The sequence below is a fragment of the Amblyraja radiata genome, chromosome 16 (assembly GCF_010909765.2).
Source record: "Amblyraja radiata isolate CabotCenter1 chromosome 16, sAmbRad1.1.pri, whole genome shotgun sequence".
Lineage (NCBI taxonomy): Eukaryota > Metazoa > Chordata > Chondrichthyes > Rajiformes > Rajidae > Amblyraja > Amblyraja radiata.
Genome location: NC_045971.1, coordinates 32,718,543 through 32,790,631, shown reverse-complemented (window position 1 = coordinate 32,790,631; position 72,089 = coordinate 32,718,543). Strand labels below are relative to the sequence as shown.

The window sequence follows — 72,089 nt, the reverse complement described above, 5'->3', positions numbered from 1 at the left end:
TAGATTTAGTGTTGTGCAATGAACCAGATTTAATAAGAAAACTTGAAGTAAAGGAAGCACTGGGAGGTAGTGACCACAATATGATAAGATTTAACCTACAATTTGAAAGGGAGAAGGTGTAATCGGATGTGTTGGCATTACAGCTGAGCAGAGGGGGCTACCGAGGCATGAGGGAGGAGCTAGTTTAGATTGACTGGTAAGGGGCTTTAGTAGGAATGATGGTAAATGGCAGGAATTTCTGTAGATAATTTGGAAGGTGCAGGATCATTTCATTCCAAAGAGGAAGAAAGGGGAGACTAAGACGACCATGGCTGACAAGGAAGCACAAGGACAACATACAGTAAAAGCAAAAGAGACGGCATATAACATTGCAACGATTCGTGGGAAGAGAGGATTGGGCTGTTTTTAAAGAACAACAAAAGGTAATTAAAAGGGCAATAAAGAGAGAAAATGTGAAATACGAATGTAAGCTAGCCAATAATATAAAAGAGTATAGCAAGAGTTTCTACAGATATATAAAGAGAAAAAAGACGCAGGAGTGGACGTTTGGCTGCAGGAGAATGATGCAGGAGAAGTGAAAACGGGAAATCAAAAATGGCAGAGGAATTGAATAACTTCTTTGCATCAATCTTCACAGTGCAAGACACCAGCAGTGTGCCTGCAATCCTAGAGCGTCAGAGGGTGGAAGTTAGTGGAGTGGCGATTACTAAGGGTGCAAGGAAAACGAAAGGTCTGAGGATGGATAAGTCACCTGGACCGGATGGACTGCACCCCAGGGTTCTGAAAGAGGCGGCCTCAGAAATTGTGGAGGGATTAGTTGTGATATTTCGAGAATCGCTAGAGTTAGGAGCGGTTCCTGAAGATTGGAAAATTGAAAATATTACCGTGCTGTACAAGAAGGGAGCAAAGCAGAAAAGCAGAAACTATAGGCCGATTAGCCAGAAGAGCGGAAACTATATGCCGATTAGCCTGAGATGGTTGGAAAGATTTTAGAGTCAATTATAAAGGATGAGGTTACACAGTACTTGGAAGTTTACAATAATATTGGCTGAAGTCAGCATGGTTTTGTGAAGGGAAGATCTTGCATGACAAATCTGCTGGAGTTCTTTGAGGAAATTAATAGCAGGACAGGCAGAGGGGAGGCTGTAGATGATGTTTACTTAGATTTTCAGAAGGCCTTCGATAAGGTGCCACACGTCAGTTGCTAAGGAAGATGAGAGCCCATGGTATTGAAGGGAAGACACTACCATGGATAACGGGTTGGCTGAATGGTAGAAGGCAAAGAGTTGCAATAAAAGGCACTTTTTCTGGTTGGCTGCCAGTGACTAGTAGAGTTCCACAAGGGTCAGTGCTGGGGCCGCTTCTCTTCACATTTACAGTATATTAATGATTTGGAATAGGGGATTGAAGGCTTCATGGCCAAGTTTGCAGATGATGCTAAGTTAGGTGGAGGGGCAGGCAGTGTAGCGGAAGCTCTGCAGAAGGACTTGGACAGGTTAGGAGAGTGGGCAGAGAAGTGGCAGATGAAATTCAGTGTAGCAAAGTGCGGAGTCGTGCTTTTTGATAATAAGAATAAAGGCGTAGATTATTTTCTAAGTGGAGGGAAAATCCTGAAATCGGAGTTGCAAAGGGACTTGGGAGTGCAGGTGCAGGACTCCCAAAACGTCAATTTGCATGTCGAATTGGTAGTAAGGAGGGCAAATTTCGGTAGGGGCGGTGCAAGCCGGCAGCCCTGCCAACAGTTTTGTCAACTTTTTAAATGTTTTTAATGTGTCCTAATGTGTGTTTCTGGTGTCTCTCTGTGTGTCTTGTGTGGGGGGTGGTGTGGGGGGGTAAGGGGGAAACCGTTTCAGTCGCTTCCTCCACGGAGAGGCGACATTTTCCATCATTGGTGCGGCCTTTCCCGGAGACGTGTCCGGGGCTTCAGTGGCGGGCGCAACGTGGACTCTCGTCACGGAGCGGGCGAGCCCTCGCCGGGGGTCGCTGGAGGGGAACGCTCTGTTGGCTGGCCCGCGGTAGCCGGAAGCCATTTCTGCGGAGCTTCAGCTGGCACAGCGTCTGGAGCTGGGATCCCTCGTTGGGGACCCGGGAGAAGAAGAGCTCCGACCACTGGCCCGCGGCCAAATTCTAACCGAGGGCGCGGCGGGGACTTACCATCTGGAGCGGGATCCCTCACCCGGGACCCTTGGAGAGGAGCTCAGACCGCCGGCCCTGTGGTCTGCGGTGTTTCTGGCTGCGGCGCGGCCGGAACTTTAAATCTTCGACTGCCGGCCTGCGGCCTACACCAACCTGAAGCCGCGGTCTTCGGTGGGGAAGCACCGATTCAGGACCTACCTGGACTTTACCTTGTCTGAACTTCTGGACGCCCGCAGCGGCGGCTGCGGAGGGTTGAGGTCCCAACCACGGGGGAAAATGGAGGAGGACTGGCCAAATTTTGTTCCTTCCACCACAGTGATGAATGCTGTGGTGGATGTTTGTGTTCAATTTGTTATTGTGTTTTTGTGTGTTCTTTTTCATTGTACCGCTGCTGGCAAATTCATTTCACTTGCACTTTATGTGCAAGTGATGAATACAACTGATATTGATATTGATATTGACATTCAAGAGGATTTATATCAAGAAGACTGGAATACAAAAAACAGAGATATAATGCTGAGGCTCCCTAAGGTGCTGGTCAGGCTGCATTTGGAGTATATGAGCAAATTATGGGTGCCATATTTGAGGAAGGATGAGCTGGTTCTGGAGAAGGTCCAGAGGAGGTTTACAAGAATGAATCCAGGAATGAGTGGGTTAGCATAAGATGAGCATTTGACATCACAGGGCCGCTACTCACTGGAGTTTAGAAGGTTAGAGAAAAATGAAAGGCATAGAGTGGATGTGGAAAGATTGTTTCCACTGGTGGGAGAGTCTAGGACTAGAGGTCATAGCCTCAGAATTAAAGGACGTTCTTTTAGGAAGGAGATGAGGAAGAATTTCTTCAGTCAGAGAGTGGCGAATCTGTGGAATTCTTTGCCACAGAAGGCTGTGGAGGCAGTCAGTGGATATATTTAAGGCAGAGATAGATAGATCCTTGATTAGTATGGGTGTCAGAGATTATGGGGTGAAGGCAGGAGTATGGGGTTAGGAGGGAGAGATAGATCAGGAGATGAGGAGGAATTTATTTAGTTAGAGGGTAATTAATCTGTTGGACCCATTGCCACAGAAGGCAGTGGAGGCCCAGTCAGTGGATATTTTTAAGACAAATTCTTGATTAGGATGGGTGTCAAGGGTTATGTGGAGAAGGCAGGAAAGTGGGATTAGGAGGCAGAGATCCGCCATGATTGAATGGCGGAGTGGACTCGATGGGCCAAATGGCCTAATTCTACTCCTATAACTTGTGGATTTGTGAAGAATGGTCCCAAGTTTCAGTTTAGTTTATTGCCACATGCACCGAGGTACACTGAAAAGCTTTTGTTGTGTGCTAGCCAGTCAGCAGAAAGACAATACATGATTAGAATCGAACCATTGCAGTGTATAGATACATGATAATGGAATAATGTTTGGTGTAAGGTTACCTATCCTTGTTCCCCAGGCATGCTGTCTGACCTGCTGCCTTAATCCAGCTCTTTGTGGGGGTTTTGTTAGGTATAAATCACCTAATGTCTTTGTCTTAGCAATATTGCAGAGGTCCTGACATCTGCGTTCAATGTACCAGACGATTTAAGATCGACAAACATGTGATGAAATTCTGTGCAGATTTGTGGTTGATGTGGTTGAAAGAGCAGAGCCAATTTTAACTTTGGGCAGCGCCTGACTAGGTTGCAGGTGGAGTGAGTGAGCTGGCTGCTGCACGGGCTGGACCACATTCACATGTGCTGCAGCTTGGCAACACTGGAAAGGAGAACTTGCTGACTTGCTGATCGGTCATGGGGGTGGGGTAGGTATCTTCGGAGGAGCAGCAGAAGTTCAGTTCTGTATTGTGGCTTCTGAAGAAGGTCCAGTTCCATCCTGTCCACCCATTAAAAATATGTAAGTTTTATTGGCTGGCTCCAGTTAAATGGGTTGTTAATCCTCCTGCTTTAGATGGATGGTGTGTTTCCCACACAATTATACCTCTATGTTACAATTAACAGCTTTGTCTGCCATAGGAACTTGAATTTCCCAACAAGGAACAGCTGCCTCCTTAGAACAGTTGAGTATCGTGCGATTCATCTCAGGATCTGTTCCAAGTTAATGACGACCAGCGTGAACAGTGATTTAACAATAATGTCTCCTTCTAATCAAATACAATATTTATTCATTTTCGCCATAAATTATTTCAACGTTTGGAAAGTGCACCAATGAAACTTTTTGATGAGGGAAATGGTTTTTGTCTTTGTTCGTGTCTAAAGTAATGTCATTGCTCTGTTGGTTCTTTCTGGAGATTCCCTCAATTTACACTGATTCCATTTGTCATATTATGCTCTGCATAGAGTCATCGAGTGTGGAAGCAGGCCCTTCAGCCCAACTTGCCCACACAGAACAACATGTCCCAGTTACACCAGTCCCACCTGCCTTTGTTTGGTCCATATCCCTCTGAATCTATCCTATCCACGTGCCTGTCTAAATGTTGCGATGGTACGCCTCCTCCAGCAGTTCGTTCCATACACAACCACCACCCCCCCCCCCCCCCCCCCCCCCCCCCCCCCCCCACTTTGTGTAAAAATGTTACCCCTCAGGTTCCTAAAAATGTTACCCCTCAGGTAAACCTTTCCCCCCTTAAACCTACGTCCTCTGGCCCTCGATTGCCTTAGTCTGGGCAAGAGACTGTGTGTTTACCCGATCTATTCCTCTCATGATTTTGTGCACCTCGATAAGGCCTCATCCTCCTGCCATCCAAACTCTTCATCCAACATTGTCCCTGTTCTCATTGGGCTGAAATCATGCTGATGCCTGGGACATTCAGTGGCATCACAGCTTCATTTTCTTTTTACTATTTCCTGAGCTATGGTGAAATAAGAATGGTTGTTGATGTTGTACGCAGCCAAAATCAGTATATTAAATTTGTAATGCATTTTTCTTGGTTCATTCCAAATCCATGAAATTGAGAACTGAGTATATCTGAAATCTTCCTTCAGTGATTCAGAGGTAATAACATTTCACTGCTTGTAAAAATCATTGATTACATTCAGGTCTCAGTGTGATGTATTATTCACACTGGGAGTATAGCTTTCTTACTATAAGCATGTTTTTTGAAAAAGTGACAAAGTTGATGGATGATGAAGGTCAGTGGGTGGTGTCAGTGGGAGATTTTAGTAAGGCATTTGATGGTTCAGTTTAGTTTATTGTCACGTGTACTGAGGTACAGTGAAAAGCTTTATAGTGATAGCGTGCTATCCAGGCAGCAAAAAGACTATATATGATTATAATCGAGCCATTTAAAGTGTATTAGGAATACATGATGAGGGAATACTGTAACGTTTAGTGCATGGTAAAGCCAGTAAAGTCCGATCAAAGATAGTCCAGGGGTCACCAATGAGATAGATAGTAGTCCAGCACTGCTCTCTGGTTGTGGTAGGATCATTCAGTTGCCTGATAACAGCTGGGAAAAAAATGTCCCTGAATCTGGAGGTGTGCGTTTTCACACTTCTATACTTCTATACCTTTTGCCCAATGGGAGAGGGTAGAAGAAGGGGTGGCTAGGGTGCGACCTTGATAATGCTGCTGGCCTGCCGAGGCAGCGTGAGGTATAAATTGTCAATAGAAGGGAGGTTAGTTTATGTGATGTTCTGGGCTGTGTCCACAATTTGTTGCAATTTCTTGCGGTCTTAGATAGAGGTGTTCCCAAACCAAGTTCTGATGCATCCTGATAAAATGCTTTGTATGGTGCATTTGTAGAAGATATCTGAGGAAGATATTGAGGTTTCCCATGGCAGGCTGATCCTGAAGATTAAGATGCATGGATTAACAGAGACATGGATGTATATATTCGGAAATGGTTTACTGATGGAAGACAGAGAGTTGTGGTGGAAGCACAATATTCAGGGTGGCAATCTGCGACCAATGGAGTTTTGCCAGGATCTGTGCTGGGGCCTCTGCTGGTTTGTGATATAAATAAATGACTTGGACATAGACAAAGATGTGCTGGATAGTAAGGTAGTAGATGACAGTAAGATTGTTGGTGTCGCAAACTGTGAGGAGGGCTATCAAGGTATGCAGTGGGATATAGGATACAGAAATGGCCAGAGAAATGGCAGATCCAGTCAAGCAAGTGTAAGATGATGCACTTTGGGAGGTCAAATGTAAGGGGGAAATATGCAATTAATGGCCTGATCCTCAAAAGCATTGATGTACAGAGAGATCTTGGGGTCCAAATCCATGGCTCTCTGAAAATGGCAACCCAAGTAGATAGAGTTGTAAAGAAGGATTATGGTATGCTTGCTTCCTTGGTGAGGGCATTGAATATAGGAGTCAGGAAGTCGTGATGCAGCTTTATCGGACTGGTTAGGTCATTTTTACAGAATTGCATGCAGTTCTGGTCACCCCATTACAGGAAAGATAGGGCGGCTTTGGAAAGTGTGCAGAGGAGGTTTACCAGAATGTTGTCTGGATTAGGGGATATTAGCTGCAGGAGGAGGTAGTGGGGAGACCTGACAGAAGTATAGAAACTTATGAGGGTCATAGATAGGGTAGACAGTCAGAATCATTGTTCAAGAAAGGATTGAAAGAAAACAAATACTGGAGGGGCTTTGCTTACAGGTGAGGGGTGCATAGTTTAAAGGAAATATGAAAATAATTATTTTACAGGTGAATGACTGGAACGCGCTGCCAGTGTTGGTGGTTTAGGCAGATACGATAGTGGCATTTAAGAGTCTTTGGGATTGGCATATTGATATGCAGGGAATGGAGGCACACGGATTATGCAGAGGTAGATACTGTAAGAGATGGTAGGCACAAAATCCTTGGGTAACTTAGTCTGAAGAAGGGTCTCGACCCGGAACGTCACCCATTTCTTCTCTCCAAAGATGCTGCCTGTCCTGCTGAGTTACTCCAGCATTTTGTGTCTACCTTTGATTTAAACCAGCATCTGCAGTTCTTTCCTACACATAGATAAGAGATGGTCTTGACATCATGTTCGGCATGGATGTAACAAGCAGAAGGTCCTGTTCTTGTGCTGTACTGTTCTATGTTCGATTACTGGTGTATACTTTCAAATGCAGTTGATCAATTAGTTGGAATATGGTTATTCATTCTTATTACATCTAAGAATGTTTTGTATTTAATTAGTTACATTTAGTTATAGACTGAATTGTATTGAATGCTGAAATTATTGAGCAGGTATTTTGAAAGATTTCGAAAGATTTTCATGCTTCTGCAGAAAATTTGACTTACCTTGTCTTATCTCATCTTATAATGTGACAGAAGAAGGCCATTGTCCCATCAGGTCTATGCTGGCCTTCAGAGTAGCAATCCCATTATTCTCATTCCCTCTCTAATTATTTCCCGAAACGTACTCACTCACACATGCCCATCCACCCGTCTCTTTGATTTTTAATCTGAGTTTACAATGACATTATGCATTACTAAATGACAGATGGTCTGTGTATGTTTGAGTGAATATGTATATGCACAGCCATGCAAACGGAATGACAGTAACTTTATCTGCTTGCTGAGTAAATCCAAGGCTCAGATAGATCACATTTTGGAACCTAGGAGACCTAAGGGACTGGATACAAATGTGGAATTAAGCCCTGCAACTTTTTGAATGGCACAGGAGCCCAGGAGGACTAAATAGTTCTTGCTGGTCCTAGTTCTCATGCGTCCATGTTTCTATGTCCATATTCATGATTGTAAAACAGAAGACAATGTACACATCTAAAAATGTTCAAATTATAGCGGCACCTGCTGGTGCCCGTTGGCAATCGAACCCTGTGGTTGGGTACTTCGGTCATGTGACTGCGGGGAGGAGTTGTGAGTTTGCGTGCTTTCTGGGCGATGCCCATTCAGTCGTTTTCGACCACCATTGTGGTTAGACTGTTTTATTGGCTGTGTTGTAAAGTACCGTTGTTTTCACCGTTTCGCTAATAAAGCTCGTTTTGAAATCAACCCTCGTCACATCCCGCCACATTGGTGCCCCCGACGTGCCCAATTGGAAATTGGATGCCAACATGCAGGACAATTACGTTCCCTCCGCCGCTTCCAACGCCCATCAGAGCGGCGTCAGCCTCAAACTGCTGGTGTTTTGGCCCGATCAGCCGCAAGTGTGGTTCGCACATGTTGAGGCGCAGTTCCATCTGCGCCGCATCGACACGGACGAGACAAAGTATTTCCATGTGGTGGGAGCCCTGCAGCAAGAGTCCGCCTACCGTCTGCGGCCTTATCTGCGGGACCCTCCCACAGATAAGGACGACGGCCTCAAGGCCCTCCTCTTACACACCTTCGGGCTCAGCCACCGGGACCGTGCCGCCCGCATCTTACACATGGACGGTTTAGGGGATCGCAGACCATCGGTCCTCATGGCCGAGATGCTCGGATCCTCAGCAGCTCGGTGAACGGGCCGACGAGCTCCGGATGACCAAGCATCAAGATGTCTGCGCCATTAACCGCGTGTCCGCACCAGCGCGTCTTTGCCTTGGTGGACCCGCGAGGATGACCCGCCCACGTCTTCCAGCGAAGAGCCACAGCAGCGTCCCGGGACTCGCGGTAGGTACCGTTGGTGTTACTATCACCTCCGCTACGGCGCGGAGACTCGATGCTGCCGCCTACCCTGTATGTTTCAGGGAAATGCCTCGGCCGATCATCTGTAAAGGTGATCGCGATTGGCCCAAACAACCGCCTCTACATCAGCGACCGCCATTCTGGCCGCCGTTTCCTGGTGGACTCCGGTGCGATCGTCAGCATCCTTCCCCCGCGAAGCCCTGCGACACTACACTCTGTGCAGATAAGCGGACCCTCCTCCGTCTTTTGTTCCAGCGCCTCCGTGAACACGGCCTGGTCATTAACCCCGCGAAGTGCCAGTTTGGCCTTCGCTCCATCTCCTTCCTGGGGCCCCGGGTAACCCCGCAAGATGCGACCCCGCTCCCTGTGAAGGTTGAGGCCATCCGCCAGTTTCCCTGGCCACTCACCGTGAAGGGGCTACAGGAGTTTGTTGAGACGGTGAATTTATATCACCCTGTTCCGGCGCCTGTCAGGTAAGCCGCGGGACCTTGTGTAGTACGTGGAGATGGACGCGGCTTTCGAGAGGGTCAAGGCAGCTTTGGCTAACGCCACCATGCTGGTGCACCTGCGTGCATCCGCCCCAACCACGCGCTCTGTCGGTGCTTCGGATGCTGCCGTTGGTGCAGTTCTGGAGCAGTTCATTGACGGCCGCTGGCAGCCGTTGGCTTTTTTCAGCCGGCAGCTGCGGGCTCCAGAATGCAACTGCAGTGTTTCAACCGCGAGCTCCTGGCGCTGTACCTGGCCGTCAGGCATTTCAGGTATTTCCTTGAGGGCCGCGTGTTCACCGCGTTCACGGACCACAGGCCCCTTACTTTCACCCTCGGTATGATCGCTGATCCGTGGTCCGCCCGGCAGCAGCGACACCTTGCGTACATCTCGGAATTCACGACAGATATCCGACACGTAGTCAGGAAGCTTAACGTCATTGCCGACGCCTTGTCCCGCCCCGCCATTCCCTCCATTTCGGCCCTCGACCACGGCGTTGACTACTGTGAGCTGGCAACAGCGCAGCGTGTGGATACCAGTATGGCAGCCTACCGCACCCGCAAACATTGGCCTTCGGCTAGCTGAAGTGCCTTGCTGTGTGGCCGGTACCATAGTCATGTGCGACATCTCCACAGGTCGCGCCCGGCCGGTCATCCCCATTAGTAGGAGATGGTGGGTTTTCAACGCTGTCCATGGCCTGGCCCACCCGTCCATACGTGCGACGTCCGGCCTGTTGCCAGCTAAGTTTGTCTGGCACGGGCTCCATAAGCAGGTAGCTGCCTGGACCCGCGCCTGTATCCCATATCAGACCTCCAAGGTCCAGCGGCACGTGCGACTTCCGGTGCAGGATTTCGTGGTCCTCGAGGTAGGTTCCTGCACGTGCATGTGGACCTTGTACGTCCCTTACCACAGTCCCACAGTGCCATGCACCTGCTCACCATTGTGGACCGTTTCACGTGGTGGCGGAGGCGATCTCACTTTCGGATACCACCGCCACGGCCTGCACCCGGGCTATGATGGCCCACTGGATCACTAGGTTTGGGGTGCCCTCTGACATCTCCACGGACCGAGGGGCCCAGTTCACCTCTTCATTGTGGTCGGCCCTGGCCCAGCTGTACGGTGACGGTTGCACCATACGACCGCCTACCACCCGCAGGCTAATGGGCTGGTCGAAAGGTTCCATCGACACCTTAAGTCAGTGCTGAAGGCTCGGCTTACGGGTCCGGTCTGGGTGGACCAACTGCCCTGGGTCCTCCTTGGTATCCGCACCACACCTAAGGAGGATTTGGCTGCTTCCTTGGCCGAGCCTTGCGGAGTGCCCAGGTTGCATCAGCCTCGGCGTTGCCGGCCGGCCTTCGTGAATGGGTGTGCACGTTGGCCCCCGTTCCCACTTCCAGGCATGGTGCGTCCACGGTGCATGTGCCCGCGGTGTTACAACAGTGTGCCTATGTTTTCATTCGCAGGGACGCTCACCACTCACCATTGCAGCGGGTCTATGAAGGGCCTTTCTGCGTGCTGCTAGCCGGAGTCGCCACGCTCTCGTTGAACTTTGAAGGCCGAGAGGAGTTTGTCTCCGTCGGCCATCTTAAACCCACCCACGTGGATATGGACAGCCCGGTGGTTGTTGCTACGTAGAGGTCATCCGCCGGCTGTTCCTCTACTGAGGACGCTAGTTTCGTCCACCACCGTTATTTCTGCTTTTTCGTCTTCCCCCAGTTTCGTTTCGTCGGCCCCCCATGTTATGCCCGTCCTGCTTTCATGGTCCACGTGTCCTCCCGGCCCTGTTTTGCCGGCCCCTCATGTTACGCACACACCGCCTTCGCGGACCACGAGTTCCGGTCGTCCCATCCGGGTCCCCACTCGGTTCCGTACCTCGGGTTCTGGTGGGGGGGGGGGAGGGGCACCTGCTGCTGCCCGTGGGTAATCGAACCCTGCGGTCGGATACTTCGGTCATGTGACTGTTGGTGTGAGTTCATGTGACTGAGTAGTTGTGAGTTTGCGCACGTTATGGGCGATGCCCATTGATTCGTTTTCGACCACCGTTGTGGTTAGACCATTTTATTGGTTGTGTTGTAAAGTACCATTGTTTTCACCATTTGGTTAATAAAGCTCATTTTGAAATCAACCCTCGTCTCAACCCATCAAAAAATAATTATAAAGATTATACTGACCGAGAAAAAGAATGTTTGAGCTGGAACATAAAACATAAAGTTTAAGTTGAAACATACAAAATTTGAACTTGGCTGATTTTTTCTGGTCCATTAAGAATTTGTTCAGCATTCCCGACATCCTTTCTGCCCAAGACTTCTATAACAGAATCTATATAACTAAAAGTCTCATCTTGACCACTTCCTGTCTGTGCTATATATTGATTTTAGAAAAAATGCTACCATATATCACTATGATTTTTGGCCAGCTTTCTCACAAGTCCTCCTCCGTTGAGACAACCCTGAGGATTTTTCCGATTGATGAAAAATAAAAAAGTAATGAGGGTTAAAAAAATGTTGCGATTTGCTGATTGGTCCTCTCGCCTGTCAATCACCACGATGAAGGTAACGCCCCTTCCGGAGGGGCAGGACTATAAAACCCCGGATGCCTGGACGTGAGTCAGTCACTCTGGAAGATCGCGAGGGAGAGTCCAGAACTGAGATTCTAAGCTGTGAATCAACTGAACTGTGAGTCTGCAATGTACTTGCAATAAATGATTTGTTGGCCCTTAAAGACAATGCAATGAGTTGTTTGGCAATTTGGTGGCCTGCACTCTGCTTGAAATGCTATGAAATTGTATTTGGTGGCCTACACTGCTTGAAATGCTATGAAATCACTTAACACACCAGCACATCTTTAGGATGAGAAAGGAAGCCAAGGAAATCATGGAAACCAACGTGGTCACGTGAAGAACGCCACACAGACAACACAAGAGATTAGGATGGAATGCTGGTCACTGGGGCTATGAAATAACAGAGTTATTTGCTGCACCTCTCCTTTTGCATAAAATATGGGCTGAAGGGCCTATTCCTGTGTTTTACTGTTTTATGATCACAGCACATAAGAACGCCATTTGCTCCATTGCATCCATACTGGCTCGACACAGAATAAACCATATGGCCCCATTTTCTCATTCCATTCACATTTTACTGCACTCCATTGTTACTTATCCAGCTTCTTTTTGAAAGTAACAATTGAATCTTGCTCTACCAACGCCCCTTGCAGGGCAATCAGGTATCCACCCTATCACTGAGGAAGACTTGCATCATTTTTGGTTTCTTTGCCAATCACCTTATTCTACTTCCCCTGGCTCGTGACTTCTCTGGAAATAGGAATAGTTTCTATCCAACGACCATGTCTATATCTCTATTAGCTCTCCTCACAACTTACTCTATTACATGGAAAACAATTCTAGTTTCATCAGATAATTAAGTCCTTCGTCCCTGGAATCATATTTTATTAATCACTTCTGCATCCCCCCTGAAGCCCCTACATTTTCAATTACATATTTTCCTGACAAATGGTTATTCTAATTGGCACATGCCCAACCTGGTATCACCACTTTGAAACTGGACTTTCTCCAGAAGACTCCTTTCGCTTTGGAAAAGCCTTTGTTCTTTTCTGTCTCTCAAAAAATAATCAAATATTCACATGTGACATATCCTTAATTAAAGACAGTGTCTTCCCAGCTGTTATCGGACAACTGAGCCATCCTACTAATAAGCTACTATCTACCTCATTGGAGACCCTCGGACAATATTTAGTTGGACTACTGGACTTTATCTTGCACTAAACGTTATGCCCTTTACTGTAAACCCTGTAAACGTACAGTGTAAACGACTCGATTGTAATCATGTGTTGTCTTTTCGCCGACTAGTTTTCATTCAGTCATGGTACACGTGAAAATAATCTAAACCAAACTAAACCAAACAAAATTAAATGCAATTTAAAATGAATAGTCTATTTAACAGCCGGCGACTATTGGAAGTGAATGTGAGGGTGGACCAACATAGGACTGTGAGTGAATCATCAATGGTCATTGTGGATTTGGTGGAAGAGCTTATTTCCGCATCGTATCTAACTCCTGCTAAAGAGTAGCGTTATTGATGGATTTTGGTGTTGTTGGTGGAGTTTCCTAAAATTTAAGAAGTTACAATGTGCATTGATTCAAGTTTTCAAGATATTAAAGAGAAATGAATGAATAGATAGTGGGGAACAGCCTCCACTGGGGGTCCCAAATCAAGTTCTGAAATCGGGGAGCAAACCTCCAGGAGTGAAGTTAGGAAACACTTATGGATGCTTAGGATGGTAAAAGCTTGGAACTCGGCAAACAGCAATTGTTAATTTTAAACTGGGAGATTTTGACAACCAAAACTGTTTCTGAATTTAGAGATATGCATTTTCACATTTCTGTATCTCTTGCCTGATGGGAGGGGGGAGAAGATGAAGATGAAGAGGAGTGAGACTCATCCTTGATTATGCTGGTGGCCTTACCGAGGCAGCGTGAAGTATAGATGGAGTCAATGGACGGGAGGTTGGTTTGTGTGATGGTCTGGGCTGCTTCCACAATTCTCTGCAATTTCTTGCAGTCTTGAAAGGAACTGTTGCCAAACCATGCTGTGATGCATCCCGATAAAATGCTTTCTATGGCGCTTCTGTAGAAGTTGGTGAGAGTTGTTGGGGTCATGCCAAACCTCCTAAGCCTTCGAAGGAAGTAAAGGCATTGGTGTGCTTTCCTGGCCATTGCTTCGATATAGCTAGTCGAGGACAAGTTGCTGGTGTTATTTACTCCTAGGAACTTGAAGCTTTCAATCAATCAATCAATTAGTTTTATTCGTCACATTGCACATAAAGTGCAAGTGAAATGAATTTACCAGCAGCGGTACAATGATAAAGAACACACAAAAACACACAAAAAATTTAACACAAACATCCACCACAGCATTCATCACTGTGGTGGAAGGCACAAAATTTGGCCAATCCTCTTCCATTTTCCCCCGTGGTCGGGACCTCAACCCTGCGCAGCCATCGCTGCGGGCGTCCAGATGGTAAAAAGTCCAGGTAAGTCCAGAATTGGCTCTTCCCCACCGGAGACCGCGGCTTCAGGTTGGTGTAGGCCGCAGGCCGGCGGTCAGAGATTTAAAGTTCGCGCCACAGCCAGAAGCACTGCAGACTGCAAAATAATCTCTACTTCACCGCTGTCAATATATGGTACTGCTTCGCTTCCTGAAGTCGTTCACTATCTCTTTTGACTTGCTGACATTGAGAGAAAGGTTATTTTCTTGACACCAGGTCACGAGGCTCTCAAACTCCTTTCTGTACTCTGTCTCATCATTACTTGATATCTGGCCCACGAGAATGGGTTATTTAATGCCAGTCAGAATTCAAAAGCACCAACCTTGACTATATTTCTCACAATTCTGACCTTGCTTACAACTTTGCAAAGAAACATTTCAAACATAGCTTAATTTACAAATAGCTCAAATAAAATTCAAATCAAGGTGCACATTAACAGCAGACCATTATGGAAGCTATTTGAAAGAAATGTTTTGGTTTACAAAGAACTTGATGTTGTTCCTAGTTTAAAAAACCCCATTAAGAATCGCATACACAGAGGTGAACCTTGTTGTGATGAGATCTACCTGATATAAAGGGCTTCATCAGAAGATCCCGAATTATTTCCTGTAGAAGGCAATAGATATAGAACTGTTAGCACAGTGCAATTCCTCAAATAGGAGAAATTTATCTGTAACATCAAACATGTATATTTCAAGTGTACTTCCTAGCAGACCATGTTAGGACTGTTGTGTGTAGACACTAAATGCTGGAGTAACTCAGCGGGACAGGCAGCATCTCTGGTGAGAAGGAATGGGTGACATTTCGGGTCGAGACCCTTCTTCAGACATCCTCAGTCCAGAAGTTTGTGTCTACCTTCGATTTAAGTAAGTGAGTAAGTGAGTAAGTGAATAAGTGAATAAGTGAGTAAGTGAGAAAGTAAATTTATTGGCCAAGTTTTCACATACAAGGAATTTGCCTTGGTGCTTCGCCCACAAGTAACAACATGACATACAGTGACAGTTACGAGTGACTCAGAAAACACTAAACATTAATAATAATAAAACATTAATGATAAAACACCAGCATCTTCAGTCCTTTCCTACATATTAGGGCTGTTGGGTATTGTGCTATGAGATAGGGTAAAGGAGATGGGACGTGGTTTAATGCAGCTGGTAAATTGCACTACTTGTCGATTCTAACCTGTAGTGATGTTCTTTAAAGAAGATAGAACTTGGACATAGATTGTACCTTTCATTTCTTTAGATCATTCCAAAACAATCATTGTGCGATCATTGCAACTCTCGGGAACACCACACTAAATAGAAAAGGAAGAAAGAATTACAAACAACAGAGTAATTTAGGAAAACACAATAGAGGAGGACTTTTTAAGAAGCTGTTCAGTTAAAACTAGGGCGGAATGAAGGTTTGGTGCTATTCTCCTGCTTAGTGCATTGTAGAAGAAATGACAGAGATTTATAAAGATAAATTTCCATCAGGCAAAATGTTTGCCAGAAAGACAATAGTTTAAAAAAAGTAACTATTTTCTCCCCACTGAATCTCCCTGAGCTGTCGAATAGCTCTTGTACTTTATGGCTTGATATCTCCATGTTTTAATACATCTGTCAGTTTGTTTGAGAAGTGTATGTCATATTAAAATTACACTTGCAAAAAAAAACTTGAAAGTATGTCTAGGTTTTTTAACTTGTCAGTAATTGCTCCAGCAATACATTTAATCCAGTACAAAAGATCAGTCAGAGCGATATAAAGGTTTTATTTTTCAGCATTTAAAAAATTAGGAAAACTGGGCTGTGATTGATTGAGAGATACGGCATGGAAAAGGTCCACCGAGTCCACACCAACTATCAATCAGTTCCATCTTATCCCACTTTCAAATCCACTCTCTATACACTAGGGGCAATTTACACAGGCCAATTAACCCACAAATACGCACGTCTTTGGGATGCGGGAGAAAACTGGAGCACTCCGAGGAAACCAACATGGTCACAAGGATAATGTACAAACTCCATACAGAGAGCACCTAAAGTCAGGCTTGCTATCAGCTGTGCCACACCTGTGATAATGGCTTAAATCTCAAAATATTTGATCATGGGTAGCTAAATGCTTCACCACCTGATATGTGACAATGCTATACAATGCTATACTTACAAAATTCTTAAGGGGTTGGACAGGCTAGATGCAGGAAGATTGCTCACGATGTTGGGGAAGTCCAGGACAAGGGGCCACAGCTTAAGGATAAGGGGGAATCCTTTAAAACCGAGATGAGAAGAACTTTTTTCACACAGAGAGTGGTGAATCTCTGGAACTCCCTGCCACAGAGGGTAGTCGAGGCCAGTTCATTGGCTATATTTAAGAGGGAGTTAGATGTGGCCCTTGTGGCTAAGGGGATCAGAGGGTATGGAGAGAAGGCAGGTACGGGATACTGAGTTGGATGATCAGCCATGATCATATTGAATGGCGGTGCAGGCTCGAAGGGCCGAATGGCCTACTCCTGCACCTAATTTCTATGTTTCTATGTTTCTATGTATATATTGGAAGCAATGGGAAGTAGCCTCAGAAATAGTGGATGCATTAGTGATAATTTTTCAAAACTCTTTAGATTCTGGAGTAGTTCCTGAGGATTGGAGGGTAGCTAATGTAACCCCACTTTTTAAAAAGGGAGGGAGAGAGAAAATGGGGAATTACTGACCAGTTAGTCTAACGTCGGTAGTGGGGAAACTGCTAGAATCAGCTATTAAAGATGGGATAGCAGCACATTTGGAAAGTGGTGAAATCATTGGACAAAGTCAGCATGGATTTATGAAAGTCATGTCCTACGAATCTTATAGAATTTTTCGAGGATGTAACTAGTAGAGTATATAAGGGAGAACCAGTGGATATGTTATATCTGGACTTTCAGAAGGCTTTCGACAAGGTCCCACATAAGAGATTAGTATACAAACTTAAAGCACGGTATTGGGGGTTCAGTATTGATGTGGATAGAGAACTGACTGGCAGACAGGAAGCAAATAGTAGGAGTAAACGGGTCCTTTTCACAATGGCAGGCAGTGACTAGTGGGGTACCGCAAGGCTCAGTGCTGGGACCCCAGCTATTTACGATATATATTAATGATTTGGACGAGGGAATTGAATGCAACATCTCCAAGTTTGCGGATGACACGAAGCTGGGGGGCAGTATTAGCTGTGTGGAGGATGCTAGGAGGCTGCAAGGTGACTTGGATAGGCTGGGTGAGTAGGCAAATGCATGGCAGATGCAGTATAATTTGGATAAATGTGAGGTTATCCACTTTGGTGGCAAAAACAGGAAAATAGACTATTATCTGAATGGTGACCGATTAGGAAAAGGGGAGATGCAACGAGACCTGGGTGTCATGGTACACCAGTCATTGAAAGTAGGAATGCAGGTGCAGCAGGCAGTGAAGAAAGCAAATGGTATATTAGCATTCATAGCAAAAGGATTTGAGTATAAGAGCACGGAGGTTCTACTGCAGTTGTACAGGTTCTTGGTGAGACCACACCTGGAGTATTGCGTACAGTTTTGGTCCCCTAATCTGAGGAAAGACATTCTTGCCATAGAGGGAGTACAGAGAAGGTTCACCAGACTGATTCCTGGGATGTCAGGACTTTCATATGAAGAAAGACTGGATAGACTTGGTTTGTACTCGCTAGAATTTAGAAGATTGAGGGGGAATCTTATAGAAACTTACAAAATTCTTAAGGGGTTGGACAAGCTAGATGCAGGAAGATTGTTCCCGATGTTGGGGAAGTCCAGAACAAGGGGTCACAGTTTAAGGATAAGGGGGAAATCCTTTAGGACCGAGATGAGGAAAACATTTTTCACACAGAGAGTGGTGAATCTCTGGAATTCTCTGCCACAGAGGGTAGTTGAGGCCAGTTCATTGGCTATATTTAAGAGGGAGTTAGATGTGGCCCTTGTGGCTAAAGGGATCAGGGGGTATGGAGAGAAGGCAGGTACAGGATACTGAGTTGGATGATCAGCCATGATCATATTGAATGGCGGTGCAGGCTTGAAGGGCCGAATGGCCTACTCCTGCACCTATTTTCTATGTTTCTATGTTCCTATGTCTATATCTGTTATTTTACACATACATCTTAATAAATTTGATTGTCAAAATCTCCCAGTTTAAAATTAACAATTGCTGTTTGCCGAGTTCCAAGGTTTTACCATCCTAAGCATCCACAAGTGTTTCCTAACTTCACTCCTGGCGGTTTGCTCCCCAATTTGATAACTTGATTTGGGACCCCCAGTGGAGGCTGTTCCCCAGTATCTATTCATTCAGTTCTATTTCATATTTTGAAAACTTGAATCAATGCACATATTAACTTCTTAAATTTTAGGAAACTTCATCAACAACACCAAATTCCACCAGTAAAGTTACTCTTTAGCTGGAGTAAGATACAAGGTGCCCTGGCAGACCCATTGTTTCTGCCTGCTCCTATCCCACTGAAATGATTTCCACATACCTCAATTCCACCCTACCCACCTGTCCAATCTCCCCGACCTATGTACAAGATACCTCACCTGCCATTCATCTCTTTAATGTCTACTGCTTTCTGGGCACCCACTCCCTCATCTTTACTATGAACGTTCAGTCACTCTACATCTCCATCCCCCACCAGGAAGGCTTTAAACCCCTCCTTTTCTTCCTCAACCGCAGAAATAGCCAATTTCTCTCGACTAACTCTCCTCCGCATAGCGGAGCTGATCCTCACCCTTAACAACTTCTCCTTCAACTCTTCCCACTTCCTCCAAGTCTAAGGCATAGCTATGGGCACCCACATGAGTCTCAGCTATGCCTGCCTCTTTGTACGGTAGGTTGAACAATCCCTGTTCCAGGCATACACTGGCCTTACCCCCGAACTCTATCTCTGTTACATTGACAGCTGCATCCGTTCTACTTCCTGCACTCATGCAGATCTCATAGACTTCATTACCTTCATCACCAATTTCCACCCTGCACTCAAATTCACTTGGTCCATCCGACACCTCTCTCCCATTTCTTGATCTAGAAGACTCCATTGCAGGAGATAGACCAACGACTGATGTCTATTACAAACCCACGGATGCCCACAACTATCTTGATGACCCTTCTTTTCACCCTGCTTCCTGCAAAGACTCTATCCCCTACTCCAAATTCCTCCGTCTACGCCGCATCTGCACCCAAGATGAGGTGTTCCATACGAGGACATCTGAGATATCCTCATTCTTTGGGGAACGGGGGTTCCCCTCTTCCATCATAGATGAGGCCCTCACACTTGTCTCCTCAGTACCTCGCAGCTCCGCCCTTGCTCCCCACCCCCCTAGTCGCAACAGGGTCAGGGTCCCCATAGTCCTTACCTTTCATTTAATCAGCTGTCACATACAAAACATAATCCTCTGACATTTTTGCTAGCTCCAATGGAATCCTACCACTAGTCACAGCTTCCCATTTCCACCCCTTTCTGCCTTCCGCGGAAAATTTAAAAACCTTATTGCCTTTACTGTCAATTTCAACCTTGCTCTCAACTCAAAATGGCCCATCCTGTTTCTTCCCTAGTCATCACATCTTAAGGAATACTGTAAGTAGGTAACCAATATCCATTATAATGTCATAGAGCGTACAGTATGAAACCAGGCACTTCAGCTCAATTCGTCCCTGCCGACCAAGTTTCCCCAAGAAGCTACTCCCACACCTGCTTGCGTTTGGCCCATATCTCTAACTCTTTCCAATCATGTATCTGTCCAAGTGTCTTTTAAATGCTGTCTGTTATGGTACCTGCCTCAACTGCATCCTCTGCAGTTTGTTCCAAACACCCATCACCTGCATCCTATTTGCTCTGCATGCTATCATAGACATTCTCTCTGTTCTCTCCGCTATCACACTCACTCTATAACATAAACACACTATTAGTGTTCTGATAAAGGGTCATTGACTTCAAACTTCAGTTCTGGTTCTCTCCCTATAGATGCTGCCTGACCTGCTGAGTGATTCCAGCACTCTGTTTGGACTTTGGCTTTCGTACATTGTTGCATATTATTCCTGACATTGATTTAGATGTCTTGATTATTCAAATATTTTGTTTAACATTAAGTTTAATAATAATTTATGCAGATGTGCATAGATTTTAATCATCTGTAACCTTGAATTGAAGAAATTGCATCTCCAATACTGAATAGTTGTAATTAGTTATCTCTGATGGATGATGCTAATATCAGGATATGTCTCAAAAACTATTAATTTGATAATTTTCCTGCCATTTTTCACTTCTGTGTTTGATGCTATAACACATATATTCCAGAGCATTATTCTAGAGTGTTATTTTAGTTATAATACCAGCCAACCCAAAGTGACTGATGTTTATTGGATATTATATACGTCAGATGCATGTACTGTGAGTTACAAGTGAGCACAACTATCTACAGAATACATAAATAGAAACATTGTTGAAAAAATTATACTGTTCAATTTATATATTTGTCTTGTTTTCATTAAACTAATTGCACTGTTTAAAAAAAAATCTAACGTTATTGGAAGATAATTAAAATAAAGCATTTGCTTCACAGGAATTATAAAAAAAAGTCTTAGATTTTGTTTTACATCTCCTGAAGGCAGCATTTCTAGATGTAAAATGTGGAGTTTGTGTCTGACTGACTGGTCTTATGGTCTTCCCTTAACCTATCCCTGTACGTTTTAATTTGATTACTGGTTGCAAATTGACATTTCATGACAATGAATATGAACAATATGTTACTACACTTGTGAAGACAAGTGTATACATACAGTATAGAGACATATATATTATTCTGAATGACATAGCTAACTCTAAACCAGAATATACTAATTCTTCACAAATTAGTAGAGGGTTTGCTTGACACAAAACATTGAACCTCATAAAGTTCCAGTATATTTCATTTTATCAAGTATCTACTGCAGGTGCTGAGAAATGTCAACACTGATAGTTGTACATTTTTTAATGTACAGCAACGCATGAGGTTTTATATGTTGTCGCTATTTGCTTTATCAGAGTGTCTGACATCTCTTTCAGGCAAGCATCTAACATGCATTTCCAGTTTTCTGCATGGCTTAATAAATTGATGTTGACTCATAGTCCATGCAACATCCGAAGGAGAGATGGATTGGGATTTTCTCCGATTACTTTAAAACCTAGCTTTACCATCTGTAAAAGCCTAGACTTTAGTCCCACCAATCCAGGGTGAATTTGACATTCAGTGCAGAGGTTCTGTTATCCTTCACTGGTAACTTATGTGAGGATATTTAAAGACATGACATCAAAAGGTGTGAATGTGTTTTCTGATAAATTTCTGCTTCAACAGTCCTAAGTAAAAGAATAACCATCAGTTATTCCTTTAGCAGATAAAAACGCATAAATATTCCACCCAAATGATACATGTGGATAAACAGAAGGGATACAATACCAGAGACCACTTTTATTCCCAGCCAAGCTAAAGCCTCAGCGATAATAAGTTTTCACTTGAAAGAAATGTTAAGCATTCTAAGAAACCTCTGTGAGAATATGTCCACCAATAATTCATTTTGCCCCGTTTCATTTTTAGACAAAGATACACTGTGGGTTGAAGACATTCAAATATTTTCCACTTACTGAAAACAGCCATCGAAACTTTTGCTACCAGTTCATGATGAAACACTGCCTCCTACAGGCTCAAATTACACGGCAGTCAATGAAGGTAGGAACATTTTTTGCACTATATTCCTTTTACCAGTTTACAAGATAGCCATTAACACAGAGTAAATCCTTCTGCTTCTGCTTCGTTGTTTGTGGAGACTTTCTATAAAATCTCCAGATTAAGAAGTCCTGAGTGGGCATTTATTTTGCCCCTGTATGTTTTGTCCAGGCCTAACTAGCAGTGTGACATCATCATGTGATGACAAAAGTCCACCAGTTACCTCATCGGAAGTGAAAAGGTATTTACATTAATCCACTTTATTTGCTGCTGGGTGAAATTAAATTTGGACTTGCAAATCCTTGTAAGTGGAGTGTACTGTGCGCGAAAAAATATAGAATATAGAACGTAGAACAGCGTAGCACAAGAACAGGCCATTCGGCCCTCAATGTCCGTGCTAAACACGATGCCAACACCAACTCATACTTGCCTGTACATAATCCATATCCCTCCATTCCCCACATATGAATATGCCTATCCAAAAGCCTCTTAAATGTCACTATTGTACCTGCTCCATCCATCACCCTGCCATCACCTTCCAGGCACATACCAGCCTCTGTGTAAAATAACTTGTCCTGCACATCTCCTTTAAATGTTGCCCATCTCACCTTTAAGCTATCCCCTATAGTATTTGTTTTTTTCCCATTCTGGGAAAAGGTACTGAGTATCTACCCTTTCTATGCCTCTCATAGAAACAAGCAGTAAATCTTAATCACAGGAACTGCAGATGCTGGTTTACCAAAAAAAGCAGTAAAAGTACTGAACTCAGCAGTCAGGCAGCATTTCTTCAGTCTGAAGAAGGATCCTATTCATGTTCTCCAGAGATGCTTTTGTTTAAGCAGCTAATCTATTTATTTTTATTATTATTGCTTTATTTATATAGCACATTTTAAGTCAACTTGCATTGACACCAAAGTGCTTTACATAAATTAAATAATACATTTACATACAAATCATAGAAAAAGGTTAAAAATAAATAAAGAAAGAAAATGGACACAACACATTATAGAGTTCAACACAAACATCCCCCCACAACAGAATCAAAAATGTCCACTGTGGGGAAAGGCAGCAGAAAGTTAAGTCCTCTTCCTCAGAAACACCCGAGGTCGGGGCCCATTTGTGGCCTTGCAGCCAGTCCGATGATTTTCCGGGCCCTCTTGCCGTGAAGATGGAACACTGGCGTCGGGTGAAACAATTCCTCAAGCGGCTTGGAACTCTTCTTCTAATGTGAAACAGCATAATTGAAATGGAAATTATGGATGGAAATTATGGAAGGAATTTACCAAATTGATTCACAAGAATTGTTGGTTGTGGAGAAGGGTTAAAATATAATAATTAAAAATGAGAACTTTAATACTGAATTAAGATAGAATCTTTTAGCACATCCATGCTTAATAGAATTATGCAATACAGAGAATGTCGTTAAGCAACATTGCAAAATATCTTTTAGAGACAATTATACTTTCATTTGGAGCCTTTTGCGTTTCAAAATAAATGGTGAAAAGTCATACTGATGTCTGAGAAAAGGATGAAAATATGCAAAAATATAGAAGCAATTTTTAATTTAATCCTTATTCCTGGGATTCATTATAATTCTGATCAGTAAGTAAGTAAGTTTATTGGCCACGTATTCACATACAAGGAATTTGCGTTGGTGCTCCGCCCACAAGTAACAACATGACATACAGTGACAGTTACGAATGACTCAGAAAACACTAAACATTAATAATGATAAAACACCATTGATCAAGCATGTGAACCAACAATATACAAGATCAGAGGGAGGCTACAGATTTTAGCTGTTGAGTAGAGCAACTACTCGTGGATAAAAACAGTTTTTATGTCTGACTGTGGCAGCTTTGACAGTCTGGAGTCACCTTCCAGAGGGAAGTGATTCAAAGAGTTTGTGGCCAGGGTGAGAGGAGTCAGAAATTATCTTGCCCGCTCGCTTCCTTGCCCTTGCAGTGTACAGTTCATCAATGGAGGGAAGGTTGCAGCCAATAACCTTCTCTGCTGATCGGACGATTCGCTGCGGCCTCCAGGTGTCGTGCTTGGTGGCTGAGCCAAACCAGACCATGATGGAGAAGGTGTGAACAGACTCTACGATGGCCGTGTAGAATTGGACCACCATTGCCTGTGGCAGATTGCGCTTCCTCAGCTGCCGTAGGAAGTACATCCTCTGTTGTGCCTTTTTGACTGTGAAGATTGTAGATTGTATAATGAGACTATCTTACTTATATTACTAAAAGTCTGATCTTGACCCCCCCCCAGGTCATGAATCTGCCCATAATCGTACTGCCTCTTTTTCATCGAGTGATCTATCTTGCTTGCTATAGGATCTTTGGTCCATACTAGCCCTCTGGAAACCAGTCCCTTCAGCCCACAACACCCATTCTAGTGCTCCAGAAAGCCCCCCCCCCCCTCCCCCTCCCACTGGCCACCAATATTGGAATTGGTGGAGAGGTGGAATATTGCATTGGGGGACCAGCCTCCCATGTGATGCTGGGACCCAACGGGTCCCACTTAGTCTAGTAATATTTTATAATTAGACTATAAAGAAGAAAATAAATCACATGAGATGGGTGAACAATGAATGGTGTACCATCAAATGAATAGATGGGCTGGATAGGCCTGGCAATCTATGCTCAGTCTTTTTGTCGGCTGCATGATTTGTGGATGTTAGTCGAAAGGAAACAATGATTCACAAAACAATCGTTAATCCTGGCGTGACAATAGAAGTATGCTTTATTTAAAAAAAGTCAAAAGCAACTAAATTATCAAATATAACAAAAGCCACCAAACAGCACAACCTTTCCTTATCTACAGCATAGTGATGCCTAAAAAATAGCATTTACTGCAAGTTGAGACAAATATATTTGCAAATTAATACATTATCCATAATGACAGCAATACATTCCTACATCTATTTACAAAATATATACAAGGTGGAAAATTCGCTTAAAATAACTTGAAATGAATTCCAATACTGTTAAACTAATTAAGCATGGTGTCACCTTTGGTTAAATCATTTGATTTAGTTAATACAAACTGTCTACCACGGTAGAAGTTGAGGTGAAACAATAGAAAGCTCAGTAAATTACCAAAAAAAAGAATATATCTCTGCAGTTCACTTTACTTTCTTCACTTTAAAATGGATCCACTTAGAGTAGTCATGTAGACTGCACTTTGCTTTGAGTGTAGTTTATGAATGCCATGTCATGTTGGGATTGAGATGACATTGCATACCCAGTCAAATATCACCGACAGATTTATGGTTTCACCTTTGCCATTTAACGCGTGTACTAAACTATTATACATTTTTGTCTGCATTAGATTAAGATAAAGGAATTAATTTTCTCCTCTTTGGATCCCTAAAGTAAGATGATTCTTGTTCCATTTTATAAACAATCTTGTTGACACAAATGAAACTTAATGTAATGAACATCTTGTGTTTTGCGACACAATACAAAAGTATTTCTGTGCATTTTTTCCACTAAAGGTGTACATCCTTCATTATTTTGGCCTAGTTATGCATGAATTATAAATCAGATAATATATATCTATATTTTGAGACAATCTATTATCTATATATAACACTGACAGTTTACACCTCTTTCATAAAATATATCCATTTCTATAATCCTTTATTAAATTATGCAGAGTAATTATCTATCAATTGGCAATTAGCACCATCAGAACAATATATCTAATCTAATAGCCATTTTATTGTGCTGTCTATTCCCTTTTACATGATGCCTCCCATTGTTGAAGAATGAAATCATGCAACACCTATGCAGATTTCATGAAACGATGGACGGGCAGGAAATGCTATACAGATCCTTTGCCAAGTGTTAGGGCTGGCATTGCAATTTGTGATCATGCTGTTTATTTACCTCCTCGGGATCAGTTGGGAAGCACATTCACTTCTGCCACCAATCCCTCAACCACAATTTACATGCTTGGGTTTTTTCTGGTACCAATAATATCATTTTCAACATCACATTGTCCAGGGGAACATCATTGTGCCTTCATGATGTGATTGTGTGTTACTCGTTGGGCTGCTCAGCAGTGGCACATTTGTCTTCCGTTGGTCTCATGTTGCCAATGTCCTCGTACATGGCCGTCTGCATAACTTCCAAACCCTAGAACAAAACAAAACAGCATTTAAAAAAATAAATCATATTTCTGATAACACTCCAAACATGCAACTTATTCATGCAACTTAAAATGATTTGGCATTATAGGGAAATGTGGGAATCGGTCATGTAAATGCAGATGGTATCTGTTTATCTTAGCATCTTGTTCGTCATGGACATTGTGGGCTGAAGGGCCTGTTGCTGTGCTGTATTGTTCTATCTTCTGTACACCATACATTAATGTCAATCTTATTCCAAAACTACGTTCTTACACAGTATCAAGATACCTCTACTGATAACTAAAGAGTTACAATTACAGTCTGTTAACCAAAGTTAAACAGTCTCAATCCCAGTCCCAGTGGACACCCGTACATATCTATAATTACATTCTGAAGACTTAAGAGAAAAAACCCCTTCCAATGCTGAAGTAAATCAAATCTTTCAAGATACAAGTATAAATCATGCAATTTATAAGTACTGCAACTCTCTTTACACTGGCATCAGCCAATCTTCCCTGTCCCGCCTGCAACTAGTCCAAAACGCCGCAGCCAGACTCCTGACGGCACCCGAAAAAGGGACCACATCACCCCGATCCTGGCCTCTCTCCACTGGCTCCCTGTGTGGTTCTGTATACATTTCAAGACCCTCCTCTATATCTACAAAGCCCTCAATGGGCTTGCCCCCTCCAACATTAAAAGTCTTTTCACCCACCACTCCACCTCTAGGTCCCTCAGATCGGCCGACTTGGGGCTGCTGAATATCCTGCGGTCTAGGCATAATCTTTTAATTTTAATTTTTTTAATTTTAATTTTTTTAATTAAAAGTACAGTAAATTACAGTAATACACATCACATATATATTATTACATTTGTTGTACCACTTCGTTTTTCGAGCTTTAAAAAAAGGTAGAAATAAAAGAAGTAAGGAAAGTGAGTAAGAATCGTGAAGGTGCAGGAAAGTGTTGAGAGAAGAAAGCCCCTTAGGGAAGAAGTTAGAGAAGGAAGTAAAGAAAGAAAATAGACCCTAGAAAGAAAAGAAAAAAAAGGAAAAACAATCGCTCTATTATAACACAAAACTCCGCAAAAAAGGATATACCAACCGTGTTTTTTTTATTTTACCAGATCCTGGTACCATTTATATTTTAAATTACTATTGCACCTTATGCCTGTAATAGTTCCATAAATGCAGACCACGTCTTTTGGAAATGGTCTGCTTTGCCTGCTAGGAGGAGTCTCATCTCTTCCAGGTGTAGTGTTTCGAACATGTTAGAAATCCACATTTTTATTGTTGGTATTGGAGCATTTTTCCAAAATTTGAGTATAAGCTTTTTTCCCCATTATTAGCCCGTAATTAAGTAAGTTCTTTTGAAACACGTTTAATTCGGGGTTACCTTCCGATATTCCAAAAATGATCCATTCTGCTTTTGGTACAAGTTTTATTTTAATTAATTTTGTGAAGATTTCAAATATTTTGTTCCAGAATTTTTGGATTTTTATACAAAAAACAAAAGAGTGCGCTATGGTAGCTTCTTGTGACTGACATTTATCACAAATGGGTGAGACATTGGGGAAAAGTTTATTTATTTTAGTTTTTGAATAATATAGTCTATGTAATGTTTTAAATTGAATTAGAGTATGTCGTACATTGATCGAGCATTTATGTGTTTATCCCAGCTCTCTTTTGAAATTTTTATAGCTAGTTCTTGTTCCCAGTCTCTTCTAATACCATCGGTTGTAGGTATTTCTATATTTAAAATAATGCATTCTAGGTCTAGGCATAATCTTAGGGGCGACTGCGCCTTTGCGGTTGCAGCTCCTAGACTGTGGAACAGCATCCCCCTTCCCATCAGAACTGCCCCCTCCATCGACTCCTTTAAGTCAAGACTAAAAACTTATCTATACTCCCAAGCCTTTCCTGACATCCACTGAGTGAGGGCTATATGTATATATGTATGTAGTTTGTTTGTTTATACTATTCTTATAACAAATGTAAAGCACTTTGGCCAACGAGAGTTGTTTTTTAAATGTGCTATATAAATAAATGTGACTTGACTTGACTTGACTTGAAATCATATGAACATGTATAATCCGTAAAATTAAAGAAAATAGAACCGTTCAGCATAGGAACAGGCTCTTCAGCTCACAATGTCTATGCCAAACAGGATAGTCCAGAGCCAATTTTCCATGTTGTAAGGAATTAAGGTTCTTGTACTAAATTGACCCATTGACTAATTTGACTAATTTAAAGATGTTACCCTTTCAAAGGAAGGAAGAAATGTGATGCAAACATATACAGCACAACTGAGAACTGTGCCAAATATATTTGTACCCTAATGTAACGTGCTGAGAACGCCAGGTTTGAAAGTGTTTTAATCAATATTTTTAATAATCTCAGTCAGATGCTCTTGCTTGGGGATGGAGCTCAGAGAGCTGTGTAGAGTTCAAAGATACAGTATTGAAACAGGCCATCGTCCATGTCTTCGATCACCTGTTCACACTAGTTACATCATCCCACTTTCACATCCACTCCCGACACACTAGGTGCAATTTGCACGACCAATTAACCTCCAAATCCTTACGTCTTTGGGATATGGGAGGAAAGAAGAGCACCTGAGCACCCATGCGGTCGCAGGGAGAACGGGAAAACTCCACCGAGAAAGCACCCGAGGCAAGGATCGAGCTCGGGTCTCTGGCACTGTGGGCAACAGCTCCACCAACTATGCCACTGTGGCCGCCTGTACATGTGACATTGTCAGCTAATAGGTACTGACTTTAAATCATCTGAACATTTCCACTCCCCTTACCTACTCTCACCTCACCACCTCCAAACATACAGCCTTCCGCTCACTCTGCAGCAACCCTGACATTATCATCAAACCCCACCGACTCAGGAGGTGCGGTGGTAGTCTGGCGTGATGACCTCTACCGCATTGAGACCAGGCACCAGCTCTCGAACACCTTCTCCTACCTATCCTTGGACCATGACCCCACAGATGAGCACCAGGCTACAATCTCTGATTATATGACTTCTGGCTGTCTGCCCTCCACAGCCTCCAACTTTATAATTTCCCAGCCCCGCATGGCCCGGTTTTACCTTCTCCCCAAAATCCATAAATAGAACAGCCCTGGCAGGCCCAGTGTTTGTGCCTGCTCCTGTCAAACTGAAATTATTTCCACGTACCTCAACATCCTATCCCCCTGGTCCAATCCCTCCAGACCTATGCCCAAGACACCTCGCACACCCTTTGTATCTTTAATGACTTCCATTTTCCAGGCCCCCACTCCCTCATCTTTATTAAGGACATTCAGCCACTACACCTCCATCCCCCACCAGGAAGGTCCAAAAGCCCAGTGTTTCTTCTTCGACTGCAGAGCCCACCATTTTCCCTCTATGAACACTGTCCTCCATCCAGCAGAGCTGGTCCTCACCCATAACTTGGGTTGCCAACTAGGGTTGCCAACGTATGGGACAAATCAATTTAGCCCAATATACGGATGTCCCGGCTAATACGGGACAGTTGGCAACCCTACCCATAACCAAATGTGCAGGAAAGAACTGCAGATGCTGGTTTAAATTGAAGGTAGACACAAAATGCTGGAGTAACTCAGTGGGACAGGCAGCATCTCTGGAGAGAAGGTTTAACAGGTCTGGGTTAAGATGTGATCATAGAGTGGTCTGAAGAAGGGTCTCGACACGAAACGTCACCCGTTCCTTCTCTCCAGAGATGCTGCCTGTCCCAGTTACTCCAGCATTTTGTGTCTCACCCATAACAACTTCTCCTTCTACTCCTCCCACTTCCTCCAAATCAAGACCTGGCTATGAGCACCTGCAGGAGCCCCAGTTATGCCTGCCTCGATACCCTACTCCCAATTCCATGCCCAAGATGAGTTCCATACCAAGACATCCGAGATGTCCTCATTTTTAGGGAATGCGTGTTCCCCTTTTCTATTATAGATGAGGCCCTCACATTGGTCTTCTTGGTGCCCCGCAGTTCCGTCCTTGCGCAACAGGGACAGAGTCCCTCCTAGTCCTTACCTTTCACCCCATCAGACGTCACACACAACACATAATACTCTGACACTTTCGTCACCTCCAATGGGATCCCACCACTAGCCACATCTTCCCATTTCCAAGCCATTCCACTTTCCGCTGTGACTGCTCCCTGGTTAACTCCCTGGTTAACACATCCCTTCCCCCAAAACCACCCTCTCCCAGATACCCTCCTGCAACTGCAGGAGATGCAACACCTGTCCCTATATCTCCCGCCTCGACTCCATCCAGGGACCCCAGCAGTCCTTCCAGGTGAGGCAGAGGTTCATTTGCACCTCCTCCAACCTCATCTACTGCATCCGTTATCTTGGTGTGGACTCCTATATGACGGTGAGACCAAGTGCAGACTGGGCAATTGTTTTGCTGAACACCTTCGCTCAGTCCACCTTGGCCTACGCAATCTCCCAGTTGCCAAGCATTTTAACTCCCCTTCCCATTCCCATACTGACCTTTCTGTCTTGGGTCTCCTCCACTGTCAGAGTGAGGATGCATGCAAACTGGAAGAACAGTACTACATATTTTGCTTGGACAGCTTAAAAGCCAGCGGTATGAATATTGATTTCTCTAATTTCAGGTAGCCCCTAAATTCCATCGCTCTCTGCCCCTCCCCCACCCTAGTCATCCAGTATTCGCATCCATATATCCCTCTGTTATCACCTCTTCCACAGCCATCAATGGACCATGGTGGGCTCCACTTTTCCTTGGTCAGTTCTGAACCTTTTCATACCTCTAGTTTCCCACTCCCTTGACTCTCAGTCTGAAGAAGGGTCTCGACCCGAAACTTCATTTTTTTTCTCCAGAGATGCTGCCTGACCTGCTGAGTCACTCCAGCATTTTCTATCTTCTGACTTTTCAACTGGTCTTTTTTAACTGACAGGAACTCAGCACACCAAGCCTATCAGTTCCTAATCAGTGCCTTCTGTGTGTGCTAGCCCTGACTGAGAAATCAGCTCTTAGTTTTGCAGAGCTGTGACTCCATCAATGCTTTAGTGATGTAATTCACACCTGTATTTACATTATCCAGCATTATGACATAAAGTTTACATAATTGGGAAATCTTGAATCAGTTAATGTGCAGAAAATACAGGTGCATCACAAATGATAGTTAGATATTTACCGATATTCATGCTGTCTTATAAAGACAAACAAATAAATTATAACTATATTAATTAACTAATTATAACTGATATTCTTCCTATTTTATATGGATATATATATTATACTTGTGCAGTACTTGATGGATTGTTCTGTTGGTACAATGAAATTAAATGTAATGAACCTGTATCTCTTTAAGACAAGGCTAATTTATTTAGAGTGTCAGGTCAATAAAGTGTTAATTGTTATTCTGAAATGTTCTTCTGTTGATTGGCAGTAGTTTAAACAACACAACCTTTCACCTGTGTTGGTGGCCAGCTTTTGTTCAAAAACAACTGTGAAATGTTTGGAGTTTTACATCCCCTTTAAAACTAGCTTTACATGTTAGATTTCTCACAGTCAGGTCAGGGGGAGTTCCCCCCGCCACGGGTACCATGTAATCCTGTGCGACCTGGTCCATGGTCGGATAGTCGGCGACTAAACCGTCTCCCCCACCTGGTTTGCCAGGTGAGGAGAGGGCTGTGGGCCCCCAGCAGGACCAAAAACTAGATCTGTCAAAGGGCAGATGGGCTTCTAGTGAGCCAACGTCCATCCACACCCAGTAGAAGTTGCGATCAATGTCGTACATCGCATTGTAAGGAATGATGATAAAGCACACACACCAAAATCCTATACTTCCAGCAGTGGAAGTCTGCAGGTACTGGAGGACAGAGATGTGTGGTGCGTCCATCAACGTTCCCATTGGAAACCAGCTCCACTGCGTGGCTAATGTTTTCAATGATGATCGTTACAGTCATGATTTATTACTGTTCCATAATGCTTCATGCAATTAGGAGCAAACTTTGATTTTATCTGTACATGCATGGAATGTGAATATGGTTACACCACTATCATTTATTGCCCATCCTCAATTGCTGAGAAGAGGATGGGATGATGAGCCATCTTCCTGCACTGCTTCAGTCAGTGAGCTGAAGTATGTCCATCAGTATTGTTAAGTGAAGAGTTCCAGCACATTGACCAATGATGTTGAAAAACCAATGTTTCCAATGTTGGACGAGTCCAGAACCAGGGGCCACAGTCTTAGAATAAAGAGGAGGCCATTTAAGACTGAGGTGAGAAAAAACTTTTTCACCCAGAGAGTTGTGAATTTGTGGAATCCCCTGTCACAGAGGGCAGTGGAGGCCAAATCATTAGATGGATTTAAGAGAGAGTTAGATAGAGCTCTAGGGGCTAGTGGAATCAAGGGATATGGGGAGAAGGCAGGCACGGGTTATTGATTTGGGACGATCAGCCATGATCACAATAAATGGCGGTGCTGGCTCGAAGGGCCGATGGACTCCTCCTGCACCTATTTTCTATGTTTCTATGTTTCTAATAATGTTTTTCCATATCAGGGTTGAGGATGACTAGAGGCAGAGGGAGCAAATAGAGTCATAGACTCACACAGCATGGAAACAGACCCTCTGGCCCAACTCATCCTGGATGACCAAGATGCCCCCTGTAGGACATTCCCATTTGCCCATGTTTGTCCCAATTTTCTTAAAGGTTCTGAACATTTGTCAAATATTAACACTCCTGTTTTTAAAAGTATGCTGACAAAAGCTCAGGATATGTACAGTACGTTCCTGTTAGAGTGAAGGGCAAAGCAGGCAAACGTAAGGAAGAAGGATGAGGGAAATTGAGGTATTGGTCAAAAACAAAGATGCACCGGACAGGTATAGGCAGCTGGGATCAAGTGCATTCCTGTAGGAGTTTCGGGAACAAAAGTGTAAACTGAAAAAGGAAATCAGAAGGGCAAAAAGGGGTCAGGAGACAGCTCTGGTGGGAAGCATTAAGGACAATCCCAAAATATTTTATAAATACATAAGGGGGAAAAGGGTAACTAGAGAGAGACCGGGACCTCCCAGGAATCAAAGCGGTCACCTCTGTGTGGCGCCACGGGAGATGTGCAAGGTCCCCAATGAGTATTTCTCCTCTGTATTTACTGAGGAGAAAGACAGCAGGATGTAGAAACTTGGGGCAGTCAATGGGAGTGTCTTGAGAGCAGTCAGTGTTACCGTCGAAGAAGTACTGAAGGTACTATCGTGTATGAAGGTAAACACATCTCCAGGGCCTGATCAGATATATCCGAGGACATTGTGGGAAACTAGAGAGGAAATTCCGGGAGCCCTGGTTGAAATTTATGAGTCGTCCTTAAATACAGGAGAGGTGCAGGAAGACTGGAGAGTGACAAATGTTGTGCCTCTATTCAAGAAGCACTAAAGGGAAAATGCTGGGAACTATAGGGCAGTGAGCTTAATATCTGTAGTTGGTAATTTACTGGAGAGTATTCTGAGGGATAGGTTATACAGGCATTTGGACGGACAAGGGCTGATTAGGGATAGTCAACATGGTTTTGTACATGGGAGGTCGTGTCTCACAAATGTGATTTTGAAGACGTGACCAAAAAGGTTGATGAGGGCAGAGCTGCAGATGTTGTATACATGGATTTCAGCAAGACATTCGACAAGGTTTCACATGGTAAGCTGCTCTGGCATGGGATGCAAGGAGAGATAGCTGATTGGATAGCAAATTGTCATCATGGAAGGAAGCTGAGGGTGATGGTGGAAGATACATTTCTATTCATTTGCAACTCAAATGTTTATTGAGATGCTTCTTAAATGCATGTTCTAGATTCCAACCACCCTCCAGCTGCCAGGCTGCGATTTCTACAGGATGATCTGGTTAAAAATCAAATCCACAGGTTGTCCCATGACCCATGCTTAGTGCAACTGATAAAAATGTTCATGCTGATTTTAATAGCATAAATAACATTCATATGAATAGAATCGACATTGTTGCTGAGATGTAAAATACCCCTCTTGTTTCATACCTCATACATATGGTAAGCCTCATTTTCATCATTATCGTTTTTTGTCTGGTTGTCCTGTAAAGAATAAGAATGATTTTCATAACTTATTTGTCCTTTTCTGAATTGTAAGTTCACACCTTCGACAGTTGAAATAAATGCCTGGGTTGGACTTGAGCAGAAGATGAATACTTCCAATATTAAATGGTATGGTACTTTTTTGTTTATTCCTTTATTTGTCATATGTACCAAGGTACAGTGAAATTTATTTTTGTATACAGTTCAGTACAAGTATTTGACTCTATAAACGCAGGCAGGTGGGACTAGTGTAGCTGGGACATGTTGGCCGGTTGGGGAAGTTGGGCCGAAGGGCCTGTTTCCACACTCCATGACAGAGGTATCACTATACATCAGCACTTAGATACATATTAGATAAGCATCTCAGGATCTCAATGTATGGATCTGTGATAATCATTGCTGTGGAAAGCTGTCAATTCTGTGGTGAACACTGGCACGTGATCAGCCATGGTCATATTGAATGGCGGTGCAGGCTCGAAGGGCCGAATGGCCTACTCCTGCACCTATTTTCTATGTTTCTATGTTTCTATGTGACTGTCTAGATGCCAGGGAGCTGTGGTCTCAGCCACCATTGCATCTGAATGCAGAAGTCCCAAACCTGCTGACAAGTTGCAGCCGGCACATCTGCCACTGAACTCTGCCAGGCACACGGGCAGCATCACGGTAGAGCAGTCATCACACAGCTCAAGCAATCTGGGCTCTATCCTGACCTCAGGTGCTGTTTGTGTGGAGTCTGTACGTTCTCCCTGTGACTAGAGAGAAGTAGATGGGCAGGTGAGTAGGAAATAAATTGTGAAGTGAGTTTGATGGGATTACGCTAAGACCTGGCACAGACTCCATGCAACAATTGAAATTCTATTTCCTTACGAATATGAGCTAGCTGGCTATAGATAACTGGGTGTGAATGGTGAGAAGGCCCTACTCAGTAAAACTATGGGCCGTCACTTATTAATGTTTTGTTTTCAACTTTTGTTTTCAACTTCCAAATACAGGTCCACCACCAATTTTCAAGCAACTGGTGGTCCAGCACCTCCTTTAATCCAGACAAAATTTTGAGAGCGCCCTTAAAATCCCTCCCCCCCTGGAAGGCCCCCCGAAAATGTGGCGGCTAGGCCAGATGAGGCAGTCCGTGTCTACTTCACCAGGAATTCTGCGGCCGATCGATGGGTTGAATTTGTCCCGGACGGCCGGTGCTCTGGAACTCCGGCCTGGCTGGAGCCAACAGATCCGTTCCCATTGCTGGGGTAATGGGGAGAAGGCAGGAGAATGGTGTTAGGGGGGAGAGGTAGATCAGCCATGATTGAATGGCGGAGTAGACTCGATGGGCTGAATGGCCTAATTCTTCTCCTATCACTTATGACCTTGTGAACTTATGACCTAGCCATCTTTGCGGGTCGGTATCTTGGCCCCTCAGCCGTACAGGCAGACTATTCTGGTACCATGCAACTCATCTCGGAGGCCGTAACCTCTATTGGTCTTGCATTAATGATCATCCAGAAGGACTCTGGAAACAAAGGTGCCGGAAAATGGGTGGTTGTCCTGTACCATCTCAATGGTCCAGGCAGTGAATAGAACGGGAAGGAGAAATGTTAAGTAGTTGAAAGGATAAATTGCTGTCTACTTACTTTGTTCAAGAACAACATTCCTGGCAAAGTGAGACAGAGCATCAGCAGAATTCCCTGGATTAAAATCAACATGTCTTTCATTGTGGTCGCAGTCTTCATTTTGTTCACTTCAGTGATTTCTGAAGGGAACATATGGAAAAGCATTTTTTACAACAGGACACCATTGTGATCCATCTCAGCACAATACGTGAGGAATACTGACTGCATTCATCACAGATTTCTATCTCCATCTGAACAGTTGCCCTCCACCTGCATGATTGATCTATCAGTATTGGTGGTATTGATCAGTATTGATCTATCAGTACAAAGCATATTGTATCATGTCCCTCTACTCTATTGCTTAATCTATCATGTGATTTCACCAGATCATACCTGTAACAGATTTACATTGTATTGTGGTGTTTCATGCCCTGCTTGTTCTTGTGAATGTAACAAGGGAAGAAACCATACACAAAGTGCTGGAGTAACTCAGTGGGACAGGCAGCATCTCTGGAAAGGAATGGGTGACTTTTCGGGTCGAGACCCTTCTTCAGACACGACCCGAAACATCACCCATTCCTTCTCTCCAGAGATGCTGCCTGTCACGCTGACTTACTCCAGCACGTTGTGTCTATCTTCGGTTTAAACCAGCATCTGCAGTTCCTTCCTTCACAAGAAACCATACACGTTCCTTCTGCATTATTTACCAAAGTGTTCAGGTGACTAATCTTTAATTCTAGATCAGTTCAGGCAGGTTGCAATTTCTGTAGGGACTGTACCTTACTCAAGCATATTTGCATTTAAGCTCCACTGACACCTGGTACACAGGAAGGTCGAAAGAACGACTAATTATATACATAAGAGGAAATGTCTGTCAGGAGTTATTCAGATAATTCTTACGAGCTTTCTCTATTCTCTACTCTATCCCCAGCCAGTCATTTGCAGAAAACGTGGTATTGACCATTTACCCCATTTTCCTGGCGTTTGCTACATTTCCGGGAGGAAATTATAAGAGTTAAGGGCCTGTCCCACTTAGGCGATTTTTTAGGCGACTGCCGCGATTGTCATATTCATTGCAGGTCGCCAAAAAAACGGTGACTGTAAGCCCCTACGACCTACAAAAATATTAAAATAACATTAACATTTAAATTATCTATAATATAACTTTAACATACAACTGTGCATCCAAAAATATTATAATAACATTAAAATTTAAATTATCTGTAATCTAACTTTAATGGACTTCACCAATGTCATCACCGGCAACTACCTACGTCATCCTGGTGTCATCCTGGCGATATCCTGGAGACACCAACTACATCATGCTACATCATGCTACATCATGCTACATCATGCTACATCATGCTACATCAGTCTACTCCCATTGGTGTCAAGCCAAAGTTTTGAACATTTCAAAATTCGGCGGCGACCAGAAAGACTCTACGACTCTTTGGGGGACTGAGGAGATCATACAGTCGCCACCCCGGCAACCATGTGGCGACAGCCTAGTCACCTGTAGTCGCCTGTAGTCGCCTAAAGGGCCTGTCCCACTGTACGGGGTAATTCAAGAGTTCTCCCGAGTTCTCCCCTGATTCGAGCTCGTGTAATGTACGTAGCGGGTACGTAGGGGCTCGTACGAGTAAAAAGTGACGATTTTTTTCATCGCGAGTATTTTTTTACTCGTGGACATTTTTCAGTGTTGAAAAAACGTCACGAGTTTACTGGATTTCCCAAGTACCTACCGTTACTTGGTACGAGCCGCTACGTGACATCCACAAGCTCCTATGTACCTGCTACGTACATTACACGAGCTCGAATCGGGGAGAACTCGGGAGAACTCATGAAATACCTCGTACAGTGGGACAGGCCCTTATGTGAGACAGGCCCTTTATAGTGAACATTGTATTTTATTTAGTTACATGTCAAGAAAAAACTGACTCCATCGACTTCCATCCAAATGTTCTTGTTTCGTGTGGGAGTTACAACTGATCACTAAAGGTTTGCATTTATTTATTGAAGTTCTGTCATGAGTATTTTTGTTAGATAATGCATGACAGAAATAATTCTAGAGTCATACAGCACAGAAACAGGCCCTCTGGCTCAACTTGCCCATGCCAATCAGGATGCCCCATCTACACTACTCCCACCTGTCTGTGATTGGCACATATCCCTCTAACCCTTTCTTCAATGCACTAAATTCTACTTCAATGTACTAAAACCATGCTGTTTGTGAGGGTTGCAACCATAGAAACATTTCCCTAGAGATTTGCATGTGCATTTGCATGTCGATTGATGGCATTGTACTCGACCTGTGCCCTCCATCCACATTCATTCTAAAAACATAGTAAATCCAGAAGCAAATCTCAGAATGCCAGTTTGAACAAAGTGAGTCAGTGAACAAACAACATGGCTGGTAGAACTAATGTGAAAACATTGTGAAATCACCCACTTAGGTTCACAAAACAGAAAAGTACTTTGTAATTAGTGAAAGATTGATGTTCAATAGCACCACGGAGTTCTTGCACACGAGTTATAGAAAGTGAACATGGTGGTCCAACAAGCGATAATGGAAATAAATGATGTCTTTGAGTACAGAAGTAATGAAGTCATGCTGCACAATATAGGGCCTTGGTAAGACTGCAACTAAAGTACAGGTTTGGTCTCCAGAAGGAATGCATTTGCAATCAAGGGAGTGGAGTGAAAGTTCACTTGACTGGTTCCAGGGATGGCAGGTTTGCTGAATGAGTTCATATGTCACAGGAGCAGAAATAGGCCAGCCGGCCCGACAACTCCACCATTCATTCATAGCTGATCTATCTCTCCCTCAACCCCATTTTCCTGCCTTCTCCACATGACTCCTGACATCCTCACTAATCAAGAATCTGTTAATCTTCTCCTTAAAAATACCCAATGACAGCCTCCACAGCCTTCTGTGGCAATAAATTCCACAGATTCATCACCCTCAGACTAAAGAACTTCCTCCTCATTTCCTGTCTAACAGCGTGTCCTTTTATTTCGAGACTGTGATCTCTGATCCTAGACTCTCCCACTAGTGGAAACATCCTCTCCACATCCTCTCTATCCAGGTCTTTCACTATTTGGTAAGTTACAATGAGGTTCCACCTTATCCTTCTAAACTCCAGCGAGTACAGTTCCAGTGCCATCAAACGCTCATCATATGTTAATCCAATCATCCCTGGGTTCATTCTCGTAAACCTCCTCCGGACCCTTTCCAATGCCAATACCTTCTTCCTCAGAAATGGGGTCCAAAATTGCTCACAATACTCCAAATGCGGTCTGAACATCGATGAGGAGAGATTCAATTGGTAAGGTCTGGAGTATTCACTGGAGTTTAGAAGAATTGGATGAAATGTCATTGCAACTCAGAAAATGCTTGTCAGGCTGGATTCATGAAACTGTTTATCCTGGCTGATGAGTCTAGTACCAAGACTCACAGTCTGAACATAGTCTAAGTTATGTCTTCATTCAGTGGACGGTGCATCATGTGTAGGACTGTGGAGGCTCACACAGAAATTCATTCAGAACAGAGTTTATTCCTTCACTGATTTGGATATTGAAAGAATCAAGGGATGTGGTGGGCAATCTAGAAAGATGGTGCTGAGATGGAAGTTCAACCATAATCTTGATATATGGTAGAGCAGGCTTCAAGAGCCTTTTGCTTGGCCTGGCTCCGGCGGCGGTGAGCCTCACAGCCAACGGAGCCTCATGGAGGTGATGCAGACATCTCCCAGGAGGCCGCAGAGAAGCCTGGGCCAGAGCAGGAGCCCCACGTTGACAGAGCCCGTGGCCAGCGGAGCCTGGGTCGGCGGAGCTCATGGTCGGCCCCTGGCTCGATGCTACGGAGGTGTCAGGAGGGGATCTGGTGCCGATAGTAGTGGGGTCAGTGTGGCTGTCAATGAGGATGCCACCCAGCAGATGAAAATGGACCACATGGCAGTGAGGACACTCTTTTTGTGGCGACTATTTGCATACCTAGAGTAATAGCAAGGAATTTCACTGTGACTTGTCACATGTGAAAATAAAGCATTCATTCATTCATTCATTCACCCGTAGTCAGGATTGAACCCAGGTTTCGGTGCTGTGAGGCAGCAACTCTACCGTTGCACCACTGTGCTGTCCCCAATAAGTTGTAAAATAAGTTGTCCTTAATGTGTGTGGGATAGTGTTTATGTGGTCGGCGTGGACCTGGTGGGCCGAAGGGCCTGTTTAAAACTAAACGCATTTAATTATAATGTGTTCGATGGTGTTCCATCATCTTATTACCATGTTCTTCTTCAAGGGAAATGAGCTCCAATCTGATTAAAGTGGAAAGCCTCAATTTACTTTTACTGGTACCTCAATATCTTTTATTTATAAGATGGAGACATGAGCTTTGCACAGCACTGCAGGTTTGATATAAGCAACATCATACGATTTTCTTGTCCTGTCAATTCCATCCACCCATATTTTTTCTATGACTCGGCTTGTACTCGCTAGAATTTAGAAGATTGAGGGGGAATCTTATAGAAACTCACAAAATTCTTAAGGGGTTGGACAGGCTAGATGCTGGAAGATTGTTCCCGATGTTGGGGAAGTCCAGGACAAGGGGTCACAGTTTAAGGATAAAGGGGAAATCTTTTAGGACTGAGATGAGAAAAACATTTTTCACACAGAGAGTGGTGAATCTCTGGAACTCTCTGCCACAGAAGGTAGTTGAGGCCAGTTCATTGGCTATATTTAAGAGGGAGTTAGATGTGGCCCTTGTGGCTAAAGGGATCAGAGGGTATGGAGAGAAGGCAGGTACATGATACTGAGTTGGATGATCAGCCATGATCATATTGAATGGCGGTGCAAGCTCGAAGAGCTGAATGGCCTACTCCTGCGCCTATTTTCTATGTTTCTATGTTTCTATAATTGAACTTTTACATTAGTGCCTATTTAAAAAAATATAGTCTTACTCCTATTAAGTGCTTTCTGTAACCATGTACCCTTATGCCAAGATCTAATGCCTCCTTCACCCCAGTGCCTACTCATGCAATGCCAGAGTGTTATGGCTCACTACCAAAGTGACACTTTCTTTTTCAATGTTAGATAGGAAATGGAAGGGAACTACTTGGAGACATAAATTACTTTGGAGTTTCTTTGCTTTCTCACCCAATATTTGAAAATAAAGTAAGACACCTGCACCAAAGTCTATCTTAAACTAGATTGAATTCAAATGTTAATATAATTAGTTAATACTGACATAAATATAAGTTGTACTCTTGTTGAAATAACCTACAAAACGCCTTTTGCTTTCTTAATTGTTCTCATCTATTTTACTTATCTCTGCCTGCATAACATACTCCATCTTTGGCTCACCTTCTACTGAAACTCTCATTCATGTTTGTGTATTGTTTGATCTGACTAACCAAAATCCCTTCTGGCTGACCTCACCATTATTCTCTGTATCTCACGTCCTAATCTAGGATCAAGTTCAATTTGTCCATTCCCAATGAACACAGATCTTCATTGGCTTTAAGTCTGGTGAGGCCTTGATTGTGTTGTCTTTATTTTGCAGTTTGGTCTGTAATGTCCCTGTCTCAGTTCCTTCCCTCAGTACTGCAACTCTCTGAGATTTCTGCATTCATCCCATTCCAGTGTTGTGCATGGCCAATTATAATAACTCAACAATTAGTGGCTGTGCTCCTGATCCCCATGCAATTCAATTCAATTTGGGAATGGCTTCCCATCTACACCACCAACCTATCAACAATCCAGATCCTCCCACAATCAGGAAACTGTGGTAAATTGGTTATTTTGTAGTTCTAGCACAACGATTTCAATCAAAAAGCACCCTAACTGCTTCTTATAGAATCTTACAGGATCTTATAGAAACATATACAATTATAAAAGGACTGGACAAGCTAGATGCAGGAAAGAAATTCCCAATGTTGGGCGAGTCCAGAATCAGGGGCCACAGTCTTAAATGGCCTCCCCTTTATTCTAAGACTGTGGCCCCTGATTCTGGACTCGCCCAACATTGGGAATTTCTAGAACTCTATTCCTTGGAGCGCAGGAGATAAGGGGTGAATAAAGTCATTAGAGGAATATATTGGGTAGAAGCACAAAGTCTCTTTCCCAGAGTAGGGGAATAGAGAACCAGAGGACATAGGTTTAAGGTGAGGGGGAAAAGATTTAATAGGAACCTGAGGGATAAGTTTTTCATACAAAGGGGGTGGGTGTGGAACGAGCTGCCAGATGAAGTAGTTAAAGCAGGGACTATTGCAATATTTAAGAAACAATTAGACATGTACATGGATAGGGCAGGTTTAGAGGGATATGGGCCAAATGCAGGTTGGTGGGACTAGTGTAGATGGGAGATATTGGTCAGCGTGGACAAGTTGAGCCGATGGTCTTGTTTCCATGCTGTGTGACTCTATGACTCTGTTAATCTTATTTCTCTCTCTGCCTGAACTGCACTTTTCAGTATTGTTTGTTTTAGTTTGCAGATTGACAATGTCTACAATTTTTGTTGCTCTCAAGGGCACAGATCTAATCTATCTAGTTGCAATTTCCTTCTCAGCTGAGGCGCAAAGTAAACAGTAAATGAGATTGAAAGTAATACTTTTCAATGGAAAATTTTCTGATTGTACTGTTTTGTTCGAAGGTTGGAAGGTGTTGGAATAATGGCTCAGATTTTATTTTCCTGACATAATTTAGTGACGCCATAACTAAACTAGACGTCTAATTATCCGCCTATTTGGAAATTTCACTGGTTTGGCATCTGGCTTGTAACGTGATGTTCCTATCATCCTCTTTAAACTCACCCCCTTTAAAGTGCCCCTTTCCTCACCTCCTTCTAAATTCACCAGGGCACTCAATCCTGCACTCATTTTAAACTACTCGGACATAATTTGAGCAATCCCTATAAACTCATTGCAGACACACACTTCACATACCTCTTTTAAACTTCTGTTTAATTTCATTCAGAATCTGTTTCCCATACTCCCATTAAATTTATTGAACTGCATTTCCTGCAGACTCTAAATTCGCCAGAGCTTTCTTTCCCTAACCTTCCTTAACTTTAGAGGGTTTGCTGGATAATTTATTCCAATACTACTAGAGTCCCTGCCTCACAGTGGCAGTGCCCCAGGTTCGATCCTGACCTCGGGTGCTGTCTGTGTGGAGTTTGCACGTTCTCCCTGTAACTGCATGGATTTCTTCCAGTGCTTCTGTTTCTTCCCACATCCCCAAGATGTGTGGTTGTGTAGGTTAATGGGCCTCTGTAAATTGCCTCCAGTATGCATGGGGTAGATACTAAAGTGGGATAACATATAACTAGTGTGAACAAATGACTGATGGTTGGCATGGATTTGATGGGCCGAAGGGCCTGTTTATAAGCTGTATCTTTGAAATCAAATCAAAATGAAAACATGTTTTAAATGTGTTTGAGTATCAAAGGCAGTAAAATCCAATAGTTGTCCAATCTGCCATCTGAGCACCACCAACATCCCGAGTCAGCTGGACTAGTTACATAGAAAATAGGTGCAGGAGGAGGCCATTCGTCCCTTCGAGCCAGCACCGCCATTCATTGTGATCATGTCCCCTATCAATAACCTGTGCCTGCCTTCTCCCCATATCCCTTGACTCCACTAGCCCCTAGAGCTCTATCTAACTCTCTTGAATTTAAACCCTAATGTTAATCTATCAAATTTGGACTGGGAGATTTTCTCAACTGTTGGATTTCGATACTGAACATACAATAATTTTGCCTGCTAAAAAAAAAAGGTTACACAGTGGTGTCATGAAATTCCTTGTGAACCAGGTGAGTTTAAATGAAATCCTTGAATTTACAGGGAGTGGTGCAATGGGGGCTGGTGTGTTGAGAGGAGGAGGCAAACGACACTCAACAATCGTGATTGCCAAACAATGGGGACTGTGGTTGCTACAACAGCCTGTGCTGCTGACCAAAATCTTCACCTTGAAAATGAGGGTGACACAGTCCAGTTGTACTTTACTTTATCCCAATTTGCACATTTTCATTGCTATTTTCAATTTACATTGAACAGCATCACCACAAAGGTTTTGCCTGAATTTCAGTTTTACTCTAAATTGGTGATGATACTGGCCCGCCACGAATTTTCCAGCAACTGATGGTCTGGCATCTCCTTTAATTTGGGCAATATTACGAGAGCGCACTCGAGATCTCCTCAAGTAGTTTCCCTGAAAATGTGGCACCTAGGTGCTGTCTGTACGGAGTTTGCACATTCTCCCTGCGACCGCGTGGGCTTTCTCCGGGTGTTCAGGTTTCCTCCCACACTCTAAAACATGCAGGTTTGTAGGTTAACTGGCTTTGTTAAAATAGTAAATTGTCCCTAGTGTGTAGGATAGTGCTAGGGTACAGGGATCGCTGGCCGGCGCGGCCTCGGTGGGCCAAAGGGCCTGTTTCCGCGCTGTGTCTCTAAAACTAAACTAAACGAAAAATAAAGAGGAATTCATGGAAAACAAATAAAATTGCAGATGTTGGAATATGCATGAGTTATGAAAGAAAAAATATGAACTCAAAGATGTGTATTCTAAAAGTGTTAACACAGCAGGTGAGCATCCTCATAGGTTATTGCTTTTACTTACTTGGTTGCACGCTCACTTCTGCCGCACACTGAACTATCGATTTGGTGTCTGTTTGCAATTTGCAGTAGTAAATTCCTGAATTAAATTTTTTTGCATTGAAAATTCTCAGCCAGGCTACACAGTTGTTGTTTGTTGTGCCTTTCAATTCAGTAGTGGTTTGTCCGTCTTTATACCATTTGATTTGGCACGTAGCGTTATCAGGCAAGTTGTCAAAGGTACACCGCAGAGTCACATTGTTTCCTTTGATAACGGCACGGTACGGCTCAGAGTAACTGACCTTCTGCTCCCCACAGAACACACCTGAAAGCAAAACAGACAATACACATGTATTTCTTTCCTGCAATGATTTAAAGTAATAGAGGTCGACTTGACATCACCAGATTTTCACACATTATTGGTGACTAAACTAATTAGACTTTTAGGCTTTGGACTTTAGGGATACTACATGGAAACAGGCCCATTGGCCCACCGAATCTGCGCCGGCCAGCAATCACCCTGTACACCAGCACTGTCCTACACACTAGGGACAAGAGTCATATGGACTTGCAACGGATATTAGTCACTAAGTAATCCTGAAGTGGAGGACCAGAGGTGAAGAAAGGGAAAGGAAATCTGAGCAAGGAACCTTGCGAAAGTGAGAGCAATAATTGTTGAGGTTAGCAACAATGGCAATTAAACTTTCAAGTTCTGTACAAGAGTTCAAAGCAGCGCTAATATAATCATCAATGTACTGGGAAAGTGGTGAAAGAGGGGGATCGAGAAAGAAAAGGCATTTTCCCCACACCCTACAAAAGAGCATTGTAGCTTGGATCCATGTGCGTACCTGTAACTAAACATTTGCTGTGGAGAAAGTGAATGGATTTCATGTTTTATTTAGTTTAGAGATACAGCATGGAAACAGGCCCTTTGGCACTCTGAGTCTGCACCGACCAGAGATCCCCGCATACTAATTAGACCCCCGCATACTAACACATCCTACACAGACTAGGGACAATTCCCAATTATACCAAGCCAATTAACCTACAAACCTGTACGTCATTGGAGTGTGGGAGGAAACCGGAGCGCCCAGAGAAAACCCAAGCAGGTCACGGGGAGAACGTACAAACTCTGTACAGACAGCGCCCGTAGTCGGGAATGAACCCGTGTCTCTGGTGCTGTAAGGCAGCAACTCTACTGCTGCGCCACTATGCTGCCCCTGGGGGTTGTTCAAGTTTAGCCAAGATGAAGGGGACTTTCTTCTCCACCCCATTTGTTCTCTTTGTCATTCTCTCTCTCTCTGCAAAAAAACATACTTCTAACTTTTCCTAGATCTGTTGGGAGGTTTTCAACCTGAAATGTTAACTCTTGCTTCACTTTGCACAGACATTCTCACATCTCTTGAGAATTTACAACATTTTATGTCTTTAATTTAGGAAATTCATTTGTGGCATTACAAGAATTTACAGTGTAATTGCATGAAGTAGTTACAAATTGCAGCCACATTACAGCCTGTTGCATTTTCCCTTCATCCATTATGGAAGATCAGGGGGAAAATACCAAGTCAAGGTCCTTTTGGGTGCTGGGGATGGCAAGAGGATGAAATTGTGTGGGTGGTGGAGGTGGGGTGGGGGGGGGGGGGGGGGGGTGTGTAGGGGGGGGGGGGTGTAAATGGGGTTCTGAATGGAGCCTGGGTGGTGTGGGTGGAGGAAGAGCGAGGGTAAGAAATATTACCCAGGAGAAGGAACATTAGTTGGGAGCAGTGTGGTGCAGAGGAGGGGTTGATGGGAGGAAACATAGAAACATAGAAAATAGGTGCAGGCCCAACACCACCATTCAAAATGATCATGGCTGATCATCCAAAATCAGTACCCCGTTCCAGCTTTTCCCCATATCCCTTGGTTTCCTTAGCCCGAAGAGCTAAATCTAACTCTCTCTTGAAAACAAGAGATTGCTCCTCAGATGTGGAGATCTGGTTTGATGCGATCTTCACCGGATCCAGAGCCAGTTCGGAGGATGCGATGAATGTTTGATTGCCAGATTTCAAGACACAGCATAGAAACAGCCCCTTTGTGCCAAGTCCACACCAACCATCGATCCCAACATACAATAGTTCTATGTTATTTCTTACCCACTGCCTATGCACTAGGGGTGATTTAATGAGGCAAATTAACTTACAAACCTGGATGTCTTTGAGACGTGGAAGGAAACAAGTGCATCCAGAGGGAACCCACAGAGTCTCAGAGAGAATGTGTAAATTGCACACGCAGACAGCACCCAAGGTCAGGATCGAACCCAGGCCTCTGGAGCTGTGTGGCAGCAGCTCTACCTGCTGCACCACTGTGCTGCCAAGGTTGTTAAGGTGAGATAGGGATGGTCACCTGAGGTAGGTGTGGGGAAACATCAAGCAGTGTATTTTACTTGTAATAATTAAAGGGGTCACACTTGGCTCAGATTCCCACTGCAGGGCAGCACCCAGCTACAGGCGATCCCTTTAAAGGCCACTCCTTCAGGTCCCTGGATTGAGGTCACCCACTGCACAATTGATGACGATAGACTTGGGATGAATTGTAACTGGGAATCCCTGGCCAAATGTTCCTTGCATTATGATTTCAACTTGAAGTGGTTGTAAGTTGACCGTCTGAAAATAAATGCATTGTAGGTTTCCAAAATGATTCCCACCTAATCATTTGATCTAGATTTATCCAATTGCTCTAGTGTATATACCTTTGTAGAACAAGTGGCCAGTGGGAAAGCATGATTAAGTTGGTGTCAAATAACAATACTAGCTAATGAGTGCTTAATGAGTGACTATGATCATGTAGCAAACTTGTGCTGAATGCATGATATAGTTTAGCATTGGATATATTACATGTGGTAACATGGCAATGCAGGGATGTAATCTGTGATGATCTGTAAACTTGGAGAGTGATTGTTGTAGGTAGTTGTACATTTTCCCCTTCTAATTTATCCATGATCAAGTGATGGAATTCATGTGAGGCTTGGTTGACAATGTGACACAATTAAGCTGAAAGTGGGTACAACAAAAAACGCAAAGTGCTGGAGTAACTCAGTGGGTCAAGCAACATCTCTGGAGAACATGATAAATGATGTTTCCAGTTGGGTCCCTTTTTGTTAAAACAACATCGGCAATTTGTTGTTTCTCTAAATGTGAGCACATTAAGGTATCAATGGTCAACAAATATTCCCTTCAGTTACTGACAAGGTTTAATCACAGGTGAAACAATTTATTCCCTCTGTTGTCTCTAGGCTACTTTTCAATTGGGTGGGGAATCAGAGAAAGTTCCATTGCTGTGTGTGGGAAGGAACTGCAGATGCTGGTTTACACCGAAGATAGACACAAAAAGCTGGAGTAACTCAGCGGGACAGACAGCATCTCTGGAGAGAAGGAATGGGAGATGTTTCGGGTTGAGACCCTTCTTCAGATTCAAACAGAGCAGGTGCTCCATTACTGTGTGTACTGGTACATCGTCAGCTCACTTCAGGTTTGCACTGAGACCACAGAATGTTGTCTCTTGGGCAGAACAAGTGGTGATGCAAGACCACAGATGCACAAAGAAGTTATGTTCAGACAGGAACTTTTTAAACTCATGCTGTACAGAGATATCTGCTGCTTCTTCCTGTCCATTTGCACAGAAATCACTGTTTACTGAGCTGTAACTTGAGGCGCCTTCTTGTACCTAATCTAACATGTTTCAAAAAGCTGCAGTGAAATTGTTATCCTTTCCAGTACTAAGAAATTTACAAATCAGTAAATGCATCTATTTTTTTCTACTGTGGCCTCTTCCTGTTTGCTATAATTGTAAGGTGTTCATGTTGAAATGTTTTTCATATTCTGGATCAATAATTATGCTGAACATTTATAGGAAAAAAACAAAGATGTGTCAAAAATCTTTTGGACAAAAAAGCTAAATTGCTTCTTTAATACCCTAGACTGTGTTACAGCACGGAAACAGGCCCGTGGGCCCACCGAGTCTGTGCCGTCCAGCGATCTCTGTACACTAACACTATCCTACACTCACGAGGGACAATTTGCAATTATACCAAGCCAATTAGCCTGCAAACTTGTACGTATTTTGGGAGAAAACCAGAGATCCTTGTAGTCATCATCCACACACTTCAACAATTGGGTGAGAAATGAATGAATAGGAATAAAAGAAGATTATTTAATATTGAGAGACAGTTTCAGATGGGGTGAAGAAAGCTGGAATAGGGGAGAGGCAGGACAAAACATGGCAGGTGGGTTGACGCAGGCGAGGGGGGTGATGGGCAGATAGTTGGAACAAAGGCCAGAGATAAGAATGGAAGGTGTGAGACAGATTTGAAGAGTTGCGGATTGTGAAGGCAGAGGGTGGAGCATAGCAGGAGGGGGTTTGGGTGAAGGAGAGAAATAGGTGGGGGTACAGGAGACGGAAGGGGTGGGTAAGACTGGGTGGGGTGAAAGGTGAGGAGGGGTGGGGGTAGTCTGGAGTGGGGGTTAAGTGAGAAGAAACCTAATAATGGAAAATTCAAAGTTCATACCGTTGGGTTGTAAGTTACCCTATTTATTGGATGTGAGAAGTACAGCCCTTTTGGGGGGAAAAACACTTTGATTGGTATTATTAAAACAAGAGAAGGGATTACTCTATAGTGCCATGAACATCTAATATCTAAATTTGCATCACAAAAAAAATGTAACCTTAAATTTCTTGCTTGTTTGAAAGCACAATTTAAGACTGAAATACGTGGAAATGAAGCCTACAATATCCCATGAATCTTTGAACTAATGCATAAAGAAAGGGCACAATTAAATCACAAAACTGCATGTTCAGTGCACCCTGCACACTTTGGTGTGGGATACCTGACCACAGCAGGAGCTTTCGTTTAGTTTAGAGATACAGCGCACAAACAGGCGCTTTGGCACACCAAGTCCACATTGACTAACAATCACCTGCACACTAGATCTATCCTACATACAAGGGACAATTTACACAAGCCAATTAACCTACAAATTTGCACATCTTTGGAATGTGGGAGGAAACCAGAGCACCTGGAGAAAACCCACGCGGTCACGGGGAGCACAAGCAAACTGCGCAGACAGCACTCGTAGTCGTCATTGAACCCAGGTATCTAGCGTTGTGAGGCAGCAACTGTACCATTGTGATGCCCTTTACAGGCAATGGATTCAGATGAGAAATTTCCTATGCCTCCATGAACACACATGAGCATGGGTCACCATATTTGCACACCCCACAAAGAAAGAAGAAAGAACCTTAGAGAAGGTAGTCACTGGATCCATTAAATATGATTCAAGGTGGAGTAGTGTGAAGAAGTCTGAAGAAGGGTTTTGGCCTGAAATGTTGCCTATATCCTTCGCTCCATAGATGCTGCCTCACCCGCTGAGTTTCTCCAGCACTTTTGTCTACAATATGATTCAAGGTCTAGTTTCATTGCTGGATTTGCCCTCAGCAGATCAGATGAGAATATAGCTCTGTGAATCAAACTGAAGCATGTGGTAACTCTTTGATTCAGGCTTGCAACTTCATTCCAGGCACGTACCATTTTCTAAACATGTTTCGGTTCTAGAAAATTGCAACCGGAATGTCAATGATGTGTTTCATGCTCATTAGCGTTACTCCCACGTAGCCAGTACCTTTATGTGTCAGTGTGTCACAGGGATGAAATGCATACTGTAATTCACTGAAGCATGCTGCATGCACATAGAACAGGATAGATTAGACTGGACCAAAACACCTGCAGAAATTAACTCTATCTCGCATCTCATATGCACATAGAACTGCTGCCAGTATCACATGAGCCGCCTTTCCGAGATGCCCAGCATACCGTTCTGTGACGCGGAGAGGCGCGTACTGTACAGGCTGCTCCTGCACACTCTCCACTTCCTCGCCCTCGTCTTTCGTCCAGACACACCCTGGCGGTCCGTGTTACCACCTGACGAGGGGAGCGGTCCCCAGTGGAGGTCTATCTACAAGGGAGTCATCGGGGACCTGGGGTGGAGAGTATTGCACAAAGCCGTGGCCTGTAATAGGTATTTGAGCCAGTTCACGGACTCTTCCCCTGCTTGTCATTTCTGCGGTGAGGAAGAGACCGTGTTCCATGTGTACATAGAGTGTGAGAGGTTGCAGCCACTGTTCGAATATCTGAAAGGGCTGCTCCTCAAGTTTTGGCTACATTTTAGTCCAACACTATTAATTTATGGGCACCCGGTGCAGAGGGGGGAAGGATGGGAGGGAGGAGTGGGTCTCCCTGTCGGTCTGCTCCTGGGCCTGGCCAAGATGGCCATTCGCGGGTCCAGGCAGCAGGCAGTCGATGGCCACACACCGGTTGCTTGCCTGCCCCTTTTCCGGGGTTACGTCCGAGCTCGCGTGTCCCTAGAAAAGGAACACGCGGTGTCCATGGGGACTGTGGAGGTCTTCTGTGCACGCTGGTCACCACAGGAGGTTGAATATATTATCGATAATAATGTTAATATTTTAATTTGATAATTTTGTTTAAGTGTTAAGAGGGAACACGTGGTGTCCATGGGGACTTTGGAGGCTTTTCATGAATACTGGTCGCCGTTGAAGGTCGAGTGTTTTGTTGATAAACGGAACACTCGACCTTCAACGGCCATTCGTGGGTCCAGTTGACGTTGACGTTATTAATTTGACGATCATTTGTTTGTAAACTGTCAGCATAGGCAGTCTTTGATTGTGTTAATACTCTATGTTTATTTTTATTTTTTGAATAAAAGTAGTTTCATAATAATAAAAAAAAAAAAAAAAAAAGTATCACTGATAAATGTTTAGATAAATAAAATATCTCTTGTGCAGGGTATAAAATGTTGTCATGTTTGATGACAATACTATAACTGGAATACAAAAATTCAAACTGTTCTCTTGAATTTTTACTACAGTTGTTGGCGGGAACTTTCTAACAGTAATTGTAATTATAATAGTAATTACAATATACTTTATAACAGCAATTCCAATTTAGAAAGGACTTAATCGGCGGTAAAACACTTAGCAACATCCTACAGTAACTAATGATCTCAGCCTCCTAATCCCATTTTCCTGCTTTCTCCCCATAAAACTTGACACACGTTCTAATCAAGAATTTACCAATTTCTGCCATGAAAATATCAACTGACTTGGCCTCCATTGCCCCTCTGTGGCAATGATTAACTACTCTCTAAGTTCCACAGATCAACTACCCTCTGACTAAAGAAGGGTCTCAACAAAATAGGCTGGCCAAAGTTACAATATTGGAAAATAAAGAAACCTAGAAAAAACTTAATCTGAAATGTATTGAACAGCTAAATTGCAGGAAACATTTATTAGACCAGCCAGAGTAGGAAAATATCTTCTTTGCACGAAAACTAGCTGACCAGATGCCTATTGCCCTAACTTCCTGTTTTTATGTTTGTACAGATTTACTATGAGTAGCCAAAGGACTCGGTAAATGTATAATTTTAATGTATAATTCTGTCTTAAGCCAAATATTAAGTGCTGTATGCCAGCAACATTGATGAGCTTAAGGGACCATAGTTTAAGTGATAACACTCTGACATATTAAGAGCTGCAGATACAGAACATACTGAATTGCATTTGCAGAAAGGCTTTGTTAATTTATAAACATGGACAGATTAGACTGAACAAAAGACATACAGAAATGAACACTACTTTGCATCTCAAAGACAATTTCAAAGTGCTTCAAGAGCAAATATTACTGTGATGATAAGTTGAAAATACAGAAAGAGGCACTTACCAAGAATCCAACTTGTAAAGGTGAGCATGAAGATCAGGATATTTAATACTGGACATGATTTCCCAGTAAAGAAAGCCATTGAGTAATCAAATCAATAAATGTGATGTTTCTGCTTGTGTACTTCAAGCCTTGTTTGCCGATAGCATTGCTAAGTTATTTCAAGAAACTTCAACTTTGTGTTTGCAAAAATCACAACTCTGATTGGTGAGATGCAATGAATACTGCTGCATGTTAATGTGTAGCTTCCTCTACAATTAATTTTAGCTGAAACAGGAAGGTCTCTGTCCCCAGTGACATTAGCAACACATTACGAGGAGCAGTAGTTAGGTTTTTCTAATTGATTTGTACAAGTTATTGATGCAGCTTTCAAAGTAATTTCAGATATTTGAAGCCAAGCTTCAAATTTGTAAAGCTCAATTTTTAATTTCATTATCCACTTGCTACAAAAGCCAGATTTTTAACCCATGTGTTTATTTTTAAATTGTAAGTATGATTTTTCTAGATTGATGGAAATTATATGCCATGGCAATTTTACAGCCAGAGGTAAATAATTTCAAGGAGAGAGAAATTGAGCCTGGTCTAACCTGTTTCTTCTTGGATATTATGCAGGCTACTTAAAGTTGAAAGCAGTATTCAAGTTGCATATACATATTGGAGAAATTTAGATGTAGAACCATCTCCTTATAAGTAAAACGCTCACATTGAAATAAGTGGCGGAATGGACTTGCGGTGAGAGGCGACACAGACACAATGGATCAGATGGCCTCCTGTGTCATAAAGGGAGACTTGATCACTCACCTTGTTATTAAACAGCTTCCTGCACTGTTGTTCCTTATCCGGAGCTGCACTCTGACACTGATCTCATTACATTCCTCTTCGACTTTCCATTGTCTCCAGGGCATGCGTCAGGTTGGCCTCCTGTCCTAATACAGAGAGAAGAATCTTTAGTGATTTCTTGGAAAAAGTGCAGTCTCCTATTGGCAGCCATTCTATCTTCATAGTGCATAGACTATAGAACGGCACATCACAGTGAGTTACTCATCATTTAACATCTCCTTTAAGCTCTGCCCCAGTCACCTTAAACCTATGCACGTTACATTCATAATGGTTTCTCAGCACATCTTACACATTCACTGTCAAACATTTTGGCTGTCTTTAGACTATTAATATGGAATAATAAAAGGGAGATTGGACATTGGTTCATCATAAACGGTACATCACAAGATAGACACACAATTCTGGAGTAACTCAGTGGGGCAGGCAGCATCTCTGGAATGGGTGACGGTTCGGGTCAGGACCTTTCATAAACATTTTTAGGGTTTAGTCAATCAGAAACACAATTGATGGACGGCCAGGTCCACCATGGGCACTGACTTCCAAAAGACAAAGGACATTTATTGTCACATACACCAATTGGTGTAGTGAAATTTGAGTTGCCATTTGCAGCACATCAATAAAAATAAAACACAATATTAAAGAAGAATTTAACATTAAACATAAAAACATCCCCCACAATGGTTCCCAATTGTGAGGGAAGGCAGCAAAGTCCAGTCCTCATCCTCTTGTTCACCCCTATTTGAAGCCTCCGCATTCGCCACAACGGCGGCCCGATGTTTCTTGCCCTCTCGCCGGATGATGGAGCTCCAGCGTCGGAGGAACACTCTTCAGCGGCTTGGAGTGTCTGGAACGGCCGCTTCCTGCCAGAGACCGCAGTTCCCGAAGTCCACAGGCCGTGCTGGTCGGAGCTCCAACACTGGCGATCTCGGCGAATGTTTCCAGGCTCTGCGGTGTTCAAAGTCAGCGCCACCCTCGGCTGGACCCCCAGCAATGACAGCTCCGCGATGTTGGAGTCGGCGGTCTCAGCACTCTGGAACTTACCACATGGTGACCCGGGTCAGCTCCGCGATGGTGCTTCAGCGCTGCGCTGCCGCCGAAGCTGAAGATTCTGGCTGGTCCTGGCAGGAAACGCTGCTCCAGTCCAGGTGGTAGGCCGCGAGGAGAGGGTGGAGATGCAGCTCGGAGGAAAGATGCATCTCCGACCAGGTAGGGACTGAGAAAAAACAGTTTCCCCCTTCCCCTCCCCTCCACCTTCCACATGAAAAGACTAGACCTCCAAAACAACACTTTTTAACTTACTGAAAACAAAAAAAGAGGTGAAAGGACGAACAGCTGCAGGCTGGGCAGCCATACTCGACGGCACCTCCAACCCTCACTCTGCCTTCGGTGAAGGGATCTATAGGAGGCACTGATTCTAGAAGGCAGCCATTACCATCAAAGACCAGCACATGGCCACATTTACAGTGCATTCCTACCATTGGTAGGAAGGTATAAGAATCTGAAAACCGTAACCATCAGGTTCAAGAATATCTTCTTCCCAATGACCATCAGGCTCTTAAACACTTCAAAACACCAAATAAACTATGAAATATGGACTGTCTTGGGCTGCACTAAGGACTTTGGGCTTGTTGTCAAATCTTGTCAATTTGAAAATGACTCAATTATCCTCGGCCTCCTGTAATAATACAGACGGAAGATGTCCTTCACCAAATCATACACCAAAATCTTCAGTGCATTCTTGGAAAAACAGTGCATAGTACCGTCTCCCATTTGTAGCCAATGTTCTATCCCTCTAATGCGCAGAATATAGAACGGTACAGTATGGTATTGTCTGTATTCATGTATGTGCTGCATAGCCTAAAAACAGCAGGAACATTTTACAGTTTATGCGTATATAGTGCTTAGAAACTATTATGAATGCAACCTGCTTAGCCTTAAGGTGAGAGAGACAACGTTTAAAGGAGATGTGCGGGGCAACTTAAAAAAAAAAAATCACACACATGCTTTCTGCCTCTTAACCAGCTCTCTATTCATGCCAAAATAATACCTCCAACAACATGGGCTCTGACTTAATCTTTTGTGATTTTTACCTTTGTTTAGTGACTTTGGGAACTATGTCAAGATTTACTCAAATATGGTGTCAGGCACAATTTTCCCTTCACAAAGTCATGTTGACTCTGTTTGATTACCTTATGACTTTCCAATTGTACTTCTATTACTTCCTCAATCATTGATTCTATTTTATTCCACAATAAAAAATGAGGCAATTGACCTATTTTTATTCGTTTTTTGCCTTGTTCTATTATTTTAAATGATGATTTAACGTGAAACATTGTGAGTGAGGAAAATCTAGATTCCATTGTGTGAAATGTAGAAACAAAGAATGGCAGATATAGGTTTATTAAAAAAGACACAAAGCGTTGGAGCAACTTAGCAGGTCAGGCAACATCTCTGAAGAACATGGATAGGCAATGTTTCAGGTAGGGATTCTTCAGTCTCAATCAAGTCTGAATTGGAAGTCTGGTTCCACCTCAAAATATCGCCAATCCATATTCTCTAAAGATGTTGATTTGCTCCAGTACTTTGTGTCTTTTTTCCCATTTGTGTGAACAGGTTTTTTTTTATTGATTGAAAGATACAGCATGGAATCAAGCCCCTCAACCCATTAAGTCCTGGCTGACCATTTATGACCCTTTCGCACTAATTCCATGTTATCCCACTCCCTACACACTAGGGGCAATTCACAGAGAACAATTAAACTACAAACCTGCATGTCTTTGGGAGATGGGAGGAAACCTGAACACTGTGAGGAGGCCAACGTGGGCGCAAGGAGAATGTGCAGACTCCACACAGACAGCACCCAAGGTTAGGATTGTACCCAGTTCTCTGGTGCTGTAAGGCAGCAGGTCTACCAACTGCAAAACTGTCGCACCCACTATTCCTGAATATTTACTTGGGGTTTCTTTATGAGTAAATACATCTCCAAAAAGATCCTGTTATTGAGTTCGGTATCGGTCTTTGCTCTGTGTATCATTGAAAATGGTAAACTCCTTATTGACTTTCTTGTAAAAAATGTCCAATTCTGCATCTGCACATGAATGTTTTGTGAGCTTAAATGATAGTCTTTTTTTAGCAAAGTTCGCGTGATGCTTCGAAACCCAAAGTTCTTCTGTTTTGGAATGTATTAGGCTGCAGCTTACAGGTTATATAATTTCTTGCATTAGATTAAGATCAGTAAATGATATGTAATATTTCCACAATATTCAGGCATTCAAATAATCTGATCAAAGTTATTTGAGGAAAAAATAGCAAGATGAAATTATTTACTAGGCCCATGACTCTTTGTCTCTCTATTTGGCTTGTCCTATTTTTATGTCAATTAATAAATATCTGTAACAATGAAATGACTACTTCTCAGATCATTCACAATTCTGATTAATGTCATGAATCATGCAGGAATATCTAAAGCTGGACAAGGAATGTTTACATTAAGAATTGGCAACAATTGAATGATTTGTTTGAGATCTAAATTAATTAACTTTGGATTAAAGGGAAAACGTTGAATGAAGCTTTGGAAGTTATATAAGTTCTTACAGTAGTACCTGAAAGTCTTAGTTCACTGGATTTAAGCGAACGGCAATATATTTTGAACTGCAAGAGATGGCTCAAATCATAATTGCAAGTAAACTAAGATAAATGCATTCTGAGATTACATCAAAGAAAATACTTTTAATTTGGGAAATAAAACTTACACTGTGCATTACATAATTTATTAGATAAATCAATCAAACTAAGAAGAATTAGAAATCGCAATCCAATTAAAATGTATTTTGACCTGGATCTTCCAGCCATTTTAGTACGATATCTAACCAACAGAAAAGTTGTAAGTTGGGAGTAAATTATCTATCTGTATGTTCAGGGAGAAGATTGGACTTTATTACCTTCCATCATAGTGAGGAATGTGGGGAGCCGCTGTGGTGAATGCTTATGTTAACTTTTATTTTACGTGGCTGTGTGTCTTGTTGCTTTTCACTTTGTATGGCTGTATGGTAACTCAAATTTCACTGTAATTGGTACACGTGACAATAAACTGACCTTGAAACCTTTCATCTTGTAATGGGCGAGGAGGTTCCTCCCTGGCTTGTGAATGAGATTGAACAGTAATTACAATACGAAATGTTGAACATGCAGATCAATGAATACCAGGGCTGGATTTACGTATAAGCTAGACAAGTTTAAGCTTAGGGCCTCGAGATCTAGGGGGGCCTACTCACCTCGCTGCCTCACCGACCATCCGCCCACCGGGACCTCCTACTCTTTGCCCGCTCCACCGCCCTCCAGCAGCCCGCAGCCGTCGCCTTACCTGCAGCCTGGACTCAGCACCGGGCCTGAAGTTTCCACGCTGTAGATTCCCACTCCCCTGGGTTTGACTGCACTGGGTCCTAGTGCTAGTTCCCCTAACCGTGGTAATCTCAGTGACTGTTCCACTGGTCTTCCCCATCCCCCTCAAACCATGTGACCCCAGCTCTTCCCCACCCACACTACAGTCCTCATACCCCCCTACCTCCTGACCACCCCCCACCCCTCCACCAGACATCACCTCGGCCTCAGTCCACTCACCTGCCTTCTCTGGCCCCAACCCCCATCCCTGCCGCAGGCCCAACACTCCAGAGCTTCAAACCACGATCCAGGTAAGGTATCGGCCGCTCTGCGGTGAATCCAATGTGTATTTTAAAACCAACTGTTTAATGACAATATACAGTAGGATCTAAAAGTGTCACACTGTCACTGTCGGGTAGTCATGGTCCTCTAGTCGTGGGGATGGGGGATTGGAAGGGGGGGGGGGGGGAGGGGATCACATGTGAAATAGCTTAGGGCCTCTCTTATTCTAAATCCGGTCCTGATAAATACCAACTTATTTCTGTCTGATGGTAATTTGTGGGATATGTAAAATTGGTGGGAAGAAGTGATTGAAGGAAGTAGAGGGTCCACCACCAGATGTGGTCCAAGGCCATTATCCCAGGTGACTTGTAATTGAAAGATGTGTTCCATACATGGAGAGCAGTTAATATGAAATTGCTCTTGGAGACATTTGGACACTACAAATTGAAAGTTTCGTTTAGTTCAGAGATACAGCATAGAAAAAGGCCCTTTGGCACACCGAGTCCACGCCAACCACCGATCTCCATCGGAGAAAACCCATGCAGGTCACGGGGAGAACACACAAACTCCAATCTTTGTACTCCAATTGTTTAAACTTCAATGAAAGCATGGATGCTGTTATGAATTTTGAAAATTGTAAGGAAGATGAGTAGTTTGTCATCTGTTTAACCTTAGAGTTTACATACTGGGGAAGCCTGATGGACAAAATGGTCAACATATGGACCTAAGGATATTAGTGAGGCAATAAATAGATTTATCATGGTGTTATAAGTTTATAAGTTATTAGACTAAGTGGGATCACACGGGAGGACAGGTCCCCCAACGCAATATTCCACCTCTCCACCAATTCCAATATTGATGGTCAGTGTGGGGGGGGCTTTCTGGAGCGCTAGTATGGGTGTTGTGGGCTGAAGGGACTGGTTTCCAGAGGGCTAGTGTGGACATTGTGGGCCGAATGGATTCTTGGGCTAGCGGCTCTGTCACTCAAGCCTGTTGTGCTGGCAGCTCACTCACTCACAGTTGGTGGGCTGGCAGTTGACTCATGGCTATTCCTTGAAATTCCATTTCATGCAGAATGCAAGGCCACCAAATTCAAGTGCAGTTTCTTACCACTTCAAACAGGGTGCAAGGCCACCAAATTCAAGTGCAGTTTCATACCATTTCAAGCAGGGTGCAAGGCCACTAAAGACAGCGAGTCGTGAACTCTCCCTCCTCCATCTTGCAGAGACTGAGCCACGCCCACACTTCTGGGTTTTATTGTCCCTTCCCCCTCCCACTAGAAGGGGCGTGGCCTTCATGGCGTGATTGACAGGAGAGAGAATCACAACATTTTTTAAACACTAATAGTTCGTAAATACATTTTGAATTGATGGGAAAAATCCTCGGCACCTGATGAACGGAGGGGAACTCTGAATAAGATGGCCAAAAATCACAGCCGTACATGGTAGCATTTTTTCTAAAATCAATATAAAGCGCAAACAGGAAGTGATCAAGTTAGACTTTAAATTATATAGAAGGCAATGCAAGTTTATTTAAGCAAAGCAACTTTAATTAGGCAAGGCAACTTTAATTAGGCAAGGCAACTTTAATTAGGCAAGGCAACGCTAATTAGGCAAGGCAACGTTAATTAGGCAAGGCAACGTTAATTAGGCAAGGCAACGTTAATTAGGCAAGGCAACATTAATTAGGCAAGGCAACTTTAATTAAGCAACACAGCTTTAGCATTTCCAAACCAAAGGCAACACAGCTTTAGCATTTCCAAACCAAAGGCAACACAGCTTTAGCATTTCCAAACCAAAGGCAACACACCTTTAGCATTTCCAAACCAAAGGCAAATCAGCTTTAGTATTTCCAAACCAAAGGCAACACAGCTTTAGGATTTCCAGACCAAAGGCAACACAGCTTTAGCATTTCCAAACCAAAGGCAACACAGCTTTAAAACCGGTTTCAAACCGCATTAAGGGCACTGAAGGGCCAGTAAAACCATTCACAGCTCAGACTGAGACGTGACCCTCTCACTCCCCCATCTTGCAGAGACTGACTGAGGCACTCAACAATTCTGAGTTTTATAGTCCCTCTGGAAGGGGCGTGGCCTTCAGGAGAGAGAATCTCAACATTTTTTAAACACTAACAACCCTTTTATTTTTCGGGTCGGGTACTTTTCGGCGCTGCCCTTTCGGCGCAGCTGTTCCGGCGCCCTAACCCTAACCCATACCCTAACCTTAACTCTAACACCCCGAAACAGCAGCACCGAAACGGCAGCGCCAAAATGGCGGCGCCCAAACGGCAGCGCCGAAACAGCGGCGCCGAATGGTACCATTCCGTTATTTTTCATTGATGGGAAAAATCCTCTTGTTCTGCGCAGCGGAGGGAGACTCTGAGTAAGATGACCAAAAATCACATCCGTAAGTGGCAATGATTTTTCTAAAATCAATATACAGAACAAGAAGGAAGTGGTCAAGATCAAACGTTTAGTAATTTGGATAGGAGAAGAATCATGCTGTTCGACCATTCAAGTTTACTCCGCTATTAGAATTCATGGCTAATCTATCATTCCCTCACAACTCCATTAACCTGCCTTCTTCCCATAACCCATGACATTCTTACTAATCAAGAATCTGTCAATCTGCACCTTAAAAATGCCTAATGACTTGGCTTACACAATTTTGTGTGGCAATGAATTCCACAGAATCACCACCCTCTGACAAAGAAATTCCTTTTAGTCTCTTTTCTAAAGGTACTTGATTCCAGGCACGGAAATCGCTATCAAAATATGGAGGGGACCAGGGGACGGGGGGGACACAAATTCTTGGCGGCCGCGCGCGCATGTGCACACTCACACACACGTGCGAGGCTTCGGAGGCTCAATCCAGCGCTAAATGCAGCTCCACTCTATCTGTCTCGCCGGGTTAACCTACAGCCCTGCCTGGACTGACGGGACACCAGCGCTGCTTCTCCGCGCTGGCTGTAAATCTGGGCCATATTTCCCGCAAGTCTAGGCAGGGCTGTAGGTTAACCTGGCGGGACAGGCAAAGTTGGGCTGGGTTTAGCGCTGCTTCTCTGCGCTGGCTGTGGGCCTGGGGGCACAGCTCCCGTCTGACTCCCGACGTCTCTGGCAACCCGTGGGGGGGGGGCCACTCGGGTGGGGACGGGACAGCGCTGGAGGCCGGGGTCGATCCTGGCTACGGATGAGGCGCAGTTCTGTGCCAAGAGTGTTTTGGCACGTCTCCCTCCTCCAATCACGGTACTCTATCCTCAGTCCCACCTTTCCCACTCCTCCCTCCTCCAATCATCGTGCTGAATCATCATGTCCCGCCCCCATTGCCTGCTGACCGACGTCTCTCTCGTCCAATCGGCGCACTCGATCAGCAGTCCCACCCCCATTGTCTCGCCGTAAGCGGAGATTTCACCGGGTTTTAAAATCCGGATTAGAAAAACTGGGGGGGGGGGGGGAATCATCCCTCACCTCTCAAAACAGAGGAGGGACCTGTCCCCTCTGGGCCTCCCCCCCCCCCCCCCCGGGATTACCGCCCCTGTTTGATTCTGCCACAAGTGGAATCATCTTTTCCAAATCCACTCCATCCAGGCCTTTCAGTATTCAGTAAGTTTCAATGAGCCACCCCTCATCTCAACTCCAGCGAGTACAGTCCCAGAGGGGTCAAACGATTATCATATGTTAATCCAATCATTCTTTAGGTTCCACAGCACGGCTAGTTAGTTAAAATAAACAATGGGGTTGTAAACTAAGCTGAAGGTAATAAAACTGATCAGAGGTACTGACATTTATGGTGCCCATGTATTATACAGATGGGAAGAGTGGTTTTGTAAATAACAGGGAACATCAGGATAAAGATAACTCTGGGGGAAAAAAATGATGAAAGATTACAGAGACATTGATCAATGATGATTTAATTCAAAATTGCAGAATCCCAAATAACCATTGTGTTGAGAGTATATAAAAATGTTGTGGGTGCTGTGGTTCTTTGAAACATTTTGGGTTCTCTCAAAGTGTTTTATTAACAGTGCGCACTGTTAAGGCCTTCAATAAGCCAACTTGTTCAAGATTTATCACTGATATAAGATTTTTTTTTTTTTGTTCCTATCTGAGCTGGGCCCCAAGTAAAGCCAGATTCAGGGTACAGGTAGAACACAAAATTCCCTCTTATAATGGATAAAATAAAAGGCCTGGCCCACTTGGGCGTTATTTGCGCGTCATTTACGCGACATCATGTACGCGTGCGTCGTGACGTGCGCATAACGCGTGCATGGTGTGCATTACGCGTGCATGGCGCATGGTGAGTCGTGATGGCGTAGGCAGTGATGCGCGGCATCGCGCGGCATCGCCCCAGGATTTTGGGATTCTCAAAATCCTCGCCGGCCACCTGCGTGACACGCAAATGACGCCCAAGTGGGACAGGTCCTTAAGTAGCACAATTTTCGACGAACAGGTGAATGTGCAAATACAACCCTTTGCAATAAGGTCAAAAAAGACTCTGTAATTGCACAGTGAATCTGTACGAAAGGGCAGATGTGAGAGGCATAGTTATTTAATAATACAAACACAAGATGAAGTAGCACACATCACTAGATAATCCTTTGGCCATTCCCCATGGGGAAATTGATGTTGGGATAATCAAGATTGAACTAAAATAGTGGAATACCTTTGGATATGAATCAAATTTAGGAAGAAAGAGCTGTATTGATTTTTGACTGAGACCGTTACATTAAATAAGGGGAATATTCAAGTACACCTTCAGATTTAGGGACAGTTTCTTCCCAGCTGTTATCAGGCAACTGAACCATCCTACCACAACCAGTGAGCAGTCTTGAGCTACTATCTATCTCATTGGTAACCCTCGGACCATCTTTGATCGGACTTTACTAGCTTTACGTTGCACTAAACGTTAGTCCCTTATCATGTATCTGTAAATGACTGGATTGTATACATGTGTTGTCTGTATGCTGACTGGTGATGTGACAATAAACTAAACTGAACTGAATTATTTTGCAATAATTGTTCTCAGTTTAGATAAGGAGCAGTGCTCTCCACATTCATGATGAGGCATTGTGGGATTTTATCTGCGTGTATGATTTTCATTGTTTCACTGAACTTGGGAAAGTGAATAAATAAATTAGCAATTGTCCCAGAACCTTCTTCCAAATTCTATCAATGGGGCTGATTTAATTACAATGCATTTCTGTTGTAATTCTGATATTAAAATTATTTGTACCTCTGGAGACACAAGGAATTGTGAATGCTGGAATCCTGAGCAAAACACAAAGTGCCAATGTAACTCAGCGGGTCTGACGAAGGGCCCCGACTCCTATCCATTTCCTCCGCAGATGTTGCCTGACCAGTTGAGTTACTCCAGCACTATATGCTTTATTTCTACCTCAAATCATTCTGCAACTCCTGAGCTTGTAACCCTTATGAGAAATAATCAATGCCAATAACTTGACTTTGCGGCTAATCTGTAAATAGGGCCTGTTTAAAATAAAGTCAGATAATGCAGATTCCCTCTAGGCCGATAGGCAGTATGAATCAGGTAATACATTTGAAGTGTGTAAAGTTGAAAACAGCAACAAAATATTTGGGGAAGAACTGTGACATTATCCTCCAAGATATGAAAGGTGAAATTAAAAAAACATTTTAGACGAAAAGCAAAGTTGAAAACTACTGTACAATCTACTTGGAAGGTAATTTGCTCTGTACCAGGGAATTGTATACTGACAAAGGTGGTCCCATGAATTTTCTTACCTGAGCTAACATCAATGCTGAAATGACAAAATAAAGGGTCTGCCCCAATGTACGAGGTAATTCAAGAGTTCTCCCGAGTGATCCCCTGATTTGAGCTCGTGCAATGTACGTACCGGGTACGTAGGGGCTCGTACGAGTAAAAAGTAACCATTTTTTTCATCACAGGTATTTTTTTACTCGTGGACATTTTTCACAGTGCTGAAAAAACGTCATGAGTTTACCGGATTTCCCGAGTACTTACCGTTACTCGTACGAGCCGCTACGTGACATCCACGAGCTCCTACGTACCCGCTACGTACATTACACGAGCTCGAATCAGGGAGAACTCGGGAGAATTCTTGAATTACCTCGTACAGTGTTGGACAATCAGAAATTATGAGACTGAATACAACTGAAATTGAAGGTAAAGAACAGGAGGTGTGTTGGGTCAGCTGGGATTGGTGTTGTTGCGCCTACACAGTCTCTGACTGACTGGCTCCATCAGGGAGCAGTGAATCTAGTCAATAAATTAAGGAGACGTGTTCAGCCCATACTGACTATCCAAGGGAAACACTCACTAGCAACTAAGTTATAGAATAAGGAACGAGCAAGGAAAGGGGCCCTTTGGCCAAACTAGCCCACGCAGGCGAACAGGTCACATCTACACTAGTCCCACCTGCCCATGCTCGACCCATAACACTCTAAACCGTTCCTACTCATGTACCTGTCCAAATGTATCTAAAACGTAACAATAGCACCTGCCTCAATGACCTCATCTGGCAGCTCATTTCATGTAACCATCACACTTTGTGTAAAAAAAAGTTACCTCTCAGGTTCCTATTTAATCTTTCCCCCCCTCACCTTAAACCTATGTCCTCTTGCTCTCGATTCCCCTACTCTGAGCGAAAGACTATGTGCGTCTACAAAATCTATTCCTCTCATGATCGTGAACACATCTATGAGGTCACTCCTCTCCCTCTTGCCACCAAGGAATAAAGACCTGTATAACCTCTCCCTTTAGCTCAAGCCCTCGAGTCCTGGCAACATCCTTGTAAATCTTCTATGCACCTTTCCCAGCTTGACTTCTTTCCTGTAACAGGGTGACCAAAACTGAACACGATATTCTAAACGGGACCTCACCAATGTCTTTCACAACTGTAACATGACCTCCCAACTTCTATACTCAGCACTCTGACTGATGAAGGCCAATGTGCCGAAAGCCTTCTTGACCATCCGTGATGCCACTTTCATGGAAATATGTACCTCTAGTCCTAGATCCCTCTACTCCACAACAATGCCCAGGTGTAGGTCTTTCCCTTCATAGTGTAGGTCCGGCCCTTCACAGTGTAGGTCCTGCCCTTGTTAGATTTTCCAAAAGGCAACACCATGCACGTCTCTGTATTAAATTCCATCAATCATTCCTCAGCCCACCTGCCCAATCAATCAAGATCCTGCTGTAATTTTTCCAATTCAATAATGTGGATGACAAACTGCAATGGGCTCAGTACTGATTCCTGAGGCACACCACTAGCCACAAGCCTCCAGTCGGCAAAGCAACCTTCTCCATCGCCCTCTGCTTCCTTCCATGAATCCAATCTTTTATCTAGTCAGTTATCTCTCCTTGGATCCCATGCGATCCAACCTTCCAGAGCAGCCTATCATGTGCAACCTTGTCAAATGCTTTGCTGTAATTCATATGTACAATGTAAATTGGGGATTTGGGAGTAAAATTGTTTGTGTGTTGAAAATAGTTTAAGCAGTTTGTAACGGTGATAATATCTGTAGAAAGTAAAACTGCTTGTTTCAATAAAGCAATTTGGTTAAAGGATTCTAGTCATCTGTTTTGTTGTAAGTCACAAAATTGAACTCCTAAAGTTATGAAAGAGAAGGAAAGACAGTTGCTCTCAAGAACCATCAGACCACAAAACATGAACCAAACTATGAACTAGGGACTGTCTCTGGTTGCGCTAAGAAGTTTGGGGGGTTTGCGCTGGTATTGGAGCTATTAATTTATTGAATGCCTATGTTTATTATATGCTATCTATGAGTACTGTGTTTACAGGTCTGAAATGCCAAGATAGGCTGTTGTCGGTAAGAGTTTCATTGTTACATTATTGGTACACAAGGTAATTAAAAGTTCTTGACTCTCTTCACTCTTAATTCTTTTCCTATAGGACTTCGATTCACTCTTGAAATCTTCAGCATGGTCATGGAATTAGTCATGTGGCAAGGAAATGGGCCCATCAGCCCATCAAATCCAAACTGATCATCAAGCACCAATTCATACTAATACGATATGACACAATAGGACTTTATTTATCCCAGGAGGGAAATTGAACTGCCAACAGTCACAAAACACACAAAAGATACATGCAACATGAAAATAAAGTGACGAGTGGAAAGGATTGGGGATGTGCAAAGAGTGGGGATGGGGGTGGAAGGGAGTCAGTCTACCCCATGACAGAAGGGGGAGGAGTTGTGCAGTTTGATAGTCACAGGTGGCATTCTGTGCTGCATCTTGGTGGAACCAGTCAGTTGTTGAAGCTGATCCTCAGGTTGACCAGTGTGTCATGGAGGGGGTGAGCTGTATTGTCCAAGATGCTCCGCAGTTTGAGGCGCAACCTCCCCTCCAAGCTCAACCTCCCATGAATCGAACTCTGCCCTCAGGACGGAGCCAGCCTTCCTGATGAGTTTGTTAATCCTGTTGGCGTCCGCAGCCTTCGCCCTGCTGCCCCAGCACACGGCAGCGAAGAAGATGGCACTGGCTACAAAGATTGGTAGAACATCTGCAGCATCTTACTGCAGATGTTGAAGGAGTGGAGCCTTCTCAAAAAATACAGCCAGCTCTGTCCCTTCTTGTACAGGGCCTCAGCGTTCCTGGACCAATCCAGTTTACTGTTCAGGTACACACCAAGGTACTGCACATCCACAACGGTCAACTTGGGAAAAGGGGAAGTACAACGGGATACTGGTCCTTGTTCATCAGTCACTGAAAGGTACAGCAGGCAGTGAAGAAAGCGAATGGGATGTTAGCCTTCATAACAAGATGAGTTGAGTATAGGAACAAAGAGGTCCTTCTGCAGTTGGACGGGGCCCTAGTGAGAGTATTGTGTGCAGTTTTGGTCTCCAAATTTGAGGAAGAACATTCTTGCTATTAAGGGAGTGCAGCATAGGTTCACCAGGTTAATTCCCGGGATGGCAGGACTGTCATATGTTGATAGAATGGATGCTTTCAAGAGAGAGTTAGACAGAATTCTTAAACATAGCAAAGTCAGGGGATATGGGGAGAAGGCAGGAACGAGGTACTGATTGTAGATGATGTGCTATGATCACATTGAATGGCGGTGCTGGCTCAAAGGGCTGAATGGCCTACTCCTGCACCTATTGTCTATTGTCTATTGTCACACCATTGATGGAGACAGGGGACAGGGGTATTCCTGTCCTCCTACAGTCCACCACTAAGTCTTGTCAGTGTTGAGCTGCAGGTGATTCAGCCCACTCCACTCAACAAAGTCGTTGAATACTCCTCTGTATTCAGCTGTCCAAATGTCTCTTAAACATATGACTCTCACAGTGCTTCTCAGCTTATCCAGGTGAGCAAGTGGATAATGGCGTCCTCAACCCCCATCTTAGTTTGGTAAGCAAATTGAAGGGGTGAGGTTTAACCAGGGGTCACAGGTGAGTGAATATCAGCTTCTCCAGGGACTTCATGATGTGTGAAGTCACCACCACCAATGAGGTAGTCATTGGAGGAGCTGGGACGTGTCCTCTTTGGTACAGGAGCCAGGCAGGATGTCTTCCACATCACAGGAACCCTCCCCAGGCTCAGGCTCAGGTTGAAGACAAGCTGGAGCACTCCGCACAACTGGCTGGCACACACACGCCTTGAGTACCCTCGGGCTGACACCATCAGGACCCGTGGCTTTGCCTGGGCGAAGTCTGCTCAGCTCCTTCCTCACCTGCTCAGCCTTGATGGTCAGGCGTGACCAAAGAAAGGGAAGAGGAAGTGGACCAGGGGGATTGAGGGGGAGAGTCTGTTGGGGAGCAGGAGGCAGAGGCCCCACCATCAAATTTACTAAAAAACAGGTTTAGCTCGTAGTAATCTTATACTAATCCCATTTTATTCTCCACACATTGCCTCCTACACAACTGAGATTCAACTACACACCGGTGACAATATGCAGTGGCTAATTAAATCCTCAACCAGCATGTCTTTGGGATGTAGGAGGAAACTGGAGCACTTCTTCTTCTTCTTGTGTATGGCGTGCACAGCCTTCAGTTGTAGGTCAACTTGTTCTATTTGATCTTTTGTTTGTGCATGTCGGGTTGATTGCATTAGTCGAAACATGGTGGACCACGTGAAGGTTGCAATCTCTCACCGCACTGGAGCACTGGAGGAAACACATTCAGACAGCACCAGGGGCCAGGATTGAAGGTGGGTGACTGGAGGTGTGAGGTTGTGGTTCTACCAGCTCCACCACTGTGCCGCCCTGTAATACATGAAGCATGTAGCGTCATGTAGACTGAGACTTTCAACAGTAAGCAATATTTAGAACCTCTTCAGTTTAATCCAACACTCTCTACTGAACTAAAATATGTTGAGTGAAAGCTTGTTGATCAGGTTGTTGAGCTGCAGCTGCAGTCTGCAGGATTATTTCCTCTGAGCAGTGCGGTTGCTAACAGGGAGGCCCAATAACATGATAACCATTAGTGCTGCACTCCAAGTTAAGCAAACTATGAACAACAAAACAACATGCCAGGAACTTGCTTAATACTTACTTTATTTTTGTTGTACATGTGTTACCCTTATGTATTAATGAATAAAATCGCAAATTTATCTGCTGTCAGATTCAGAGTGTCACCAGTAATATATTGCATCAACCGCTGTAAACATGATTCACTTGAACAGCTGTGTCTTTTTTCACCCTGGGGATTTAAACTAATTTTTGAACTGCGGTTTAAAAATATTTTAAAACAGTTTATCGGACACACACACAGTGGGTGGAGATATGCTAGGGTGTAAAATTAAATCCAGCGCGTGCCTGATCTGCACAAGACCAAGTATTCAATATTTTCAGTGCTTTATCCAACCGCATCCAGACCCAATCATTGATCTGTCTGAGGAGGAGACTCAAAATATTGATTGATATATTGATATATCAATATTGATATCCTTACTTGTGCTGAGGGTAAAGATCAGAGGGTGGTGGTGGAGGGTTATTTAACTGATCTAGAGGCTTGTGACCAATGGTATGTTCATATTGTTCATTATCAATAACGATGATTTGGTTGGTTAGTAAGTTTGCAGATGACACCAAACTTGGTGATATAGTAGGGAAGCTCGCAGCTGGATTGGTAGGAGAGGGACTCGGGTATTATCTCCAGCGCCATCAAGGTCGGTTGCAGGAGTTCCCCACCTGGGACACAGGGGTGGTCAGCAGAGGAGAGGGACGTTGGGTCGTGGGCCTGCAGGCTTCCTAGATCGGGGGCGCTCCAGGACTTGCAACATATGACAATAGACAATAGACAATAGGTGCAGGAGTAGGCCATTTGGCCCTTCGAGCCAGCACCGCCATTCAATGTGATCATGGCTGATCATTCGCAATCAGTACCCCGTTCCTGCCTTCTCCCCATATCCCCTGACTCTGCTATCTTTAAGAGCCCTATCTAGCTCTCTCTTGAAAGTATCTTGAAAATATGGACTGGACATTGGACACCTTGTGTTTTCTGCTTTATCTGTAATTTTAAACAGGGCCAAAATTGTGGCGACTGTGTAGTTGTGGTTGTGCGAAAATAATTTCATTATGCTGTGCACACATGACATTAAGAACCATTGATCCATCGACAGCAAAGAAAGTTACCTAATATTACAACAGGATTGTGTCAACTGGGAAACTGGGATAAGGAATAACAGATTAATTTGACTCTGACAAGTGCAAAGTACTGAGCCACGCTCTATATGCCTCCATTTCCATGTGTCTATCTAAAAGTCTGTAAAATGCCACTATCATAACTACACGTTCCAGGCACTCGTCACCCACTGTGTAAAAAAAACATATCCCTGCACATCTCTGTTAAACTATACCCGCTCATCTTAAAGTTATGCCCTCAAGTATTTGATACTTTCATCTGGGAAATAGGTTCCAACTGTCTGCCTTAAAAATAGGTTCAGATCGTAAATGTACTTAAGGCCAATTGACACCGAATATAAAACTCTGACTCCCGGCTCCACACAAAGTGAAAGCTGCTTTCTTCAATAAGATAGAGATTGCAAGCTACAAGATCAGAGCCAAAAAATAAAGATCAGTATGGCATTTAAGAAGCTGTTGTAACTTAACTTCATGTCAAGGTAACAAGTTACAAACTTAAGGGCCTGTCCCATCAGCATGCGACTCCATGCAGCAAGCGCGACATAACGTGCTCGCTTGAGCCATACGGCCTCGCGGGGCCGGTCTCACTTCGATTGCCGGAGCCGTATGGAGTTGTGCGGACCTGGTCCCGACATCGTGCGGGGCTCCGAAAAACTGACCATGTTCAAAAATTCCGCACTGCAACGGCCTGTCGGCCCGCAGCCGCCTCAACGCCGTACACCCTCGTAGGGCTGTTGTATCACCTACAGTCAAGTAGGAAGCCTATAGTATCATCCCTGCAAAGTGATCACCTCCTTCTTTATTCCAATGTTCTCTCCTCATAGCTTCACTTGAAGCACCCTCTGGGACTACTTGACTGCTTACCACTGCTTAGACTCTTTAATCAATATTGCAATGTTGCTTCCTCCTTTGCATCTCGTTTGCCATTCCTGAAAATTCTCTACCTTGGAATGTGGAATTGTCGGTCCTTCCTATCAGCCAGGTTTCCTTACGCAACAATATCATATTCCCATGTGCTGAATACCTCTAAATTCTTCTGCCTTATCAGCCAGACCCCTTCATTAAAATAGATGCAATCTTGCCTTGTATTCCTCCCATGTTCATACTGTATCTGCTCTGCCAGCTGACTGACTTGGCCTTCCTTCTGTATTCGACAGTACCCACCCTCAACTACACCTCCTCTGGTTCCATTTCCCCAGCCAAATTAGTTTAAAACTGTTCCAACAGCACTAGCAAATGTGCCTGTGAGGATGTGGGACCCATTGTGGATAAGATGGAACCAATCTGCTGGTACAAAGCCAATTTCCCCAGAAATTGTCATTTTTTATAATATTGCATGTTCCCTTTGACATGGAACACAATCTTTGTCTGCATCTGTCCCATCACAGATTGAAGATGTAACGGTGCAGAAAGAAGAAGCACAAAATAATGTGATTTCTACAGACATTTGAAGGGAGAATTAAAGTTGAGGGAGAATTTTATGACTGTAAGTGCTGGCTACAGTTTGTTGGTGGTTATGTTTGATAGGTTGAAAACTGGTAAACATAGTGCTGTCGACTACACAAGCCCCTGTTGAGAAAGCAGTTTCTTATATTATTTTTTTTTGTGTTTTTTTTTTGTTTATTTTATTAGAAGTTAATACAGTACAAAACAATACAGTGGCACCTAATTTTAGGTGCCAACTATGTCATACCGTAATCCATTCTATGTACAACCTCTAGTTTTATGAGAAAGCAGTTTCTTAAGTACCAAAAATACAATGATGCTCTAACCACTGAAACGTGAAAAACAGCCAACTCTTCTCATGCTGGATGTTTTTTAGCTCTGGGACAAAAGTTTAAGTGTTTTAATACTTCTGCATATGCTATTCCATTGCCCGAAGACCATTTTATTGTCTCATTCTGCAGGCTAAAATTCAGAACACAGACTGGCATCTTTGAAATCCAATTGTACTACATTCCCTATTCCTGTGAAACAAGGAAGCATGGTGTAATGAGTAGCAAACCAACATTAATTACACATCACTGCATCATCTACTGAAATGTTATATCGAATGACTGCTTCCTGGCACCTGTTCAACGTATATGTCGTCACATGAATTTGCTAATGAGATTGTTTTTATCCGCGGCAGGCAGCCATCTTGAACTCTTCTGGATAGAAAAATAATCTGCTTAAATATTACTTGCAATCAAATTATGGAGCATGCTGTGTGTCAGGTTCAGAACATTTTGTTGACATTTGCTGACCTGTTGAAAGAGTACACATCCTCCGGGGAATCCGATACAAGAATACATGTTATTGAAATATGAACCCAATCAACCAGGAGTGAAAGTATGAATGAAATCAGGAACTCGTTCTTCACAATCTGTGAATGCAAAATAAAATTAAAACCTTCAAGATTAAATTCAACAGATATTTATTAGATAACGTCATCAAGGGATGTGGATTAATGGCAGGCAAATGCAATGGATCAACCCCTAACACTGAAGAAACAAGTTGGAAATAACTATTCCATCTGGAAGCCTAATGAGTGAGTTGGGTGAATTTGGACAAGTTTATCAGTTTGGTTTAGAGATGGAAACAGACCCTTTGACATGCCAAATCCATGCTGACCATTGATCACGCATTCACATTAGTGCTATGTCAATCCACTTTCACAAACACTCCGTATACATTAGGGGCAATTTACAGAGGGCCAATTAACCTACATACCCACAAGTCTTTGGGATGTGGGAGGAAACTGGAGTAAACGCAGAGGAAATGCACACAGACACAGGGAGAACGTACAAACGCCAAATGCAAACAGCACCGAGGTCCGGATTGAACCTGGATTTCTGGCGTTGTGAGGCAGTAGCTCCACCAGCTGTGCCACTGTGTTGCCCAGT

At 43.6% G+C, this 72,089-nt stretch overlaps 1 protein-coding gene across 1 annotated transcript; it reads right to left on the bottom strand.

Moving 5' to 3' along the window:
- Window positions 1-24,641: 24,641 nt before the first annotated feature.
- Window positions 24,642-52,247, bottom strand: LOC116982100 (B-cell antigen receptor complex-associated protein beta chain-like). The gene is made up of 5 exons (XM_033035416.1): window positions 52,099-52,247; window positions 44,356-44,655; window positions 35,764-35,882; window positions 34,085-34,138; window positions 24,642-26,073 (listed from the first exon to the last, which is right to left on the bottom strand). The coding sequence occupies exons 1-5, from the start codon at window positions 52,175-52,177 to the stop codon at window positions 25,978-25,980; spliced, it is 648 nt and encodes a 215-aa protein (XP_032891307.1). The 5' UTR covers window positions 52,178-52,247; the 3' UTR covers window positions 24,642-25,977.
- Window positions 52,248-72,089: the final 19,842 nt, after the last annotated feature.

What these genes read in the sequence shown, in the direction of transcription:
- LOC116982100 (XM_033035416.1), bottom strand. Translation starts at nt 52,177, where the DNA reads ATGGCTTTCTTTACTGGGAAATCATGTCCAGTATTAAATATCCTGATC. An exon ending in CTTTACAAGTTGGATTCTTG is followed by an intron (nt 44,656 to 52,098) that starts GTAAGTGCCTCT and finishes TTTTGCTTTCAG; the next exon opens with GTGTGTTCTGTGGGGAGCAG. An exon ending in AGGCTTACCATATGTATGAG is followed by an intron (nt 26,074 to 34,084) that starts GTATGAAACAAG and finishes GTTTTGTTCTAG; the next exon opens with GGTTTGGAAGTTATGCAGAC.